The sequence below is a fragment of the Haemaphysalis longicornis genome, unplaced genomic scaffold (genome assembly GCF_048455015.1).
Source record: "Haemaphysalis longicornis isolate Haplotype H1 unplaced genomic scaffold, Haemaphysalis longicornis Haplotype H1 scaffold_199, whole genome shotgun sequence".
NCBI classification, from domain to species: Eukaryota; Metazoa; Arthropoda; class Arachnida; order Ixodida; family Ixodidae; genus Haemaphysalis; species Haemaphysalis longicornis.
The window spans coordinates 264,626-335,100 of record NW_027526294.1 but is presented as its reverse complement, the minus strand read 5'-3'; the positions used below and the strand labels follow the sequence as shown (position 1 = coordinate 335,100).

Here is a 70,475-nt window from a genome sequence, read left to right as displayed (position 1 = left end):
AAGTCGCCATGCAACGCAGAAGACACAAATCGGCTGCAATCATGGACACAAACCGTGGTGATGGTAGGGAATGTTGCGTACAGCTTCGCTACCTTCAAGTATTACACGTTAGTGTGAGCTTCCTTAATTTTTTAAATGCGTGCCGCTGGGCCCATCCTGCCGCTTTCAAATGCCAAGAAGCTGACCCGCATCGGATCAGGCTCAATGTGCTCTACACTGAGAATTTTAAATGCGGAGCATTTCTTAGGTTCGCCTGGTCCTGCGTCGTTGATGGCGGCGCCGTCCACACGCTCACTGAGCATGCGCAACTCTCCTCCTTACACTTACAGCTCCGCGATACTACACTATAATAAAAGAAATAGTTAGCGGCGCCCAGTCTCGATCCCATGACTCTCTGGCCGCAACGGGAGGTACGCGGTGCTCTTCCCACTACGCTACAAATCCGGGACAGGAGCAAGTGCTACGAACGCGCCTTATGTCCTTGACTCATTCAAACTACGTCAAGAAGCTACTGATACAACGAAGGCACGCGAAGCTGAACGTCAACGGAAACGACGAACTGAAAACTTTAGAGGGGGATGCTGAATTTCCCGTGGGAAAGCTGTGGCGGGAAGCGCCACGCGCCTTGCAGCTCAACCAGCCCCGTCCGCAGCGCCTCTGATGCTGATTGTGGAAGGATGCCCCTAGGGATTGGCCAACCAAAGAATCCATCACGAGATAGGTTCGCGTTCAACCACCGTCGTCATCTTCCCGTAGGGGAACTGCCGAAGAAGAAGAAGAACGAGAAGACAAAGCTCTAACCAGTTTTCGGCCCTAGTAACCCTAGATGTAGCAAAAGCTTTTCATAGCGTCGAATACCCTGTGTTGTTGTCCCGGTTGCAAGTCTTAAACTTCCCAAGGTATATCATAGCTTGGATTTGTGAATTTCTGAGAGACAGGCAGTTCAGTTGTGTAAAATTTAATGTTACCTCCTCACAGCGGCCACAGTCTAGGGGCGTACCGCAAGGGGCGGTCCTTTCCCCTGTTCTTTTTAACATCCTTGTAAGCGCTATTCCGGTGGTTTCTGGTGTTTCTACATATGTATATGCCGACGATATTGCGTTTTTTGCATCAGCACCTGACATTCAATCTCTTTACAAATTATTGCAGTCTTATCTGAACATTATTGCCTCCTGGTTGGACGGTATTTGTCTCTCTATGAATGTGAACAAATGTTCCTTATTAGTTTTTCCACTCTCAGGTCCTGTTAACATTACTCTCAGTTACCGACAGTGCATAATTCCTCAGGTTCCTTCTTTGAAGTACCTCGGGATTATTTACACCAGTGAACTTGACTGGACCCCACATATAGCCCTCATTGAGGCCAAAGGTGCACGTGCTGTTGGGATGTTGAGAAGTCTCAGTCATAGAAAGAAGGGCATGCGCAGAGAGACCCTTCTTATGATATATAGAATGTACGTTCGCCCAATTTTAGAGTTTGGGTGCGTGTTATTCTCTGGGTGCGCCGCGTATAAGCTTCATCGTCTGGTTATTCTGGAGCGCCAGGCTCTTCGCTGCTGTTTAGGGTTGCCTAAGAATGCAGCAAATGCAGTAGTTTACTTGGAAGCGCGCGTTCCTCCTCTGCTTAATAGGTTCCGGATTCTGACTGTTGAAACTTTTCTGAGAGCTTATAGCTCTGAGGTGAACAGGGAGCAGTTTATCTTTATTGCAGAACCAAGTGCGTTTACGGTGCACCAATGGCCCAGGTCCTTATGTCCACAAAGCACTTTGATACAGAGCTTCCTTTCTCCATTGGGTGTAGCAATAAATCAGATTATTCCATATACTGACAGGAGTTCACCTCTTTCTATCAATTTCCGGAACATTTTCCCCAAAAATGCTAAACTTTTACCAGCCCGGCTACTCAATCGTCTTCTCGAAGATTATTTGGCCTCTATGCAGCCAGGTGCTATAATTTATACAGATGCCTCTCAACGAGAAGAAAAATCCGGTATCTGAATATTTTCCCTTTCCCTTAACTGGACCTTTTCGGTTTGTCTGCGTGATTTTATCCCCATATTCTTTGCGGAATTCCTGGCAATTGTCCTGGCGCTACGAAAGCTGGATGTGTCAATTACATCTACAACGATAATTTCCGATTATTTTTCTGTATGCCTAGCCCTTTCTTCCCCTAAAGACACTCCCCTTCTGCGGACGTTTCGGTCACTCCTGCCACCTCACTTCACTGAAATTCACCTTCTTTGGGTTCCTGGTTATGCAGGGATCACATTCAACGAGACTGCCGACTCTCTAGCAAGGGTAGCACTTTCTGGGCCTGTAGGAGACGTCGTAGAGCCGACACCTTTAATAACAGCAGCTAGGTACCGTAGGATGCTGAAACTCCAAGTACAGCAAGAATCGGTTTTATTATCATTAAGGGGTTTTAATCATCTTAAATTCTCATGGAAACCTGAATGGTGCCCTTCACGCAACTTAGAGGTGATTATTACAGCCTTACTTTGTCGAGTACCCAAGTTAAATAGGTATTTGCACTGGTCTCGTCTGGCGCCAACAGCTCTGTACAGCTATTGCAACGAAGACGAGTCTGTCGATCACTACCTTTTGACATGCCGACGTTTTTCCCGACTCAGACGTCAGTCCCTGGAGGTGCCGCTTTACAGTTTGGGGATATCTCTAACAGTGCCGGCTATTCTATCGTTCGGGGCATCCGAAACGGGGTTCTGCCGCCGGGATGTATGCTCTGCCCTCCTGCGCTACATTGAAAATTCAAAACGATTCTCTTTATGATTGCGATTGGTCACCCTCGCTTTGATTTTTCAGGATTTTTTTTTTCTTTTTCCTTTTTCCCAAACATTTTTCAAACCGGTCTAAATTATCTTTCCTAAACGTCTCGTGATTACATAAGAATTCCATTCATTTTAACCATCCTCTGTTGATTGGCCGATCCCCTGATTGGGTATGTGCCATACCAAAAGGCGCAACAACAACAAAGCTGCGAAGAGGAGGGCGTGTACATTGCTCTCAGCCGGTGCACCAATGTCAACAACCTTTACCTCACCAAAGCTGACGGAGACTACCGATTCTACCACAGAGACAACATCGACAAGAACATGATGGACGAGTTTCGGCGCCTCGAGAACCACCGCCTACTCACCGTAACACAACAGCACTTGCGTGCCTTAGCCACCGGTGTGGACCCGGACGCGGAATTCCCTCTGGCGCTAGTAAAAACCAGATCACTCAACATAACGGCAACACAATGGAACCACACGGAACCGCCACGATGCTTCGCATCCTCATCAGGGTTCCCCACGGGAAGATGGTGTAATTTTTTTCTTTCTCGACGAGGGTGCATTAGATACCTCTGCATGGAGCTTGACCTGCCTCAACAACTGCTCTCCGGCATCTGAGGCCGGTCTCGTTTGGAGGCTTAGATCCCCCACTAACTTCCCCGTCCCTCCAGGCGGCGTCAGAGGGGGATCTAAGCCTCATTATAAAAAGCCTCTAAAATAATTCCTGGAACTTTTGGGGCAGACCTTGTATTTCTCCCCTTGCCACCTTTCGATCATATTTCGATCTCACTTTGGCCCCCTTTCGATCGGCCACAGAGCGTCTTTGTGTACGATTTTTGTCATCTGCCGCGGTTTTCCAATTGAGATTACGGGCTTTGCGCGCGGCAGGCGTTGGGGCTGGCGCCAGTTTTTATGGACGAGTTTGCACGCTTTTTGACGCGGAATTTGTAGACGCCTTTTGTGGACGCCACATGGGTGAGCGTTTTTGCCAATCTGACCATGTAACGCTTTCGCTTCAAACTTTAGCTGTGACGTAACCAACCATATTCGCCGCGAGATCGACATGTAGGTGGCGACAGCGTCACTCCGCTAGCGTGGATGCTCCGCTGAGCGGCCCGGGAGAACGCACACTGTGGGCGCGCTTCGGGCTTTTTTGGAGCCGTATGTAAGCATGAAAGGTAGTTTGGTTCCTCAGCGTTCAATGTATTGCATGGAAGCGGCAATAATTTTGCATTACTACGCCCAAAAAGCGGCGACCCTTCGGGAATCTCAGAATGGCCGAAGTAATGATAATGAACTTGTATGCCGTGGCTCGTAGTAAGCTCGATATTTCCCGAGTATGGCGTTGAGACTTCAAAAAAAAAATATATAAATAGAAGCAAATCAAGCAGCCTCGATCTCTGGAATTCAGTTTACAACAGCAGTTTAAATCGCTTTCACTGGTAGCATGACGCATTCTTGCATTTGTGGGGTTCCCTAAAATGGTAACACCACCTAACTGTCCTGAGCTTTTTTCTAAGAGCTTACAATATTTTTTGTGGGTTAGAAAGCCAACATAAAATTACTGAATTTTAACCTGCGCAGAGATATCAATGCAACCATTCAAACAAGTTGTTTGCAAGCAGATTTAGTTAAACGAAATTTTAGCCACTTTGAAGGCAGGTTTGATAAATAACGGTGTCGGATCTCTTATTTAACGCTTTCATCGTAAGATAACTTGCGAATTAAATTGCTAACGCGCGTAGTACAATCAAAATATAATGTTTAGTTAGGTTTTTGCAAAGTGACAAGCATGTTTACAGTGTGTAAACCAAGCTTATGGGACCTCACAGTGAGCCCAGATTTTCTGTTACGTCTGCACTGTTGATCATTTTCCTTCGTTTTAAAATCTAACAGAGGCCTATAACAGCGAGATGTGTTAACATTATTGCGCAATGTCGCTTACGAGCCATAAAGATGACATATAAAGTTGCCCTGTAGCAGATGTAGTAAAACGTTCCTCTTTATTTCTCGTTACAAAATAGCGTGACGGGTTCCCGGTAACTGCTTTGCGTTGTAAACTGAACCTCGCTTTTGCCATGGGCCTTTAATTCTTGAGGATTGTTTAAAAAGGCATGGATAAAAGTTTTGTGTGCTTTTTTTCTTTCGGGAGAAAGGGGGGTCTGCGGGGGGTTCTGCCAACCTTACAAACGCAGCGAGAAGAGAAACCATGTAACGGGAAAAACCAAACGTTGGCGATCAGTATAACTTGCAACTGGAAGTGCGCAAGGCGTCGTGTTCCGTAGCGGTGAAAAAGCAATACTTTAACCATCATAGACACCAGTATTTTGGAAACTTATTAACACCCCTTTTGGCCCGAGATTGTCCAGAAATTGCGGCTCGCCTTTTTCAAAATGGGGTTGAAAGCCAGCATTGTGGGGAAAACGAAAACGATCCAGCGAGTCGTGCAATAAATTGCGCGGTATTTACTTCTTCGTCAAACTTAGGTCCATATTAGTCATTTGGTTATGCTGAGTGAAACACATCTTCGGACAAGGTGATTCATGTCGTGATTTGAAAATGGGATATATAAAATTAAATGGCACACGAAATGCCACAGTATCCAGACGCAAACTCAAAACTGCTTAATTTTACCGAGAAATCCTCCTGAAATACTCTTGCGCATCCACAGAAAAGTACTTTTAATAGTACATAAAATTAGCAAAAGAGTACAAGCAACGACTGTCCAAAAATGGTATTTATGAAGGTACGGGAAGAGTTCGATCACACAGGCGCTTGCGAGTGTAAAATACGTCCCCGTTAATGTATGGGCGATAGCGCACGGGTCGTGTGCAGTGTAATTGTTTTTGTTTGTTTCTTCTTTCTAAAAGGACACAGCGCAATTTACAAGAGTGGGGCAAATGTACGGGTACACGCACGGGTCTTTGGCTTCTTACCCAAGACCCGTAAACTTGTATCCTTTATATAACCACCACACCACATTTTAAAAGCACCCTTTGACGTTCCCGGAACGGCAGCCAACTGCACTCACCAATAAGAAAAGTGCAATGTGTTAAGCGGTGACCACGGTGACGATGTTTCGTGGACCTAAACTCGCGCATTATTCCGCAACGGCCGCTGATTATTGAGTTCCTAGATAAAATCCGCAAGCAGAGGTAACTATGCCACTGCTTAGTGCTAAACAAGTGCACATAGTTTTTTTTTATACTGTGCGGCACGCGTCTTGCGCCGCACCCAACGTGAACTAGCAGACGACGCGAGAGCGCCATCCACACTAGTCCTGCCGTCGCCAGGGGCCGATGGTGTTCGATCTCGTGGCGAATAGTAGCATAAAAACGCTGATGTTTTTTATTTTTTCGGAGGGCGGGGGGGGGGGGGGGGGAGGGTACGATATCTAGCGCATAAGCCACTGAACCCCCCCCCCCCAAAAAAAAAAAAAACCTGCCGTGTCAACAATAATCGGCATCAGGCAAGATACTGAGTAACGAAACATTTTGCCGCAGATGCTGCTTCTATTGCGATGCTTGTTTTGGTTCTCCAGGTTATAGACCCACCCCCATATTCAGGGACTAGGTCGTTGTGCTGCTAAGCCCGTGTACCATGTACGAGGGTTCTATTACAGCCTCTGCGGCTGTTGTTCAATGGCGGCGAAAAGCGCAAAATGCCCTGTTTCAAGATTTCGGCGCGCCATAAAGATTCCCAGATGGTCGAAAATAATCCGTAGCCCTCCACTACGGCGTGCATCATAGACCAGGTGTAGCTTCGGGCTTACAACCCTCAACATTTCTCTCTTTTTTAACACGAAAGTGTTTTATTCCTGGATTCACGAAGATTTCACTTACGTCATATCCGTCACGGGAGGGACGCCAGTACAACGGAGCAAGCGGTCTGTAAAGGATGTACCCCTGCACACATGGTGTTCTTGCGGGGAAGCAACCTTTAGTACTAAAGAGTGCGTTATATTTAGGGTTGTTTGTTTCCGGGTTTTATGTTTTAACACGACACTGTATTATGCCGGGATACACCAACATTTCCGTCATATCCGTCACGGAAATCACGCCAGCGCACCTTTGCCCAAGTGACCCGCCAGCAGGACGTCGCTCGCCAAGCACACCCACAGGACAGCCGCCGACCCACAAATCATGCTCAGCTACAGGTTTCGCTGCAAATTTCACTTTCGTATTTTACCGATTCCTATGATAGAGGAATCAACAAGTTTTATTTGTTCATAAGGTTTAGAACTCCGCTTTGTTTCTCAGCAGCGTGCCGACACAGCTTTACTGTGAAAAGACTTGTATGATCCCAATGACGTGGCGTCCGCTTGCCCTATGACCGCCCCAAAGATTTTGTCATACGGCGTCAGCTGTTACTACAGGAAGCGTTGATCCTTCGAGTTGCCTGCAGTCAAAATACCCATTTCCATAGGCGAATCCGGAGAGGGGTGAGATTAGGAAGCTTCAGACCCCCCCCCCTTCCCCTCCCCATTCCGAACGGTGGGCTCAGAAGGTCCAGGCCGCAAAGTTTATAGAAGATCAAACGTAGATGCACAAACCCACTTTGGTATGTTCATTTCGATTTCAGGGCCGGCTGGAGGGCAGTGTACCGCACAAGTAACCAAAGGTCAGTTTCCTCCTCACAAACGAAATCCCTGGCTACACCACTACGCGGCATCTTCAGTCATGTTCAGCTACGTCAACGTGGCACTGGCCAAGAAGCTAAATGATCATTGTCGTATCAAGGATAGAGGCGAGAGAAGAGCACTTTAGCGGTTAGTATTAGGGCTTCGTGTCGCCTGCAATGAGATAACCCCCGTCATTATCGTTGTCATTGTTTTTTGTCGACAAGGCACTGGTCACAAAATTTTGGGCCTTCATCAGTGCCGTCGCCGTATTTGTCAAAGCTGGGCTTGGCTCAGTAGATAAACAACCACCGACATGTGACCACAGGGAAGGTAAACACCAAGTTGAAGGGGAGGGAGGTAGTGGAGGAGGTTAAGAGCACACGCCTGCTGTGACTGTCTAGCCGGTCGTAATTCACCAGCTGCGTCCTGCCTCGACGCTGCCTCTACGCCTTGCTTGTTGAGATCGTCCACAATGCGGAAGAACAAGCAGTGGTGCTCGATTGGTGGCGTGCCAGTGTGCAAAAGGATGTTATAGTAGACCATAAGGATGTGCTGTGGTGTAGAGATGTTGCCAGTCCCAGAGATGCAGCTCGAGCATCACTACTTCGCCGGATACCGACGCCGCTGACGTTGGAAATCGGTGCACTTAACTGAACACCCTAAAGTTATGATTCTTCAAACTAAATTAATTTATTTAGTTAGTTATTCTTATTTTTATTTATTTATTTGCTTATTTTGTGCAATTGAAACTTTAAATGATTTGGAGTTACTCCCCGCCGAGGCCGGTTTGCAATAGCCTACTGCAAAGAGAACTTCAAGGCAAAGCGTGCTTAGCGTGTATACCTTCACCAAAACCGTTTTATGAAGCCAGGTGTGAAAGCTCAATAACGGTCGTCGTTTAATTATTAGAGTGATTGGCATACCTCTGAGATCTCATTGCGCTGCACTCGCACCGTTGGTAACGTAATACGCAGAACGAGAACTTAATATACCAAATGAAATTTTAATGTTTCTTGATATTGGCGACTGACATTGTGACAGCTGAAACACCACAAATTTACCCAAAGTGCCTTCATTGGCACAAAGAAATGCGAAAGAAAAAACGGTTGAAGTTGAAACTCGCGGAATACTTGGGATACCGGGGCCTGTTCACACGCAGTGGCTTCTTATGGTTCATCAAGATCTCGCGTCTTTCGCTTTATTCCTTTGTACTGTCTGTTTTGTGTGTTCCTTCGTCGGATTAAGGTTCTTTGTTTCTGACAACTGGAAATAAAGAAGAGAGAACGATTCAGGGGCAAGCCTTAAGGAAAACAAAGGACGTAAAACTGAGGTACCTGGTAGCCCTTATCCGTTCCGCGGGCCTCCTTCAGCCGGAAGGGAAAATTCCCTTATGCAATTGCTGGTGCCAGATTGTTCTCGCGCATACACTCTGGCCTGGTGGTATTGATGGAATGCTGGAATTCAATCATTGTGTCGCCAGCCCAGCTTGCGCTTCTTTCTGCGTACTGGGCTGCTTCTTCTTCAAGAAACGAAATGTCTGGCATACCTATCGCTCCCCAACATCTTGGCACGCCAATTCCTCTGGTGCTGAGAATTTCACGATTGCCCAACTCTTGGTATACGCCGCATAGTCCAGTTGCACCGGCCATTTTTTTATCTGATAGAATGGGGGTGCTTGCAATGTTCACTTTTCGCTCGCGAGTCCCCTGAATGCCTGTCTGTGAAGCCCGTGGTCCGTGAGTCGAAGTTGACAAGGGGCGCACACTTATGCTACAGAAAAAAAAAACTAACAAGAAAATAACTAAGAGTGAGTGAGTGAGTGAGTGAGTGAGTGAGTGAGTGAGTGAGTGAGTGAGTGAGTGAGTGAGTGAGTGAGTGAGTGAGTGAGTGAGTGAGTGAGTGAGTGAGTGAGTGAGTGAGTGAGTGAGTGAGTGAGTGAGTGAGTGAGTGGGTGATAGGCATGTGTGATGTCCGCCACGGAGAGCACTGGGCACACACCTCTGATGACTTATCCTAAAAACACCAGAGACCCCATAAGCACAACGTAGTAAAAGCGTTAAGTTGTTGGTTAGTGTTCCTCGTCGCATTTTGACACCCATCTTCAGGCCGCCAGTAAAACGCGGGAGTTTTAAACTGGATATTGCCGACGCGAACGGTATACCTGACTTTAAAAGCTTTTGCGAAAGCATACGCGGCTCAGTGATTGGTTTGAAGTGCTTTTCCACTCTATTCTCATGCTAGTCTTTGTACCAAAATTGTTTTACTGTCCTGTTTGTTTTCCCTTCTTTCCCTGACTTTTTTTTATTACGCCTTACAACTCTTAGCCACGGACACCTGCGCAGTCCTTCTTTTCCGATCTCCGCATTTCGAGCCGATATCAAGAAGGATGATGTGTACATGGTTACGAACCCGCTGTTGTAATGTGGCGCTTTTGACGCTTATTTTCTTTTTCTCCAACATGCGTCCCGCCAATACGCTGCAAGAGTATCACGGGCAGGCAGGGTGAAAAAAAGAAAAAAAAAACGGTGGCTGCAGCCCTTAGCGTGAGTGTGCTGACATTCAAGCGCGCATATGCGGTTCGAGCGGGTCAGGTACTCCCCTATACTGCGACACTTTCGGTCTGCGCAGAACGAAGAAAACGAGCGCCCGCGGCGTAGGACGGTTGAAAAGCGAGAAGCCTCGCTGGAGATGAGCCCATCTATCTCGTGGCACCTCTCATAAATCCAGGTTTCGACGTCAACTCCGCAAACTTTTGACAGGTGCCTTTCGCCAGACTTTGCCATCGAGTGAATCCTCGGCAGCCCTTGTGCGGCCTTCTCCCGGAGCCCCCCGCCGCATGACACGGCTGCCTTCTGGCACGCGTTGGCACCCACGCGAGCACGCGGCTTGGAAGCCTCGGAAAGAGCCCTGCGAGCGTGATCTATCTTTCTTCGGAGCTTCTCTTTTGTGGCTGGTATGCGGACGGGGATTGGTTGCCGCCAGGTGCAAGTAACTGCAAAGGTGCGCAAGACAAATAGAACAGGCGACGAGAACGAAACTTGAGAGAGTGAAGCTGAACTCTTGCGTTAAATATTTTTGAACGCGTAGTTAAGTTTTTCTCCATAGAGTGCCGAAGCGAGGAAAAAGTCTTTGCCCTCGATAGGTGCCGGCATCGCTTCAGGGCGCATATATTGGGCCTGAAGCTTTTTTTATTATTATTATTATTACTCTTCAGTTGCTGCGTCCCCATATCACGTAGACATTGCCTTGTGCCATAAATTTTATGTGGTTGATGGCGGCAATACATTTCTGGATTCCACTGTTGTTCCCTATTTACCCTGTCGTTTGAATTCTAGCATAGGTCTCCGCCGAAAGAAGCAACAAAGCAGTATATGCGAGTTGAGGCAAAGCTCGTATGAGGCGAGAACCGCAAGTATATAACGGACCACTTGTCCCGAAGCGAGACATTCTTCTTGTCATGCTCGGGCAAGCACGAAGTGCTCGAATATGAGGATTTTTAGGTACCCGAGTCGTGCTGCTTAAAATTTGACAGGCATATCCCGATCTGCTTTCATTCAGCAATGCAAATGGTAGCCGACAAGTGAAATCTGAAATTCACAGTGCAATCGAACGACTGCCACTGAAGTTTGAGCCGCACGACTTGTACTGAATACTTAGTGAAGCGAAGCGGCGTGTTACTTGGTGCAGTCATAAGGAAATTCAGAAGCAAAAAATGAATTCGGTGGCGATGAGTAGAGAGTGCCATGACTCTCCATTCTCCCTCCCCCCCCCCCCTCCACTTAGAGATGCCAAAAGTGGCGAGAAAACTGACGGAACCACAAACTGTGCCTATAATGAAATATTCACTATTCCGATAATTATTTTTGTGTCATAACCTACGCACCAACCATATGCAGCTTACATGTGTGATCTTACCATGATGATCAGCCATTTTGAAACAATGCACATCCGATTATAAGGTAAAAAAATTAGGCGCCCCTCCGTCTAACGACGATAATGGTTGAACGCGAAGCTTTCTCGTGATGGATTCTTTGGTTGGCCAATCCCACACTGCGAGCATGTGCTACTCTGGAGGTACCCACCACTTTTCTATAATACCCACAACAATTCTCGGGTGTGCACTCCGTAGGCCTAACGTTTAGGCTTGGGGTGTACGGCGCGAATCCCGTACCTACTGCTTGGCGTTCGCTTCGACCATGTCGAAATGGAGCAGTCGGATAGACGCCGGCTTCATAACAAGAGACCCCCCGACTCGATTCCGGCCACGGGTAGCGTTTTTCTCTTTCACTTCCCCCACGATCATTCATCATCATCGTCAGATAAAGTTGGCTTTCCTGCAGGGCGTATTGGCGTACAACGGCATCAGCAAGAACACTAATGCTTCGCTTTAAACAATGAAAATACCATCGGGAACTTAACTACAGTACGGGTGTTGTTGTTGATGACGATAATAAAGGTTATTTTATGATCTCCCTTTTTTAACACGAAAGTGTTTTATTCCGGGATGCACAAACATTTGAGTGACGTCATATCCGTCACGGAAGTGACGCCAGTACAACGAATCAAGCGGCCTGTAAAGGGTGCACCCCTGCAAACACGGTCTTCTTGTGGGGAAGCAACCTTTAGAACCAAAGAGTACGTTATACTTAGGATTGTTCGTTTTCGGGTTGTATATTTCAACGCGAAAGTGTTTTAAGCCAGGACACACCAAGATTTCACTGACGTCATATCCGCCCCGAAAATGACGCCAGTACACCTTTGCTGAAGCGACCCGCCAGCAGGACGTCGCTCGCCAAGCACACCAACAAGACAGCCGCCGACCCGCAAATCATGATCACTGCACATTCCTGCACATTTCACTTTCGTGTTTTACCGATTCCTATGACAGAGGAATCAACCCCAGTTTTTTTGAAGCCTTCCCCCCTCCCCACTACAAGTGTAATCGTGTGTATACACCACTACCGGCGACCGATTCCTTTGATGCTGTAAAGCGGTTCACTTTAAGAAAACTTGTTCTTTCTGTCTTAAGCCGTAGGTTGGACGGCGTACCAGGTGGCATAATACGAAATATGAAGTACAGGTCACTGACCAAGCCAAAAAATAAAAATGACGTTTCGGGAGCCAGCGCTACAGTTCCCGAAGGCAGCCGTAGTGCCCCAGAAACGTCATTTTTATTTTTTGACTTGGTCAGTGACCTGTGCTTCATATTTTGTATTACTGTGTGCAAACAAATATTTAAAGCTTGTGGCATAGCTGCATTAAATGTTTGCATTCCATTAGGGAACAAACAACGCGTGTGCCATATTGAGAGTCCAAAAAAAACCTCGTGTTACGCTAAAAAACGCCACATTTGCCAAAAAACAAGCGACAAAAACGCTTACTCACGAAAACAAAAGCTAATGCCGTTATATTATTCCCATACTGTCATCAGCCAAAAATCAATACAACGTACTATATCAGCTTCAACGTATCAGGAAAGCATAATTATTCTAATCATTATATATAATAATGAGTTCTTTAAAAAACGCAGTTTTAAGTCAGTCTAGTCAATTAGTTCAATTTCCTTTTACAGGTGACGAATTTGACGATAATTAGGAACAACAGGATTTCCGAATGAAAACTATTGATAAATGGCTGTTTCATTCGACTATCATCCAACCGGCATTCCGACTTCACCAGAACGTGAGCAGCATGGCGCAAAAAAAGAAAAAAAGAAAATCAAGTACTAAACTTTTACGGAGTCACCAGCTTTAGTGATGATTGGTTGCATGCTTTCGACAAGAGATGAATTCATCAAATCCAGGGCACTTCGACAAATTCGACAAATTCAGGGCACCTTTTTTTTTTTTTTTTTGTCGGGAGGCGGGCTCGGGCTGATCGGTTCGATAACACACTTTCGGTTTCGGGTGCCAGATAGCTGTAGTACAGAGGGGACGCCCGAATCGCAAGGTCTCCGTCAGTCAGCAAGGGGTGAACTCATTGTCAACGGTACGGGCCACCTTTCAAATGAGGAAACTGGACCGGACTGCATGGATCGATCGCATTGATTGTTTTGTGTTCCAGGACATCGCAGTACAGGTGGCCACGCCCGCCACATAGGTCACCAACGATTAAACTACAGTCCGGCGTGCTGGTCACCTTGAGCTGGTCAGGCGTGAACTCGTTACAGTTCGAGAGCGTCCTTTTTTTCGAGGGCGAACGGGATCCACAGACCCGCTTCTGGTCTTGAGTGTCGGGTCACTGCAGTACACGTGGCCACCATCACTACTCGGGTCACTTTCGATGTTACCGCACTCCCGTGTGCACGACGCCGTCAACTGAACAGGGCTGAACCTGTTGTCTAAGCCATCAAAGCCAGCACACGGCACTGGGAAGGCGGGCATCTGCAAGAAAAAGCAAAAAAATGAGGTACGGCATGAGAAAGTATACCAACTATAAAATTAAAGCTGATGAATAAGGAAATGATATAAAGAAGGAAAGGCGTGAAAGGTACGTAAAGAAATAAAGCAAGAAGATACGGCGGTGAAGAAGAGTCAGTGAGCGGGAAGGCAGTGAGCACAGGCGCTGACATGTTTCATAGAGGAGCCCGCCACGTAGTTCTAACGGCTAGCACGGTAGACGGCGAGATGCAGAAATGAATGAGTGTACAGAGCAGCAAAGATCTCCAGGACAAAAACCCAGTACTTTCGCCCCGAGTGATAATAGTAAAGGAGTCGCGGAGAGAAAACAAGCACGTTCACGAGCGCGTGCTTTTTTGTCATCACGTCCACGAGGCGTGGGACAACCCATTTCGGTGGCGTTAAAATAACACGGCTCATGCCCATTGAGGGAGATTGGCAAAAAAATATTCGTGCATCCCACTAATAGGTGGTAATCGACTAAACGCGAAGATTTCATCGTGTTATACCTTGGTGGAAATGAAACTGTGTGTTGTGCTTGGCGCAGTATCTGATTTTTCAGAACGGTGAGCGGTGGCGATTGCGTCGAGAAATACGAGACGTAACGAAAAACGTCCACCGTCCAAGTCTCCCTGGCCAACACAACACCAGCTTCAAGCGCAGAGAACGTGATACACGGGAACTGGGGCTTTGCGCCTCTGTGCGGCCAGCTCGCTTTCCCATCTGGCTGCGCGTTTGCGGCGAGGGTACTTCCCCGCCCGCGAGTCGCTTTCCTGGCCCTTCGAGTGCGATGTGCGGAGACCAGCGTTATCTGGTGTGAGATAAAATCCAGCGGCGCACCTGACAAGAACGCCAGCAGCAGCAGCAGCAGCAGTACCGCGTTGGAAAGCCGGAAGAAGGGTCAAAGAAAGCTTAGCTTTACAAGCGGACCGACCAGCTAAGGACAGCCACAGATAATACAAGGATCAAATGTTAGAAATAAATTACCCCGCTTCTCATGAGTATACAATGAGAACCATAGAACATACCACTCCCATTTCGTCTAGAACTTGCGGTTCATCAAGTTGAGCGCCAATAGCGTGAACGCGTGAATTACAGGCGGAGCAAACACATTGGTACATGTTTACAAGAGGCCTGCCAACCTGCTCCTCAGAAGCAGAACGACGATACCGCGCTCCTCCGTGAGAGTTGCTTCATCAAGCTTCTCGCTTGCGTGTCGGAGTTCCATAAGCGGGATCCGTTTCTCCTCCCTTACCGACTGCGGCTTCATCTCATATTTGCCCTGAAGAGCGAATGGCGATCCGTGCAGTCCCGCTTATAATAAGGAGTACTCCGGCTACTCACACCATGCGAAGACGCGCATGAAGACATCAGAGTAAATGCCTCTGTAAAGCAGTGCCCTTAGTGCACGGCGACAGGTCTACGGCTACACTGATGGAGCTGCGCTCACGTGCTGCTATAAAGCACTCAAATATCAACCGAATCACAGCAGTGCAGTTGGATGCTCACGATGTCCTCGTAGTTCAACCAGCTTTCGCGCAATTGACAGTGAGAGCGCCCACTGGTGGCGCTGCATGTGGCGTCAACTTAGGAACGTGCATTGGTTGCCTACTTTTCTCCGGCTCGGCCGTGGTGCTTGCTCTTGGCGTCAGTAGATGCTTGGTTATATCTAAGTAGCGTTTATCTTAAATAACTTCTATCTTATTTGGGTAGCTCTAATCCTAATATAACGCTACAACTGAAATACAGAGTTGGGCGGAGGCCCGTTTGCTCGGAAAAACGCATGGCCACAACTAGAAACGGGCTCCTACCAGGAAATTTTATAAAACCAACAAAAATGTTTTGACTCCCATACGGGAACTTTGCTCACTGTGAAGGTGAGGGCTCCATCTTCATTGTAAACGAGGCTTCCGTATGGGATCCGAAACGTCTTTATTGTTTTAATGAACTTTCATGGTAGGAGTCCCTTTTTAGTTGTTTCTAGCGCTCCAACTCGTGCTACTGTCCCTCCATAGCTGTGCTGCATGACTGGATGGTCGATTTGTTATAACTGCTGATGGAAGCACCACCGGCTACACAACCACCACTACGACGCTCCAAATTTAGTGAGCGCTGCTCAACGTTGTGAGTTCGTATTGCATCCCATCAGGTGTCCTAGCAAGCTTTTAAGCAAAGTCAACGAGCATGAAGACAATGCCCGTCAACTGCGAAAAGTAAACAGCCCACATCAACAAAAAAAAGAGAAAAAGATCAGGCTTTCAACAGCGAGTCGCAGGCCCAATAACAAGTCATTCCAGATTTCAGCCTCGGACACCATTCGCACTCAAAGTGCAAGCTGGTGATATGCAGTGTTGCGGTGTTCTGGAAAATACGTTATCGCCACTGTATGTGGGGAAACGGCTTCTACGTCGCGGAACGGCGGTACGCACCATATGCATGGTCGACACAAACAGTTACCTTTGGATTTTGAGGCGCTTACACGTCTTGTCCCAGGCGTCAAAGCGGTACGGTGGTTTTGTATTAAATAAATGTTAAAGTGTAAAAGCAAAGTAACCTATATCGGTAGATTAGAGTGTCGTGAATACAAATATAACCCGCGCAGAAGCATCGGCTGAGTATTAATATAGATAATGCTTAAAGCGAGAAAAGAGGTAATACAGGTATACGCGCGAAAATGGGTGTCACTGCAATTACTTTTTTGAGAAGTATTAAAAATGTTCCTCTTAAATCTTTTCGTTTTAGATGTCTTTAATATGAACACATCAGACAACAACTCTATTAGTTAAAGGTTGGAGACAGAATTAGCCATTTACTTGGTCTAAGTTCAGTTTTTGCATGTGCGTATACGCACGGGGCAGGCCCTATAGTATTGCCTGCTCGGGTCGCGCGGGGATATAAGGTGGCCGGCATCGACGCCACGGGACCCTCGGGGTGTGCACGCGTCGGCCACGCGTTCGCACGCAGCAGCATTCCTGCGCGGCGCGTGGCCCTGCGGCGTTGGTGCGGCTGATCCACGGGCGATTAGGCAGCCAGAGTTAGCCCTAATCCGGGATTAAGCACCGGCCGCGATCGACGAGCTCCGTTCCCGCCGCCCATCCATCAGGGAACACAGGCTCTGCGAGATCGACCCGCCACGGGGAGTGGGGGAGGGCGGTGTTGGGGGTCACGAATGTTCTGCGCAAGCCTGTGTATGGCTACCGACCTCGCGCCAGTGTCCAACGGCGGGATTTATTACGATCCGACACCTTGCCGAATCACGTGTCGCCTGCTCGCGGTGTTGAAAATGCGACAGAGATGAAAAAGGCACCCGAGGAACAAAATGAGGGGGGCGCGAGCGAAGCGTAACAAATGACGATTTACTAACATAGCAGCGCTGTTCATGCAACGCGTAATAGGCAATCGAATATTCGTGGCAGGACTGGTCGCTAGAATTTCTGTTTGGCGACGAAATTAAGTTTAAATCACCACGCAACACGCAGTTATTCGAACATGTTGTGGAGTAAAAGTTAGGTATCGCTCTTTTTGGCTTCCTTCAATGCGGCGCAAACTTCGTAGACATGAACTCGGCAGCGCCCGGTTGATTTTTAACGCGTCGGTTTATCCGCCCAGCCCACCCATGTACACGCGCATGTATTGATTCGCAACGCAGTCAGGGCTAGCCTGTCCACTCTGAGGCAGGGTGCAGGCCGACCCGCTCGCTAGAGAGAATCTATCAACTGTCGGACCGAGTAGGAAAGTCGTGAGAAGTCGGGGAAAGGAAACGGTCTGTTTGCGGGATTCCTTCCATGGCCCTACCCACCTGCCGACTAGCACTTGCCCGCGTGATTGAGCCGACACTCATATTCATTAAGACTAGTGCTAGACTCGTGGATGAGCAGTGGATCGCCTTTCACGGGGGATGACATGGACGCGTGGCGTCTGTGTCATCCCCGTCTCCCGTTCTCGTCATGCTCCTAGGTATCCCCACACTAATCCTACGTCCCCCCAACTGTAAGTCACTCTGGATCTTGATTTGCCTTGTTGGGTCTATACGCATACGGTGCTGTTGTCAACACAACACGACGCAAGGTTGCATCACGTCCACTGTTTCGGCAGACATAAGCCACACCTGTACTCGTTCCTACTGTAAATTACCTAATGTGGTGCTGAAACTGTTTTAGCGATGCGGCTCCACCGCGAGCAGGGCTTGACCTGAAAAAACTGTGGCCCTAGTGACCGAACGAGCCTGTCATGACTGCCATGTGGAAGTGGCGCAATGAGCAGTAAAGTTATCTGCGGCTACCATAAAAGCTCAGCTATTACTTCGGGCAGTAAAAAGTATGTAGTATAAATCGTGACCTCGATTCAGCGAGGCTTCCTAAGGGGGAGCGAACGTTGAGAGGGGCTAGTAGTGGCACGTAGCCAATGAAAGGAGGACAGTGCTTCATACTTGTCTTCGCCGTCTCCCGTCGATGAGTTCACGTTCGGGTTAGGTTACAGCTATACTTCGTACGCCAACTCCGCGGCCGTCATTTAGCAACTCAAGGTAATCATTTTGAGCACATCGCAGCGTATCACACGTCACGCCCATTCCTTTACATATGCACTGACGCAAACCTTGCTTCGATAATCAAAATCCCAGTAAATTATTTAACGTGTGATAGCTTCTATTTTTATATTTTGCGGTCTTTAGGATCATCGTTATCATCATCATCATCATCATCAACCACAGCCCATTCATGTCCACTGCAGATAACTGCAGGACGAACCTCTCCACAAGGTTTCCAACCATTCCTGTCGCGTACCTTTCGAGCCCACTTCATGTTTTTAAATTTCCATACTTGGTGCTTTTGGCCTTCCCTAAATTCGTTGGTCATACCTTGACAGTCCCCACAGCGAAATGCTAGTTCAAGGTAAAACGGTAAGGGTGGGTGATATTGCGCGTGCCCCTAGATAACAGGTAGAAATACCCTAACTGTCACTTCTCCCTGATTGTTCGTTGCCAGTTTCTCCGCGGCCGCTGAACGGAGACGTCAAGCACCACGTGACCAGCCAAATATCCCCGGATGGCCTCAAGCACGTATAATGGAAACTGAAAGCGCAAAATAGACACGGACAAAGAAAGGGGACAACAGGACGAGCGCTCGTCCTGTCGATAGCGCTCGTCCTGTTGTCCCCTTTCTTTGTCCGTGTCTATTTTGCGCTTTCAGTTTCCATTATGCATCACCAACAGGCCCAAACCATGACCCTTTTGGACCTCAAGCACGTGACAGCCCACCTCTTTCGGCGCTTTGAACGGCGCCCATTGCAAAATGTCTAGTCAATCCCTCTCGCTAAAAGCGACGCGCTCTAACGGTGGGAAGCACCAGTCTGCAAGCCTACAGAGCTGCTGAAAAAGCCTAGGGTACGACGGGGAGTAGCGCAAAAATGTAATATTCTGGTGGTAGTCCTCGTCAAGCTAAAGTAGTTTCGCAACGCGGAGCCAGTTTTAAACTTCCTCTGTAAACTACAATTCCCCATTAGTAAGATGATAGCGCCGTGATTTTTGTTATTTTGTGGTGCGTGTGTGAGTTATGTCCTACCACGTAGAGACTTCCACACGTGCAATGCACTTTTTTTTTGTCCTGAGGGCGGCAACGCTGTGTATCATTTGCTGCTACTATAACCCTTTGTTGGTGGGGAGTAGAATAAGCCCTGATCTACCCTCGTGGTGCATTTATGGTACGCGCATGCGCAGAATCCCTCTACTTGAGCAAAACGATTCGCATCGTACACGGGGGCGACCCCCGATGAATTACCAATAAACTTCACGTGCATGGACACCCCTTCTTAGTTTTTTCCTTCATTTCTTTTGTTACTACGTACAGCTGTAATCACGCAAGCTATACTAAAATTGTCGCTGTTGTTCCCATGCCTTCTATATAACTTGACAACCTCCACACCACGTTTTTAATTCACAGAATAATAAAGGGGCTTTCGGGTTTTTCCGTGGCTCAGCATTAAAATATTCGCTACAGACAGGTGAAATCTACCACTCGTATTGCGAGAAAACTGGGAGCAGTATACTGGGGCAGAGGATTCCTGGGTGCCGTGTGGAAGGCCCCGTTTTATCCGGCGCGGCGAAAGGAAAAGGTCTGTGCAATGCGACTCTCACTGGGTGCCGTTCGAGCGACACGGGCCGATGGCGAAGCAGCGCGGGTGCGCCGGAACGGGAGCTCGGGATCGTGTGGCGCGGGGAGCTGCAGCCCTCGGTGGAACCGCAGCGGGGAGCGCGCATCACCGGGCGATCGCGGATCGAGAAGCGCCTCGCCGGTCGCCAACGACAGCCTTTGTCTCGTCAGGGAGCGACACGCGGGCCTGCACTGTACGTACACGCTGGCGCGGGTGGCTATTGTTCCGCGCCGTGGGGGGTAGTTAATAAAACTCCCGCTAGGGGGGCTTCGTGAATGGTTCCTCTCCAACTCCCTTCGCGTGCGTGCAGCGGAGGGAGTGAGGCTCCGTCGGCGTTCGCTAACGCTTTCGCCGGAACAACAGCCCTCTTCCGCCGTGTCTTGTTCCATGCTGCGCGGCTTTATGGTCGCCGCCCGCTCAGACCGGGGAAAGTGTCACGCAGGTCACGTGAACGAGGTTAACGATACTGATTTAACGGAAGATTTTCTTCCAGAAGTTCAGAGAGCTTGTAGTTTTAGAAGGTGTTTGAGTCTCGTTAAACCAATAGTATGGTCGTAGATTTTGATGGAGCAAGCGATTGACGGCTGTCGCCGTCTTTGTTAGATGATGATGGGTCACTGAAGTGGTCCTAACAATACAGGTGAAGCAGCTGTCACTAGGGTGCAATATTAGATTCACTAACCTGGTGGTGACCGCTGTACACTGTAACTTCGTGTAAGTTGTCATCTGGTAAACGTCACTTTACACGTGAGAAGTTTTTAAAAAAATAGGGGGAGATGGGGTCTATGCGGCTTCAAAGAACTTCCCCAACCACACCCTAGAACTAAACTATGGTCTACGCCACAAATTAGCTTCCGCTCCGTGTCGTGTTCCCCTTGTTCTGGAATGAAAAAGCCCAGAAAATATTAGGTTCAGCAAGTGCGCCTTACCTTGTCTGTTTTTGTGTTATTCACCCTGTTCTACGTTTTCGTGTCAGGCAGCGCACCTCTGCACTACAAGATGTTCAGCAAGAAAATATTAGTGCGTCAAACCTGCCATTTTGAGTCCTTGAAAGCGTGCTTCACTGCAGCTACACTCTTCATGAGGAGAAGCCCTCCCAGTCAGATTCGAGGGCACAAAAATATCATTGCCTGCGTTCATACATAAAACAGGGAAAGGGCTGCTGGCCGCAGTTTAAAGAGGAGGACTAGCCCTCCTAAAAAAAACGGACAAAACAATAAAGCTCTCTCTCTCTCTCTCTCTCTCTCTCTCTCTCTCTCTCTCTCTCTCTCTCTCTCTCTCTCTCTCTCTCTCTCTCTCTCTCTCTCTCTCTCTCTCTCTCTCTCTCTCTCTCTCTCTCGCTTGTGCAGAACTAGGTAAAACTTCAGACTATCTGATCACAGCAATTTATTATTTCAAGTTCTACAAATTTGTGGCAAATTGACGTAGTCTCGACAAGACTTCCGCTTACTACGTTGCCAAGATACCAAGTTCACAACAGAAGGAGGTATTTATAATTTCGAGGAGGGTTCAACTACCCCGTGTTGCGTGTATTTAGACGGATAAAAAAGGCTGGCTTTTCTTCAGAATGTCTTTGGCGCTCACGGACGAATCCCTGAGACATAGGAACCTTCGCTTTAGAAAGGAAACAGCGCCAGATTAAGTTGTCGAGGGCGGCGAATACGGTCATCCGTCAGTTGCAGTGAGCAGGTGGAGATCCCGTTGTGGGAATCCCTTTTCGAGTGACGTGTGGTGTGACAGCTGCGTTGGCCCTAGCTTTGTTGACGAATCTTTCCGTAGAGCGAGGCATCGATGGATCCGGAGCCAGGTAGCCAGGAATTCGGGGGTAACCAAATGAGGTGTAACCAAACAAAAGACAGGACTTCCGTGCCTGGTGTTCGCGGTAAAGTTCAAGGCGAGGGTAGGGGGTGGCGGCAGCGGCGCAGCAGCAGCAGCGAATTTGAAAACAAGCTCAAGAGCCATTGCGAAGAGCTTAATACATAGGTGTTGCCTTGAACGCTGCCCAGTGCATTGTTCCGTGCTGAGAAGTGTGCTGTTCAGCAGCTGTCACAAGACACTTTCATGCCTTCGTGACCAACCCGATCAGCCTGCATGTATCACCTGTGTCCACATCGGTGACTAAAGTTCTGACACCAAATAAAGCTTCCGCCGAGCTTCTGAGTCCCACCGGTGAAGACCCACATGCATAAAATTCATGTCCCCGCCTGTCTCAAACCCTGCCTAGCTAGCTGTTTATTATGGGCTGCTCAGCCGTTGCTGAGCGACATATGATACTGCCCGAGTGAACTCAATCACCAGGTTATGAAATACTGATGCACATAGGGCAAGATATGGTGAAGTAATGCATGTTTGAAGACAGTACCAAGTGTGCGTGCGTGCGTGCGTGTGTGTGTGCGCGCGCGTGTGCGTGTGTGCGAGCGCGTGTGTGTGTTATGGCGGAAACATGCATATGGCGGCGCACCTGCAGAAATTATGGAAACCGATCGACTAGCACTAGCTCTTCTCCGTACTCACTTTTTACACTCCGTACTGACTTGTTATAAGGACAGGAAAGCAGTAATGAAAAATGGGTGTGTCATTCCTAAGTCTATGATTTGGTTTACACATTCGAATATCAGATGAGGTTGAAACGACGATTGCTTCGTGGATGAAGCGGTTATGACACCGTGCCCTGTATACGAACACAGCCTCCGAGCTTGAAACGACCATGTTATTGGTATTGTGCTCAATTTCTAACATTTTTCTCAACAAACCTTCATACTGATTAGAATCCTGGTATAAAACGAGCAGGCGCATATACACAAACTCAAACTACATTTTTGCGTCCCGTGGTGCATGTAGGCATACTCGCCATGACAGCGTAAAATGATGTGATACTTTCGAGCGTTCGGCAAGGTTACAAAAACTATTTTACCATCTCCTTACATACGATTAACGAGAATCGTAATGCCTGCTGCCAAAGCCGACAACCCCGAAAGCAGGAAATTTGTTTTCGTCTTGCATTTTCGCTGTTCTCTATTATTAGAAGCTGGCTGTTTTCTTTGTTCGAAATATTGCTCGATGTAGAAGCTGACGCCTAGATTCGACTCTTCGCGATCCGCACAGGACCGGCTTCGCAAGGAATTGGGCGACGCGCATGTTTCTTCGGAAGCGGTATGAAAAACTATAATTCACGCCTTGAGCTGAGCTAGTGTATGCGATTTAAGTCGTTTACTATGATAAAAAGTTACGAAGATGCAAAATCTGGTGCGGACAAGCATCAAAGGTCATCCGAACGCAAAGAAACAATAGAGAGAGCGAGCCCGAATGAAGCAGGTGACAAATGCGAGAATACCTAAACCCACGTCACGGCGACGTAAGGCCCCGGAGTCGCGCTTCACAGCCGCGCCCATGAACGCGCTCACCGGCAGTAAATGTACACTTTGTGATCAGTGGCATTTTTGTTGCGCTGATCACAATATAACCTTATCGCTTTTTTCACCACAACTGTACATTTCGACGTATTTTTTGAGTGACTCATTTTGGTGCAATTATCCGCAGTACGCAGCGGTTGACAAGCTGCTCGGTATTTTGACATAAAAGAAAAATGTTAAGATTTGTCCCTAACCGTCCAACGTGTGGAAGAACAAAAAAAAAATTATTTAATGAAACGTCCGCCCCCACTATAAGAGTTAGCTATAAGACGTCTATTTTTTATGTCTCAAAGATGTCTTAAGAGAGATATCTACAGGACACCTGTGCAAGATATCCGACGTCTTGAGCTCCGTGAGATGTTGATAAGTCATCTTTGCTAAGATGACTAGAAGACCTACGAACCTCAACGTGTACAAGACGTTCCCAAGCAGCAGAAATCGCCATGCCCAAGTACGGCAAATCATCAGTGGCCAATGTGTCCGAGCTTGGCAATACCTCGGCCGCCATTATTGGCTGGCGCTTGGGAAAAGTGACAAGCCAACAATTGTCCAAGCCCTGGAAGCCAATATTGGACAACGCTTGGCAAAGTATGTTGCCATGATAATGCCTATGGGTGGACCCCGTGAATTCTCATGCACAATTTTGGCTTTGTGGCCAGTCTTTATGACCAATGCCTATTTTATGAGATGCCTCACGCCCCGATTTCTGCTTTATACATGCCATTATACAGGAAATTATTTAACGTTACTTATTTATTTAATGCGCACTCGTTAAATAATTTCCTGTACAATGGCATCTATAAAACAGAAATCGGACCGCGAGGCACAATAAACAAACTGCATCAACTTTGCGAAGCAATTATGGGACTTGCAAAACAATTGAGAAACAACTCAATTACAACGGGAAACCTGGCTTAACAGCGGCAATAATACGAACACAAACACGAAAGCAAACAGAAACACAATAGTCGAGAAAAAAATAAAAAAAAGGGCAGCTCATGCAGCTCGAACCGATTATGCTTCGTTTAAGTGCTTCAGATGCCTACAAAACAGAAGCATTCAGGTAAATGAAAACAAGACCCTCCTCCCCGGTAATTCTCCGACCTGCCAATATCACAATATGTTGTTGAACAGCACTATATAGCCCAGCTTGGAAGGCTTGTCTCTGCTGCATCCGCCACTTGTCCACGGGAAACACCTTTACGTCGTAGCGCCTGTACTAAGTAAACAAAATAGTTCACTATAATGCTAAATGCACGCTGCTTACTAAATACAGCACCTAGTACCAGCCTTAACACATGTACGTGTGAAAGTATTCAGCCTAAACTTCTAGCTTGTTAACACTCGCTATGAAACATGAAACGTACTGCACTATTCATTTTTCAATACTGCGTTTTACGGTAGCAGTTACTTGGCTCGTTCAAACAGTCCGTAATTTCACCGAAAATGAGCTTCCCTCTTATTGCAGTCGCGCAAGGTAATATGAAAAAAGTCCAATAGACAAAGCAACCAAAGCAACACACCAGCGGTTCCGTGAAATTTTGTTGTGCATACTGCAGCCACATAAACAATTAATCGCGACTGAAATGTCGTGCCGTCAACGTTTTATTAGCCTAAGTTTTGTTTGCTACCAACGCCGGATCAGAGACTACAAGGCAACGCGTGCACTACACAACGGGTTCGGAACGCACGAACGTTTACGTTTTTTTTTTTTTGCAAGACATCTATGCCAACTTGGAGGTAGAAAAGATTAACCTTGTGGCCTTTGAATGCGTTATAATTTAAGGGGTAACCAAATAAAGCGCCAATTGAAGCGACGCTACAAACCTAACTGATTGGGTATTAATTAAACTGGTTACGGTGTTGCTGTCGCCGTCGCTCACTTCTGCCTCGTCAGACGCGCCAGATGTGAACGGAACCGACGGAGAAGCCCAGCGGCAGTGTAATTACTTTGTCGCTCGACAATATCTTGACATTGCTCAAGAAAATAATGAAACGAAAGCTTCACTTATAGCTAGAGTTTAATGAAGCCAGCTTAACACATCCGGAATGCGTATACTGCAGACGGGTCTTGCTACAAGCATGCAGAACGTCGTGAACCTGCAGGGGGAGCACGGCCGCTTGTTCGGAAAACACAAAGCCGGAAAAAGGATAGCTAGAACTGGCGTCACACAAATAGAGGCAGTTTGCAATATACACCAAGCGCCACGTTGGTAAATTACTCACACGGTTACGTGCGATACTCCCCATCGGTTGTACACATCATAGAGTTTCATACAAATATTGTATGAAACTCCATGGTACACATGCCTTGTCGTCCGCTGTCGGCATCATGCGAATGGTGGCTGGCTCCCTCTGGGGAGGGAGTGATGCTCACGCAGTTGGCAAGGTCGGTTTCTGGCGGGCCTCCCCCTAGGACAGCAGCTGTGACTAAAGCTTCTGCATGAATTAAGTTAGAAGTCTGAACTGAACAAAATGCAAGCAGTTCTAAGACTTCCATCTTCCAGGAAGTACGCGAACGTAACGATGAGGGCGAATGAGAGCCGCTTTATGCAAAACTAGGTAGCCGTGCGTACAGGAAGCAGAAATATTCTGTTCACTGTAGCTGTACGCATGTTAACGGATTCATCCGCACTACACATACGTGTTTGATGCCCGCTAACTGCACTGACATCACCGTGCACGCACGGGACACAGCTACAATACGCAGGCGCTGGGTCCCTACAATTGCGGACGCACAATGCACTGATTGATTGATTATGAGGTTTAACGCGCCGACGCTCTACAGGCGATGAGGTGCACCGTAGTGGAGGGCTCCGGATTCATTTTGACCACCTGCGGATCTTTATCGTGCGCCGAAGTCTCGAACACACGGGCGTTTTCGCTTTTCGCAGCCATAAGAAAAGCGCCGCTGCGGCCGGGAATCGAACCCGCATCCCTGGGCTCAGAAGCAAAACGCATAAGCCACGACAGTGCACTTCTAAAGACGTTTCACTTTAAAGACGCTTCACTTTAATGCACCATGAGTTGCACTTGTAAGAAGCCGCGTGCTAAATGTAATGGGGAAACGTATTGTGCCGCGGAAACTCTTAACGCCGCGCCGTTACTAAGGACGCATGCACCTATTGCTTCTGTAAGTCAGGTATGAATGAGCACAGCAAGAGTTACATAAACTACGCAGCGATTCGTGCTGGCACGCATACGAACAAATCAGGAGCAAGGATAATCAAACGGCCCATATTCAAAGCTTTCATAGCTTGAGACTTGTCATATGGAACTACTCTTTTCAGAAGTTGCTTGTAATCGCTCGGCCAGAATTCATAGTTAGGATTACACACTCTGCACGCGAAATAATACTAATATAGTTACTAATAAGATTAATATAGTTACAAAAACAACACTGTAGAAAGGACCAATTAATAAGTGTAGGTACCACCTCCAGGGAGGCCAGGAGCCGTTGCGCATTACTGTCTCTATGGAGTGGAATCATAGGCATATATACAACACATACTGCGGGCATTTTTTTTACAACAAAGCTGTATACCTCCCCCCCCCCCCCCCCAACGGTTTCATCGACGTGAGCAAAAACGATCCCTGTGGGCAAAAAATGCCCGCCAATCCACCCTATGAAGGTGGTTTGAAAACGAAGTTGTAAACGACACCCACAACGATTACCCATGCAACGTCACTTGAATTCCCAAACGTGGCTCTACAAAGAGTGAAACCAGAGACAAGTGAAATGCACTTAACCAAACCCTTTCTTGGATGTTCTTTGTTAGGGTTAAATGAACGCAGGATTTATGAACGGTGGTTGGTTGAGTTGTATCGGTGTAGCACATGAGTGGACACTTTTTTTTTGCAAAATGATAGAAACTCAAACCCGGTGTTAGACGATCTCACTTCTCTGTTTCTGTCACTTCTGACAGAGGCGACGGGATCGGCGGCAGAGACAAAAGAGAAGTGCGATGCCATGCGTTGTTGTGAGCTTCCTTTATATTTATATAACCGCATGCATCCTACCGCATGCACAAGGCGCGCACACGGCCGCCACACGTGCCGTGAGCGGAGCTCACAGCGGCGCGAAAGGTAGCGTGATGCTATCACATGGCATTCAGCGAGAACGCAGGGGGTAAACCCGCAGATGTGCTCGGTGAGTGCACAGTCTGTCTCCCGCGTCTCCACGTGGGCTCTCTCCGCGTGATACCTAGCCCTTCGGTGAGCAACATTAGGTTGGGTTTTGTTACCGACGTCTGCATCATGACTGCAGATAACAAAAGCTCCGCTCTTAGATGTGCTACTTATATCTAGCAAAGTCAGAAATCCTCGATTACCAAGCAAATTGCGTTAGTGCTCACATGAAGTAAAACAAGCCGTGCTCTCACCAAATCCGACGCCAAGACAACGCCGACGTATACTCTCCATTCCGTCGCCACCGCTGCCACCAGCTGCCTGGACGACCACCGGCTTGCCCAGGAAGGGAGACGACGCACGTAGCCCCAGCAACACAATGCCGTTCATTCCTTCAGCGACGCGTATTTTGTGCGCTACCTAGCCAATCAGAGGGTGGCAAAAAAAAAAAAAAAAACGAACGAAGCGATTAAAACAGCCCGAAGACGGGACACGAGAAAGGATGAGACAAACATTTGCGCTGACTAGCAACCACATCTTTTTTATTGCATTAGGGCGCAACCTTTGTTCGAAAGAGTCAAATCTACGCAACAATAAATAAAAAATAGAAGAAGGCGACGGTGCTGTAGCAACGAATTCCTAACGCACACACGGATGGTAGGAAACCCGTATCAATTCGAAAGATATGTGATCCCTTTTCCGTTCACGCGAGACACTGGGCATACGAATACACTCGTCGCAGCATTGTGCGATACAGAAAGCAGCTGATAGCTGCCCTGCGTTTGTTATTGGTCGGCGTCAAAACACCAGTTGCGCAGCCAGCTGTACAAATCCTGGATGCTGTGGAGCCCTTTTTGGCGTCGTTCAACCAACAACGAGCACAATGGCCCTGATGTCGCAACGACCAACCTTGCAGGAAAGAATTCCTCAGTCCTTCATTCTCCAATGGAATGCTCGAGGTCTGAAAGGTCGCCTGGAAGATTTCAAGCAACCCAGGTGAAAAAAACAATTGGAGGCCCAATTGGACCTGTCGAAAACACGATTGGGCCAAATGGAACCATTTGAAAACACAAATGGTTCCATTTGGCCCAATCGTGTTTTCGGCAAGTCCAAATGGTCCTCCAATTGTTTTTTTCGCCTGGGAAAGGGTGTTGAAATACCACTTTTCTATTATGGTGATCTGTGAGCCAAATATCACGTCATTTCGTCTATCTGGATATGAACAATTTTCGTCGGATGCGAGTGGAAGTTCCAGCAAAGTGTTAGTCTGCATTCGCCGTGACTTAACCTATAATAGGCACCAAGTTCCGGCCCACAGCAGCAATGAATATGTTGCTGTCACGGTTCAGTGTAAGACCAACACATTTTCAGTGATAGCTGGATATGTGTCATCCCGTGCACGATTCGATAACCACTTGGACGCGATTATTGACGGCTGCCCTGGACCTCACATCATTGTAGGTGACTTCAATGCGCACCATGAGATCTGGGGAAGCATTGTGAACACCACAAGAGGGCGACGTCTCGCGAACTTTATCCAGACTCATCGTTTGGACATTCTGGATGATGGTTCGCCGACATTTTTCCAGGGCGCAACTTACAGCAGCTGCCTAGACCTCGCACTTATATCTAGACGTCTTGTGTCCGAAGCCGCGTGGTGCGCTGATGTTGACTCCTACGGAAGTGACCACGTGCCCACATATGTTCAGTTTACTTGGTACCAAGGTTCACAACGAACACGGGTACAACGTTATACTGACTGGCGGGCCTTTCGGTATTCTGTTGAATTGTCGTGTAATAGCTTGGATTCAGTGACTGAGTTTGAACTGAGCATTGTCCAGGCAACCAGGGATGCATCACGCAGTGCCACATGCTCCTCTCAAGGGAATACAGGGGACGCTTTGTATCAAATGCTTCGCGCTGTTAGACGTCGCGCTGAAAGGAGGTACAGACGGACAAAAGCTGTCTCTGACCTCAGAGCGTCTCGCAGAGCTCAGAAGCTTGTGCAGCGTTATTTAAAGAAGCTTGGCCGACAGCGCTGGAGATCGTTCTGCTCCAGATTAGACCCACGGAAGCCACTTTCTAGGATATGGCAGATCGTTCGTGTGCATTGCCGTCTACACCCACTCAGCAGCATCCATTTCGAGCTCTGGCCGTATACCAGAACCGCATGGACACAGATGTTGCCGAAGACTTCTGCATTCAAGTGGCAAGGAACAATGCTGCAGGCATGGCTCCATTACATCGCTGTGCTCCTCCAACTGCGGATAGCCCCCTAGACGTGCCTTTTACGCTCCACGAGCTCATTGTAGCGCTCTCTGCTTCGGCTCGTTCTACAGCTCCTGGGCCTGATGGAATAACGTACCGTGCACTTTGTCACCTCGGCACACAAGGAAACAAAGCTCTGTTTGACCTCTACAACTTCTATTGGTGTTCTGGGTCTGTCCCAAGCAACTGGAAGAGAAGTCGTTTTGTGGTTGTGCTGAAGCCCGGCAAGTCTCCACGAGACATTTCGTTCTACAGGCCAGTGACATTGGCTAGCTGTGTAAGCAAAGTGACAGCTACACAAGATAAGTTTGAGACTACTACAAGACGTGCTTGCGTTCACTGGGACCCATAACTTGTCTTTTTCGCACTTTTCACGTTTGTAATGTCCGCCCCGTGCTTTGTTAGTTTTAGTTGAATTAGTTCTTTACTTCCATGTTTTGCTTTCATATTTATTTATATGCTAATTCTTCTTATGTAGACGAACCAGAAAATTGCAAGCAGTGATAGCAATTCTGCCACAATTCTTAAAACATGCGAATAAATTTTCTTTTATGAAATATTTTATTTTCCTTATTCTTGACAGTTAATAGTTATGTATTTTCAGTTAATAGTTATGTATTTAATATACATATTTTTAATCCCTTGAAAAATCATACGGAAGATGTTGAGGTGCAACTCCCCCCAACAAAATTTCTGAATGTGTGTGCGCGTGCATGCGTTCGTTCGTGCACGCCTTCGTTTTCAAAAGAATGCCGCTGGTCAAAAGCGCTCCAGGAAACGAAACAGAAAATGAAACTCGTACGTGTGGTACAACTTTTTTATTTATTGTGACTTTTACCCGTAGGGCCTTCTTAAATACTTTTAAACGCTATATAACACAATTATCAGCCTGTGTGTGATCGTATTATTGTTTTTATTTTCTTGTTTATTGCATATATTCAATCTAAGCCAAGTACTCCTGCGCAGCCATAATATAGCCAGGTGCCGGTAAATTTCGTGCGTTTGTCGTTCGTTTCGGACACGACCGGCGTGGTTTTGGACGTGACGGTACATTACTTGCGCTGTGTAAGTATGCCAGTATGCGACACGTATTCTTTTACGTTTTTGGGTTTCCGCCTGCATAAGGGATAGTCGCAGCACTTTTCTTATGCATGACGCTCTTCTCCAGGTTACAGCAGATCTGAACCATGAGTCGACGCCAAACACCCAGCGAGTTTTTGAAGCAAATCATAGGACGTCCCGTTGTAGTGAAGTTGAACTCGGGTCTGGATTACCGAGGTAAGAGCGCTCCCCATTGAGTGGCGGTTCGCGGCCGCGGTGAGTCGACTATCGCTGCTTTCCTCTCCATCCAGGTGTACTGGCATGCCTTGACGGCTACATGAACATTGCTCTCGAGCAGACTGAGGAGTACGTCAACGGGCAGCTCAAAAACAAGTACGGCGACGCCTTCATTCGAGGAAACAACGGTGAGCCTCGCTGATGGCGCAGCGCTAATGATTCCCCTGCGGCTTAAATCTTCCGTGCGTTGTCAATTAGCCCGATCCTCGCACGTGCCGCTAAAGTTGCCTTAACAGACTCTTAGGTAAACCGATATTACGGGTAATTCATACAATGATTTCTGGTTCAGTTTTATGGTATAAAAGACGAACTGTGCGGTCGTTGTGTAAAAAAGAAAAAGAAAACAAAGATGTCATTGTGAAGGCTATTTAGGCAAGGCCGCCATCGGTCTCCCTCAAGATGAATTCTCGTCAGGTCAGCTCATCGCGATACGGGTTGTGATTTGTTGTGACGAAGTTATTCAGCAATTGCAGCTTAAGGGGCCCTGAAAAGCATTTTGGGCACACTAAATTAGGTTGGGTGACCATGCCATCTGTGCCAAGTGTAACTTATCTTCTAAGTGCAGCGGAGAGCTCACACTTTTGTTGCAAAGTTTATCGCCCCTTTCCCACCCTTTCCTGCGTGTTTTTAGACACCGCCGTTCTAATGCATGTACGTCGTCGATTCTCCCATGTGTGTCATGAAGCAGAGATCCTGCTATTGGACTGCTTTTTTTCTCGCACTCTCAGCCAGCAAAAAGGAGCTTTGTCTGCTCAACGTCGGTGGGTTGCGGCGGCACGTTTGGTTAATTAGCACTTCCTGCAACACACTTACACACTGTCGTGTTCGTCTACATTTACTATTACCATGCTTCTCATTACAAGATATGGGTGCAGCTTGTCAAAGCACGCGTACACCCTGCTTGAGTGTGCCACTGGTTCGCTCTGTGCACAGGAAGTGCTGTTAATCTCGACTGATAAAGCAGTCCAAACCAAGGCGTTTCATGGATGGGTTCTCTGCTGCTTTAAAATGTATTTTTGACATGCGGCCGTCAGGAATTACTGCAACACCGCGAAACAAGGCCCTGCACTGGTGGGGCGGTATGTGAGACGACTGTTCAGATAAACAGTGCACGTCAAAAATTATGTCAACAATGACATGCTGCCGAGAGCAGCCACCACAAGGTGCAGTCAGTGGAGCAAGAAACTGGAAATGGTTGGAGGTGTCACCACTGAGGAGCGAAGCGTTATGTGAGGGAACGCTCGTGGGACATAAAGAATAAGGATAACAGTGAAAAGAGGAGGAAACACACTGCAGTGACAATGCGCTGTTATTGGTTTACAGTTTTTCGGCTAATACTCATAGCTTTAACAAATTCTTGAGGGACGTGATTAATAATACATTATTTATTTCGTTATATGTACATTCATGTATCAGGAGATGGTGTTTTAGGGCCCCTTTAAAGAAGCCATGCAGACAAAATACAAATTTGTTTTATTTGAATGATTTGGTGTTTCATAGTGCTCTCAGCGCTTGTACAGGAGCAAACGATGCTTTATTCACTGAGAAATTAAACATTTCAAGCTGAAATTTCAAGTCTCCTGCTAAATCGTGTTTTCGTGACCCCAACAATAGGCCTCCTGCGCTGCCCAGGGGGCGCTGTGGAAGGGGCTTCCGGGTAGTACAAAGCTGCGCGGGTCCCATAGGATCCCGTGCTGACAGAAGCAGAATGAGCTCGATGCTCCCGATTGTTTTGCGACATGGTCACCAGCCCATCCCCGACGAGTCCGGTCTCTTCTGGCGATCAACTTGGGATAGGAGGAAAAGCTTTGCAGCACTAAATAAGTTTACAGCGCCGATGAAAGTGCCGGGACGGTGACGGCGCTCTGCAACTCGCTGGTTCACCGATCGATGGTTGTATGAGGGGAAATTTGAAGGAAACTTATAGTTTAAACTACGTACTACTCTAGGTGACAAGGACTTTTCAACAGCAGCCGATCAAAAAAGAAGAGTGACGCAATCGGCGATGATGGCGCTTTAAAAGCCAGCGATTCCGGCGGACCGCTGGCTCGCCTGCTGCGATTCGCCGCTCTTTTGCGTACCTGCGCACTATGCGTGCGCTTTCATTAAATAGTGCTCATTTGCGTCGCCGTTACGAATACATGGTGCAGCATTAGCTTGCCGTTTTGTTGCGTGTCGCAGTGACAAAATTCAGTGAGCGTAAGAAGGGTGAAATCTGTTTTGCGATTCCGAAATTAGTGGCCGTAAAACAATGTGGTCGGGCGAACCGAGAGGCCGCTCGCTTTCCTTGTTTGCGCTCACTTTACTTAATTAGCTCTTGCATCATATATTCCCAGTTGGCACTTCATAGGCTAGAATGAGGGTCAGCAACAATTTGAAGTGTATGGCCGAGTTGCACGCAGCCAACACGGCGGAGGGCTGGACGGCAAATCGGGTGGGAAGGGTAGGGGGGCTTTCAATGAAAAGCGAAAAAATTCAGCTAATCGCCAACAATATTTACATTAATCTGGTGAAGTGTAAAGATGGGGGACAATTCATCTGGAAGCGACCAATTTTCTGTTCTTGTCTCGCTTTCTAACTCCATTTGAGGGCAGAACTGGCGTGTCGGCGTTCAGATTGTTAGCGACGAAGATAACCAACAGAGTCAGTTATGATCGCATGTAAATATTCGGGGCCGCGCGCCGTGTATGCGGCTGTGTTATGTTCTGTTATGCAAATATAGAAGTACACATTTCTGCAGGCAGCGGGCGTGCAATTTGGGGATTGTTTTGCGTCCTTTAAAGGAGCCATGAAGAGAAAATGCAAGTTGGTTTTATTCGAAAGATTTCGTGTTTTATAGTGCCCCCAGCGCTTGTCCGGATACAAACGGTGCTTTATTCACTGAGAAATTAAACAATTTAGGTTAAAATTTTGATTTTCCCGCTCAATCGTGCGTTTTCGTGGTCCCAAGTGACATCACTGGAACCGACCGCTCTGCAGCCTAGAGTACCTTCATTCGCGCATCCGCCGTACAGGGTAGAGACACGTATACGCTGGCGCCGCCATTTTCGGTTGCTCGCTCGCCGCCGAAGCAAGTCATTGTGTCAAAACCGCGCTAAAATTATCGCCGCAACGCGGTTTACTGAAGAAGTTTGAATCATATTGTCTGTTTCGCGTTGCTAGGTCTCGTGGGAAACGAAAAGAATAACGCGTTGAGCCCGTTGGCCCAATTGCGGCGGCACGGAACCGTTCAAAGGTTGTCTCCACCCTGTACAGCGGTGTTGGTTTGTTCCCGCGTTTCTTTACGTTCCGTAACCTAGATGGCGCCACCATACCGTGGCAAGCGTTTGGTTTGTTTTTGCCCGCATTTAAACCTGGCTTGTTTTTGTTCTGGGAGAAAATATTCGTTCCTGAAACAGTGCTCGCTCGACAAATGAGGTCACGTAAGACACCGTTGCTTGCGTCAATCGTCCAGTGTCGTCTGAGACAACCCCAAGCCCCGTAGTGCTGTGCAGCAAAACACCAAGCATGCTGTGCGCAGTACGAACAGCAGAACGCATCAGTACTTCTATGTTTACATGTGCTTTCGTAACTTCTACTGTTTGTCCCATCATTCTTATTGCATTGTAAAGAATGTGCCCTAAATTTAAGCGCAAATCGCTCGTTCGTCTCGTTTGTAAGTTCTACCTAATTTGCGTCTGCTTCTGCCAGCCTCCGCCAATCGCAGAGCTTAGCTCATGTGACGACATAGGTTCTGTTGCGGGAAATGAGCTGGTGGGTCGCATGACCATTCCCGTTTTTCCTAATTATGTAGCTTATTTGAGCGAAGTTTACGTTAAAAGTGGTGTGAGTATGATTTTAACGAGGCAATCTTTTGAATGAACCAAACTTGTGTTTTCTCTTCATGGCTCCTTTAATAGCGCTTAATTTGTGTGACGCAATGCCTCACCCACTCGCTAGTATACATGTATCCTGCCGTTCGTAAATCGTGCGGCGTAAAACGTTACGCAAGAATCATATGGTTTGCGAAAATACAAAACAAAATTTCCACTCGTTTTCAAAACGGTGCCAGGCTAGCAGTGTTAGCTGAGTCGGCTGCGCAATTCTTGCGTTCGCTTGCATGCTCCCGCTGAAGCAGCCATTTGCAGTTACCAGCAGTGTTCCGTGTTTATACTACTCGTGAACTTTCCTTTGTTGACCGCACGCAAGAAGAAAGAACGGTAATGGTCGTCAGGAAGTTAGACCACGGGACCTGGCGACACTGCCCCACGCCACGACGACCGCGACAGCTTGCTAAAAAAAAGCCGCTAAATCGGCTTGTTTTAGCGGATATTATTTTGTTTAGCCTCTGCAACTACTTCAAGGGCTATTTCATACATTATGCAGTCATTTAAACGTGCCACAAAAAAATTAAACTAAGTACAACCAAGTTTCACTCTGCCTAGTAATTGAGAACGCGTGGAGGGCGGCGAGGGCCGTCTGCTTTTGTACTACCCAGAGGCATCAGCCACTCGGGGCGCTGCATGTCGCCAAAATTCCAGCGCAGGAGGCCTATGACATATCCAGAGCAGCGCTGCTACCATCTCACAGGCAAGCGCTTGATTACTTTGTTTATTGCCCACTTTCATAGATTTCATTTCACCTGCCGTGGTGGCTCAGTGGCTTGCGCTGCTGAGCACGAGGTCACAGGTTCGATTCCCGGCTGCGGCGGCCACTTTCTGATGGAGGCGAAAAGCAAAAACGATGTGTGTAGGAGATTTCGGCGCACGTTAAAGATCCCCAGGTGGTCAAAATTAATCCGGAGCCCTCCACTACGGCGCGCCTCATCGCCTGCGTTGCGTCGGCGCGTTAAACCCTACAATCAATCATAGATTTCATTTCATTTTATTTCCTGAAAGACCCCTCGCGGGGTATTAGATAAGGGGTGGGTACATAAAAAACTGAGCAGGAAACAATCGCGTGTCCTACGGTGAAAGGTGATTAGTGATACTGCTAGTAAAGGTGGAAGTACAAGTAATGGCAGGAGTGTTGCCCAAAAGGCCATTCCAGGCAGCTGCTGTGCGAGGTACAAATGATGTAGAAAAAGCAACGGTGCATGCACGTGGGCGTGTGACTTGAAGGGGATGACCAGTGCGTTGAGAGATGTGCGCTGGGGGAACAAAATAAGGTGGCATGCGCATCGAGCTGTGAAAACACTTCTGCGCTGCAGCGCTGCAATACCGCTGAAGTGCCAGTGTTCGCCCTTTGCTTCTGGCCGGACCTCTATGCCTGCTGTATTTTTATTGCAGTTCACACTAATCATTTCCTAAAACGTAGGCAGAGCCCTTCAGGGACTCTGGCGTAAGCTATGCCTTGACAAACAAGGTCATGTAAGTGACCGTGCCGCTTCTGCAAGTTGGTCAGTGTTGCATCTGACAAGTCCAACGCATCCGACGGCTGTGTTAGGCAGTGTCAGCCGGCAAAGTGCCGCACCAACTGCTTCGGTGTTTACGTGTTTGTTCGCAACTTTAATTGTTCGCCCCACAATTCTTACTGCTATAAAAATAATGTCCTAAATTTAAGCGCAAATAGCTCATTTGGCAAGCTTATAATCCCTGCGTAATTTTCGTTTGCTTTTGCCGGCCTTAGCCAATCGCACAGCTAAGCATAATGACATCATAGGTTCTGTTGCAGGAAATGAGCTGGTGGGTTGCATGGCCATTCCCTTTTTTCCTAATTATGTAGCTTGCTTGAGCGAAGTTTACATTAAAAGTGGTGTCAGTATGGTTCTAACGAGACAATCTTTCAAATGAACCAAACTTATGTTTTCTCTGCGTGGCCATTTTAATAAGGGAATGCTGGGGTGTAAGGCCAAACAGGGCGAGACATGCCTGCACTTACTTGGTGTAGAACTCCGTGACGCACTGTTGTGTTTCCAATCAATGGGGAGTCGACTCTGGTTGCACATCTGGAGATTTTACTAAAACAGGAGAACACGGCCGGCTTCTCTAGCAAGGCCTGCTGGCAGGCTGCACATTGTGGTGACTGGAACGAGTGCTCAAGCTAGCTTTCTGTAGTTAAGGCATGGCAGTTCTTCGCTAATGTCAGTTTTGCTGCCACATAACAAGCGTAGCTTTTATATCCGCGGTTCTCAGGCAACCTCGCACCACAGCAGTTGTGAGTAAACATTTCGGAATTGGGATGAGTGCCTCAAATCGATTAAAAGCGTGTGGCTCAGTGAACTTTAGCAGAGACCCACAAAAAGTAGCTTTGCAACCAGTTTTTGAGTCACCTTGCTTTGAGCATGTTGTGGCAATGTCATAATCCAGAACAGTAGTTTTATTGCTGGGAAGTTTGCTGTCCACGATATTAATTTCCTTGAAGCATAAAGGTGGAAGTGCGTGGAATTAATACATACTACCCGAGCAGTGTAGCAACCAGGATAAACTAGCACCTGCAAAATCTGCACAAAACCAGAATGTTGTTTATAGGCATTGGGAAATAATTAGGGATGGGTGAAGAGCTAATATAAGGTTCAAAGCGAATAGTGATTTGGTCAAATAATTTTGAATTGAATAGTTCAAATTGTACACATCCCAAATTACAACGAAAAATTAGCAAATTGTGACCCCACTAAGAATTAAAACTCGTGTAGGTACAGCATTTTGTGGAACTATTACCAGTTGAGCATTTATTCAGAAATTACATGCACAGCTTTCCTTTACTGTATTCACAAGTTTTCGTGAAGAAATACCAGTTGCTGCACATGCTGTGGAAGAAGCAGCTCCCCGCCGGCTGCCAACATTTCCTGCTATCGAGAACAGCCTCTCACCCCTCGCTTGTGTGGCAGGAATTGAAAGTTATAGTTCTACGCCACCTTTGGAATGGTGAAAATACCAATACGAAAATAGGTAGTCGCCAAAAAAAAAATGGCATGCAGTTGGCTCTAGAGCTTTTACCACTGACTATAGATGCTTCGCTAAAAAAAGAGAATTGTAGCCATTAGTATCTGTGGCTGGCAATCAACCAAATCGCAAGGTGCAGGCCACCATTTTAAACAGTTCCTCTAATACTCTATCGAATCTGCAGCAAGAGTACAGTGCCGATGTGTCGGCAGCGGTGTTGTTTCAATGCCGCCTTTGAACGGAAAGTGTGGTGGCGGCCAAGAGGTTGTCGAACCTCCAGGCAAGGCAATAATTTGGCACTGATGATAGAAATGTCCGCGTTGGCGGGGTCTTGTGGCAAGCCTGGGGAGGTTTGAGCAAAAAGCTTGGCTTTTGGCTGCCCATTCTGGAGCCCCGAATAATTAGAAAATATCGAATACCTGCATTCAGACCGAAGCTAATAACGAATAAAAAGCAATTCGATCAAATATTCGACAACACCGAATATTCACCCATCCCTAGAAATAATCTCTGCATTTGCACTGGGCTCACACAGAGCTGCTACAAGACATCCAGCACACTATTTCACGCACTCATGTTGCAAACTGAGCAAGGGCATTCGCTGGTGTGTTATTTACATTGAGCTGACTGCATTCTATGGAACACTCACGTGAGAAATAAATCATTGTCATTATTGTGAGCATTCCAGAGTTGATGTGGTGGTCGTGGAATTTGATACGCTTTGGTTCAGGGCTAAATTTTTATGCACTGCTTTTCGTAATCTGCATTTCCCGACATTTGTCTCTTCCAGTTTTGTACATCAGCACTCAGAAGAGGAGGATATGAAAGGAAAACGCACGACCCGGGCCATCTGGAGTGATTGCAGCACAGTTCTCAAGGACGATGCGAAGGGCTGTACTCTCAAAACACAGTGGCACTGTATTTGAAGTGTACGTTTTGTGTGCGTGTGAATTTTCACATCATTGTCATTAACAAGATTCGCTGAGTTATAATTCAATGGTAGTAGTTTCTTAGTCACTGCAATGGCAGTTTCATTTTCACTGGTTCAGCAATGTGTTGTCGCACAGCTGGTGCTAGATGTGAGTGACGTGTACTAAAGCAAGTAAAACAACGTTTCTTGGTATTTGCACTTTTATTCTCGTGCAAATACCAAATATTTATTTGAATATGCCAGTCCTAATGTCATAGAACACTTCTGTGGCTGCACAAAATGTATGCAGACACGAGCAGTCTTAAATAGTGTTACTCATATGGCAGTTTACATCGTATGTCTTGCCCAATACATTCTGAAGGGTCCACAAAGACTACGTTGACTGACTGCCTTTGTCCAAACACAGTTGTGCTGGTGTAAAAATTGCTATGGTAAAATTAAAAACAAGTACGTGCCACACACTCTTCTTCGAGACAGTTTCAGTGCTGTCATGTGAAAAAATCTAACACATTCTTGATGTATTGGTCACATTTAAAATCTTCTGACTTGCGATCTGTTGTTGCAAAACAATGAGTACAGCATAGACTGGGCATGGTATTCACTTGGAATAAAAACTGAAAGTGTGATCAGCCTTCACCATTCATCGCACATTATGTTACATACATTTGGCAGATAAGGCGTCCGAAGAAGTCCTGCACTCAAACCACATGAGCTGTGCTGCGAGGGCTACAATTGTACAACTTTAAAAACTGCAGGTATAGCAAGAACGTCGTGCCCACAGGTTGCTGTCGGGCTGCAGTGACCTGTTCAATCTTTATGCCTACTGCCTCCAGGCTTTCCTGGTAAGTGCACAGCAAACGGAACTTGCAGCATCCCTGCGGCGGTAGAAAGCTTGAAGTCTTCATTGAAGCAGCTTGAGAACGTAGTTGTCCAGCACTTGTTGCACTAAAAATAAAGTAGTAAAAACAAATTAATCTCGTGTATGTCACATTTGCAAGGTACTATAACAATGACAGTATTGTGTAATAAAAGAATGCAGCTACATATTCAGGCAAGGTATGACAAACTGTTTATTCGACTGCTGGTCTTCAATCAACAAATGCTGCCCATATGCTTAATCCAAGCTTTATAAGTGGGACAATTGGCTTATGACATTTAAGATGTTATTGCTGAAAACATTCACTGTTTTTAGGAATTCTTTTGAAGACTTCAGCAAATTACACTTCTAAAGCATGGGCGGCCAGAGGCAACACTGTACATGACCTGCAGCATGGAGGAAGAAAAAATTAAGGGACGGCGCAACCGGAGAAACGTGAAGCCTATACATAAAAAGTAAAATCGAAGTCGGCCCAGGCGTCACTGCACCACGTGACCCCACCGCGCCGCCGCCGTGTGGGCGACCGCGCACTCCTCAATTTCGTCTGCTCGAAACTGCTCTGCGGCCCGTTGTCGCGAAGCCTGCTATATGTTGGCTTTTTTCCCACGGCTTTTGTCTTTCACACGTACGCGGCACTCCTGCCCGCACGGGGGCATGAGATCGCCGAGCAGACAAATGCAGAAAGGTCGGGGAAAAGCCACCGCCAACCAAACACGAGAGATGCGCTGGAGTCGGAGACCGCCGCCTCCGCCGGCCCACCCAACCATGGAGGTCACGTGCTGGGCCGACTGCGCCGGCTTGAGAAAGGGAAACGGCGGAGGGAGCGGCGTCAACGGAGCTGGGCTTGCAAAGGCTAGCTGCGTGACGTCATGCCGCCACCTAACTTTTTCTTCCTCCATGACCTGCAGAAACTGCCCAAAGTCGCTGAATTGTACCAGCGTTTGGGCCCCCTTTCCCTGTGTAAAACCCATTTCACAAGCTGTTCATTAGCTCTGCCAGCACCAGAGTAACGAGGGATACGGCCAACACAACAGCAATGCGGTTCGCAGCAGCAAGAAATGCTCCTTTTGCCGCATGGTGGGTAACGTATTGTAAGTCGAGTGCAGCTCACAATGCTTGCACCACCTTTGGCAAAACAGGGCTACTAATATTTGAGCCAAAAAACACCTGGGGCAGATATCTGAGTTGTGCATGTTCCAAGCCACGATGCATTTCCAGTTGCCATGCCAGGAATGAACGCCTAGCATTGCTTGTTTTGCATCACATCCGTATTGTCTGCCTTCAGCCAGTCAAGGCTTGCTCAAAGTGGACATTTTGAAATAGACTACTGAACTCGGAATCCCACCTCTGCAAGAACTGAAGGTTGTTAGAAAGACTCGCTGCAGTAGTACACGTAAGATTGCCAGGATTGCCAGGTGTAGCAAGGACCTCACCTTGCCGCGAGCTTGTGGTGACCGAAAGGTCGTATGCAGTGTCGAACACATTGTTTTGAGCGCACATATCGGCACCACTCGAAAGCAGTTCCTGGGCTGTGGCAGCATGGTTTCCAAGGGCAGCGTACATCAGGGCAGTGTTTCCGTCCTGGGCCAAGCGTGTATTAAAAAAAAAAAAAAAAAAAGGCATTTTGAGGATTTGAGTGCCACGACGCATTTTCACGTATCAAAAATGCACTCTTAAAATCAGTCTGCTAGCATGACTAAGTATCTGCACGTGGTATATTAAGTTTTTCTTCAAGTGAAGAAAGGACTCTTCCATCCTCAGTGTGAAGAGTAGGTCCCTTCCATTCCAAATCAGTAGTATGACAAAGGCTGGTCTGATTGGAATGCATTTTTCAGCATAAAAGGCCACGGCACTGACCATAAAGTCAGTAGCCAAGAAGCAATGTTTCAACTCGCAATGAAAGAAAAAAAAAAGAGAAATGCTCACTTTATATACCCTATTTCCACGTGTATAACCCACCCCTGCATATAATTTGCACCCCCACTTTCAGCCCGCCGGAAAAGAAAAAAAAAATCCTCGTGTACTGCCCGCACATTTGATACAGCTAGTAAAGGCTGCACCACAGGCACTGCTCAAGCAACACATCACATACTATGTAGACAGAAAAAGCATACATTTAGCAAATAGAATACACTGACTGCAAGGTGAAAGTCACAATTCACTAACAAAATTCAGTTAGAGTGCGTTCATCCTTGTTTTTCCTTCCTTGGCCTTGTATGCTTTGCACAATCGCTGCCATGGAAGGCTTTAGTCAGTGTTACTGCACAGGAGCTTCACGGCACAATGCGCATTGCCATGAAGCTGCACTAAAGGGAAAACCCTGCGTACAATCTGCACCCCTACTCTGCCACTGAAATTTTCGCATTTTTGGTGCAGGTTATACACATGAAATTATGGTATATCCTCGTGACACTACCTAGGCATCTAGCGGAGATTGGTGGCAGATTTCCAGTGTTCCGATGAAGTGTGTGCTTCATCATCTGTACGTTGGGACTACCCGTGGCTGTTCCAGTATCAGTCCCGGGCTCACTGCAGGCTCCCTGAGAAGCAATCCAACTACCACTTCTCGCATATATACTTCTATGCTGAAGAAAATCCTTGGATTACCTGCTACAAGTCTGATACTAAGTTAAGGAGCCTAAGTATGACTTCCCCTTGCAAGCTGTTTCTGTGCATGAATGGGTGAGGAGGATCTGACCAGAAGATTCTGATATGCTTATAGTAGGGACAGGGCAGGAAGGAGTTGGAAGGGCATGTCGTCGCCTTGACATCCTTGGCGCCGAGCAACCTTTACCAACTTGCCTTCACGATATATCTTACTTAGTGGTTGCATTTTCGGAAGGGAGGGGATGGCAACTGATTTTGGTGCCTTCCCTTGGCCACTCTGTGAAGTGAATGGTGGCACTCGGTGGGGTGAGATTTTGGAGTGGGTGGAGGGTGTCTACCAACCGGAAATTCCCAGGCGGTTTGAAGAATGCAAAACGTGGCAAAATACGTGCCTCTATCTGGAAAAAATTAGCTATAATTTTATTCAGAGAACAGAAGTCATGATAATGCTGGCTCCACTAGCAGTGAACTCCACCAATGAAACTACGCAAGGCACAAAGAGAGTGCGCTTCATACGGATCGTAGACTAGGTACCTTGGCAAACCACTGTCCATTTCTTGTTTGAGTGTGGTGTCCAGTGGACACTTGCTGTGCTGCTGTCGATATGACCATGCAATGCGGAGAACACGCTTTTGTGCAGCCCACACGTAAGCTCCTCAATGACTGCAAGCCCCCACTAGTTTTCTCGTGTTTCACCGAAGACAGCTTCCAACTTCCAGACAGCTTCCAGGCAGCCCAACAAAAAGTTGTCGTCACTCTAATCATTGGCACGACCAGCTGAGGCTGCTGGGTTTCCTCCCGAGAACGGCAGTTGTTGTCGTTGCCACCGTTGGCGACGACGTCCCTGCGGGTTTTGAGTGCAGAGCACCGTTCTGTCTGTTGTAGGATGCACGTTAGCGGCACGTGCTTAAAGGTTTTGTCGACCTGCCCGACACCCAGGCTTAAATCTTGCACGAATCAAATATGCTTTTTAAGAACTCTTTACAGTGGTGGAAATTTTCTTCGGCAAAACTTTCGCCTTAAAACTTTTACTCCACTTGCCTTCAGTGGCTCTTTAGAGGCACACACAGTTTCGTTCGCACTGCTAAGTGGGGGAGGGATGGAGGCCAGAGGTTCGAGCGCTCCTCCCACCTGGTCGGCCTGGTTGGGGCTGGCGCCGTGCTGCAGCAGGAGGCGCACCACGTGCGAGTGGCCCTTGGCAGCGGCCAGCAGCAGGGCCGTCTCCCCCCGGTGGCCCCTGGCCCCCACCTGGGCACCCTTGCCCAGCAGCTGCCGCACGGTCGTCAGCTGCCCATGCGCACTCGCCCACAGCAGCGGCGTCAGGCCGGCCTCGTCGCTCAGCTCCAGCCGCTCGGGCGCTGCCCAGTGGGGAAGGCACAGCTCGCACTTTTTGGGGCACAAACTGTCGCGTTTATTCATAATGTAGGAACAAAACACAGCAGAACCACATTGATGTGTTCCAAGCTGTGTTTTCTCACCATTTGCAGTGTGGAAGCGCCGTCCCAGTGTAACCTCTTAAAAGTTTCATACATGTTTGGAAAATCTGTCTTCCCGGGCTACACGTTCTCAATTTGCAGCCCCCTGAAAATAGTCTACTGCAACCATTCATTGCTTGCAAGTTATTGTTGCATAAGAAATTTATTGCAAACCATCCCATATTTATTGGTGTAATGAGAAATAAAGAGATGAGGCAACTAGCGACATTTGTAAGAAAACAAAATATGGTAATAGACACAACTTTAGAGAGAGAGCTTGATGACATGATTTCAGCCCTAAAAAAAGGGAAACACATGGAAAGGGACAGGCAGTATTTGTCCTGTCCTCCTCTAGGTTTTTTTTTTAGTGTTAAAATCATGTCAAGCATTCACCAACTCTTTGAGCAACAAGTTACCCCAAGAACTGCTTGTTGCTTAATACTTGAGTCAGGTGCAGGTGACAAGACAAAGCCACTTTTTTTTTTTATCAAACTCACCTTGTATATACCTAGAGAAAAGCAGGCAAAAAAATGCAACCACAATTACAGTGAGTTATTATTACATGTAATGTGTTGTTACGCTTAGGAATACTCAATGGGCAATTAAAGAAGTATAATTCTATTTTTTAATGCTAGGCCAAATTCTTGCTGTAACATGACAGAGCACTGAGAAAGCCTTCACCGATATTACTAACAATTCACGCTGGTAATGAGTTCCATTCCTCGGTAGCCTTGGGAAACAATTACTAAAAAAAAAATGTTAGTTCTGGCAAAACAAGTGGTTCACCAGGATGCAAAGCTTCAAAAGTAGTGTTTTGTGCAGTTCTTCCTTCAATCCATGTGTGACCAGTTCCAGGAACACAGAACCCAGATCACAAATCTCTAAGTGAGCAATTACTCAAAGTCGCAGCATAGCAGTCATCATGATTACACAAAAGTTGAGGCACATGTCCTCAATGCACAAGGCAGTTCATTTACACATAGGCCTATCTACAAGTTACATATTATGCTAAGGCAAAGTCTCATGTCTAGAGGAAAAAAAGTAAAGGTTACAGGGCCTAGGGAAAAAAAAAAACAGAAGTTAAAAGTCATGAAAAAACAATCTGTGCATGCAAGTATTTTGTGTGCATCCAATAAAAAATTGAAAGTGTTTCACTAAGGTAAACGCAAGCTCTAGCGCTCGATTGAGAGGACCACCGCTTCATGGTTACCATGTTTTTTTGGCTAGTTTCGCAGCTCAATGGCCACATGTTGCGCTTGGCGGTGTTAATGCTGCTGTTCAGTTCAACAAGTGCAACAGTAGGCATTAATTTCGATCCAAGTGCTTGGCCCAGCCACTCTCTTAAACTGTAGTGAGATGATAAAGGCGATAGGGGCATACACTACACAAATAAGGACATTGGGCCACATAAGCTGAAACCTGGTCATATATAGGCTAACCTCTTCTCTATACCGTTGTGCTCTGTGCATCCTGAGCAGCTACCGTGCCTAGCATGGTCACTAGTCAACTCCCTTATTTCGAAACAGTCACAATGCCGAGTAAAATGGCAATGACCATGTAAAGAACGGCAGTAGGCAACAAACTTGAAACACGTTTGAAGCATTGCCTAGCAATACTTATTCTTTTTGCTTGCATGGCATTTTTTTCCCTCTGTGACCTTGACTGACTGGCTTTGCACCAACAGATGCAATATTATGAGGGGAGGCACCTAGCGCTATCTCGCTAAAAGGCCCCAACGAAGTACGAAAATTAAAGAAACTGGTTGAGTCTCAATGTTTCGGTGTGAAACTACGCCTACAAACTACGCCTCCTGGTGGTCTTTCCTTTTTTGCCTTTTTTTCTCAATGCGGTTTTGTTCAGCAGTGAGCAGATGCCATTCATGGCTTGAATTCTGTGGGCCTCGATGTAGGCAAATTAGTCTGGCTATGCGTGCTGACAAGGCAACTACTTCAATCCGCGTCGCAGCAACTCTATTCCACCATGTTGAAATGCAAAAGCATTTATCCCCACAGGATATTAGTGCACCTCTCCTCTTCCCTTACCGCGCCTACCCAAATCAATAACTGGTGACATGATTTCAATCCCCAAATTTAATGCATTCACGGCACATCCAACATCTTCCAAGCCAATTTGTGCGTTGCATATAGATACCTGCCAGGCCATAGTGCACGCAAGCAAAATTAATAAATACATGGGTTCCGAAACAAGAATTTGTTGTGATTAGGTGTTTTTAGCAAAGCAGGGGAGAATCAAATAACGAACATAATTTCAAAAAGATTGGCATTCTTAAATTCGTAGTATTGAAATATTTTTTCTTGCATCGAAACTAAAGGTTGTCAGCATGAGATCTAAACAAAGTTTGCAAATCTGAAAAGTTTCCATAAAACTTTACGTGTCCATAAAAATGAGGTTTAACTGTAATCAAATCAGCTAACTATATTTTTAAAATATGAACTGAGCTATTACTTACTTATCTGATCCGGTGAAATTTCTCCCTGGGCGGATAGTTGATGAATACAACGCCCTGCAAAAAAGAAAACATTTTCCACTCTGAGAAATCGCCATGCATCAATGTCACTCACTAGCCGCGGTGGTGCCCTGACTGGCTTTCCTCCTGAAGTGTAGCACTTCTTTTTAATGGCTTGTGAACAATTTAAAACGAGTACAAAGTTTAAGACTGGCACTGCAGTGTGCATGTCACTAAAAAACCACATGCTCAACAGTTGTTTGATTCATCTATTGCTATCATAGCTAACTTTTCCCGTATTCTGCAATGCGAAAGTCACGTTTTTCTTCGGGTTCGTGACAACCCGTGAGGGAGGACTCGTTGCAGGATGGAAGGCTGTATCGCTGTTTATTCTCCAACCACACACTCGCTTTCTCTACCACACACAGCAAAAGTTGCACACCTCACTTGCAACGCTTTCGGCCACATGCCGGTTTCCCGTCCCAAACGCCGGACCACCTCACTCGTCGACGTCCGGCTCTCAACCCCGGCGCCATAGCGTCCTGGCAGGTGAAACTTTGACAGCGAACATGTTGTGAATTTACTAATTTTGCACCACCCTGACCACAGTTCCAACAATGTGCATGAGTCACTGTGCTGTCTAAAAGGCATGCCCCAAATACTCACAGGTACGGGTATTTATCAACAGACACTCACGGAGAGGGATGGCCTGGGTCTGAGTGGGCACATTCCCACGCTGAAGGTTCGTCAGGACTGTTGACGACTGTAAGGCAGAACTGACCGTCAGGCACGTTCGAGACTTAAATAAGGGCAGCGTTGTACAGCACCATGAACATCACAAAACAACGCCTGTAATGTTCTACTGTGGCATCATTATATCAGCAATAAAAGAACGCTTTGGGGAACTTAAGCCTGATTTAAAAGAGAAAACCTGGCAATACGTTTGCATCTCTTTCTTCGCTTTTGCTTATTTGTCTTTCAGTGTGGCTACTTCAACCGCGTTCCTTTCTGCTACATCGTATTTGTGTCTCTTCTTTGCTTTCGTTGCAAGCAGACAGGCCCCCACCACAGGTTCCCTAGAATCAGGGTTGTGTGTGGCTGGTGTGCTCCTGTTATGCTCATGGGCCTTCATGTTTAGGTGTCACTCGGCCTACACGACCCCACAACTTTTGTTTCCAATTCATTGTTTTGTGAACTTTGTGAAGCGGTCGCATCGCCCCTCAGAGCTCCCCATTCCTAGCCAATCCCACAAGAATGTATGCGCCACGAAGAAAGGAACAACGGCGACAGTTTTTGTTCTACATAACAATGTGAAAAAAAAAAAAAAAAAAAGGAGATAGTGCAGGGGTAGAGCACTGGGCTGCTCCTGTGGAGACGCGACATCAAATCCCACCGGGTCGCACGTTTTTTTACTCTTTACAGAAGTGGCCATTTACTTGACTGTACAACAATGATAATGCTTTTACTGCGAAGCAGTGTACCTATAAGAGCCGCCAAGAAAATTTTCATGTCCACGTCAGCAGAAAACACCAGGTTAGATGAAAGAAATTACTGACACAGCCAGAAACCGAACCTGGGCCCGAATAGAGAAACGGAGCGACAGCCCGTTGTCTCACCGACTAAGCTACCCCCGCATGAGGAGACAGACGGTGTACTCAACGAGCACAGCAGCGCACCACCTGCGCTCATTCAGAGCCCTTGTGTAACCATATAATGTATGATAATGGCGTTCACGTGGTTCGGATTAGTGGCGAACGAACAGCGTCTGAGGAGGGGGACAGTGGGGAGGGCACTCCTTGGCGGCAACGCATGAAGCTAGAGTGCGGAGGAGGCAGTAAGAGAGATTATGCCGTAGCCGCACATGCCGTCCTCCTCGTCACCCTTCGCCAGACGCCCCTCTCCGTTTTCTTCCTTACGCCGCTGCTGCGTTCACTCACTCGGTTACGCCGACACCGCCCCCGTGAAACCCAGGTAACGGCTGCCAGAGTTTCTGGTTTCACTCTTTGTAGAGCCACGTGTGTGAATTCAAGTGACATTGCATGGGTAATCGTTGTGGGTGTCGTTTACAGCTTTGCAGCCGAACCACTTTCACAGCGTAGATTGGAGCCAAATTTTTTGTTGTGTGGGGCACTTAAAATTTTTTTTGGAAAGGGCAGGGGGGGGTCTTGCATGTTTGTTTTTAAACACAACTTAAAACAACTGAATTGCACATGCGATATGTGTATGCTAACAGTAAAGCCCACCTTAAAGAGCATAGATGATAATGGTGATGATGATGATAACGACAATGACCAGAATTCCCGTCCGCAGGTCTATCGGCAGGCCACGGTTGATTCGTTTGGCTGAAGAGCAGGCAGTTATGCAGGCACACGCTCGTAAGCATAGTTGTGAGCGCGCTCATGAGCAGTGTGCTGACCCTGAAAGTTCGTCACGCGGAAGTGGAGGCCAACAAGCGACGAAGGCCTCAGTTGTAGTCGTGCATTGCATGTCTACCATCAAGATTCGCGCGTTTAACTTTTTCCTTTAGGAAAGGGACGAATAGTTTTTCTATGCAGCTATGAAGTTCAGTCGAGCACAATTTGAAGGTTATCGTGCAAGCATCGTCCGGCCAAAAGTGCCAGTGGCCTGCGGTTCGTTTCGGAACCATGAAAATGAATTCTGCACTCTCCTCTTCCTTGTCGGCTGCCCCATGCTACAACAATGGCCCCCTCAACCAACTTGCCACCCTGTCTGTTACAAGCTTTGCATTCGTTGTGATAAACGCAGATAGCTGTTGTTTCGGCTGCTTCATTTGATCGAGTTCACAGACAGACACAGCACCGGCACTTGGTTGAGGAGGCAATCGTGCCTCAGATCCTCCGAATGCAGGCCCAGTGGTCTGACATTGAGAGCGGCAAGTGCAATGGAATGCGGTTCCAGAAGCAATTCCCTGCACGTTTTCATGACAGTCTGGAGATGGTGATTTTCGAGTCGCCTAAACTCGTCTTGCAGTGATCGGTAGATGATTTTGTGGCTGAGGTAGAATGCAAAGTCGCCGCCGGCATTTGTCAGGTAGAGGTGGTTGATGTCTGTGCTGCGACTTAGAGCGACATACACCAACTTTTGCAGATGCTTCTTGTCGTACTCGTACACGACGTCCGCGTAGGTTGCTCCCTGCGACTTGTGAACTGTCAGTGCACACGCTTGCATAAGCGAGAACTGGGTTCGTAGCTAAATCGGTAAGACAACGGGCTCTGGCTCCATTTCTCTATTTGTTTCAAGTTCGATTCCTGGCGGTGCCAGTAACTTTTATTTGTTTGCTGGAGTTTTCTGTTGACACCAGCGGTCACGGCAGAACCCGTGGGAGGTAGAGGTAAAAAGCTTTCGCTTTAAAAAGCTTCGTAATAAAGAGAATTGTGCAGTTTTGTTGATGTGGAGGCAATACAAGATGGGCAGAAAACAATGCTTTTCATACAGCAGATTTTATTGAACTGCAGTAGTCAATGAAAGGCGATGTTGGTAGGCAAATACACATATCAAGGATTGTTAGTTGAGCCAACAAAATACACCGACATGCTCTGTCATGTTACTACACTTTGTACCATAGTATAAAGAGAATAAATGACAAAATGTAACGCTTCAATCCAGACCACACGTATGTGCATATGAGGCTTTTCCTCCTGTTTAGCCATTTCGCAGCCGTGCTGTTCTGCCAGCAAAACAGCACCACCGCCTCGATCAGCTCGCAGCGGCTTCTCGGCGCATTCGGTGTGAAATGCAGCAGGAGCTATTCGGAGCCAGGTAACATCCGCGGGTCGGCCAGCTGTATATGTTTATGTGTACAGCATATGCAGCGGCCACAGGGGTCAAACGTTGGCTTAGCCTTTGTTTGCAGTTTGGCATGAACCACCATTTCCTTAAAACTGCAGGTTCTGCACCTGCAGGTGACTTCAGGCGGTTCTTCAGGCGACTTGAACAGCACACACACCTGGCATGAAATAATTCAAGTGTGCCCCCCTTGGCTACACCCGTGGCACTTAAGGCTTCCACCTAAAAAATAAAATGCTTCCTCTACATATCAAGGCAATCTGTGCATCTTTCACAAGAGTTTTCTAGGGCGAATGTTTACACTCGTGAACTCACAGCAACTCGAGCTGGAGTCTGCACAGGCGTCCAAAAATTTTTCACCAAAGGCACTAGATATGAAGAATCTTATTCTAGGTGAGCCGGTGCAAAAGAGAGTGATATATAGGTACAGCCTGAATCAAAGAGTTAGTGTGCGGTATAGTGTTGCATGTACAGTACTGTTCTTGCTGCATCAGCATCATGACGTACTATCGACTGGAAATGTCGGTCGCTCAATGGCTTCGTGTAACATTGCATAAATGTATGGTGAGTGCAGTCAACAAATGTATTGGTTGTCTCATGGTCAGAGTTGTAGCCATTATGAACACCTCTGAACTGATCTTTTCTGTTCTCACTGAAAGTACCATGACCTCTTTGCCTCTGTATGGGCCTTGCTTCTACACCTCAGCCCATAAAATAACAATTCAATCCGCTTATGAGCGTCTGTATAAGCTCACCTTGTATGGCGTGAAAGCACTTCTGTTAGTATCTCCTTGGAGAGCAGAGCTACCTTCAGGCCTTGACTGCTCAACACCGGACTCTGCACACACATGTGGCATGTCTTCCTGCCAACAAGCGATTGCTCCGACTGAAAAACAAACAAAACGGAAGCAATGGGATTGCAGTTTAGGTACTTCCTGATAGGAAAATATGAACCGACGGCACTTGGCCCGGCAGGATCCGACATTTATGCTCACTTATCTTTTACTCTCCACCAAAGTTCACATCACTGCTAAAGATTTTTACATTTTGCGCAGTAGTGGAATATGGTTCGCTTCACCGCATTACTGGCATTACACCATTGACGTCCGCGTTCACGGTTTTCCGAGCTTCTGCATCAAAGCTGGCCGTAATTCGCGCGCAGACAGTCCCATCAGCTGATTTGCATTCGGGAGCTATCTGAAATGGCAGTTTTCTCTAAATACGGGGCTGCAGCTAAGCACTTTATTAGGCTTTCACAATGAATGGTTCATTCGGCTGGCGTCTCGTAGGTGTTGTGAAATCTCTTCCCCCCCCACGAATTCCGTGCAGTGCGCTTCGCAGGTATTGCGCTCGCGAGACCGGCGACCGTACGCCTCGCGGTTTTCGGGCCGCGATATGTGTGCTGTTCTCGTGAAGCTCGACAACAGCGAAATTGCCGTACTCGCTCGCCAACGCGCCCCGACAGCGTACGCGTCGACCGGGTGCTGACGGAGTTGTGCTGGAAGAAAAGCAGGCAAGAGATGAGGGCGCACGAGGTGTAGTTAAACATGAGAATTTACAAAGTGCAAGGTGGAGAAAATAGTATGCAAGGGCCGGAAACGGTGAGAGAGTTCGGGCCGCGCGCCAGCGAGCGAGTGCGGTAATTTACGTTGCCGAGCTTCACGAGTCCGGCACGAATATGACGACGCCCGTCTGAGAGTTCATAGAGGTATAGAATTCACATACGTGCAGATTGAAGGTGAAATGCGCGCATGTGGCCTCGCAGGGAGTTAGCATAGTCTCGGGGTAGTGGGGGAGATTTCACAACGCCTACGAGGCGCCTGCCGTTCATTCATTCACTCGGTGATCAGATGAAATGGGTCGTCTTACTGGGTGTGAAGCTCCGTTTTTCATTTGTGCTCCCGAGGGGCTGGAGCCTTGCCGCACGGCGACGGTGCCGACGGCGTCAGCTGCGTGCCGTTAGTGACCGTCTTGTTATCGATCAAAATCATCGTAATGTCGCGTTGCTTTTGCCCATGCTTTTGCCCTTCTTCCTTTTGCTTACGCTTACAATGGTTGTGAGAGAAGTGCGGAAAGTCTCTCCGGTAGAGGGAGAACGCATGGAAGGCCACGGAAAAGTCATTTCCGGTTCCGGTAGTTCTGTTTTCCGCGCGTAACTTGCCGCGTGCGTTTGGTTTCGGTAGTTAGGCGCCTTTCTGTGCGAGGCCCTGCTGTGCCTTGATCAGTTGCAGGCATGAAAATGTCCATATGAAGTGAACAAACAAATTCGTTTAGGATTCTTGCATGGAATGTCTAGAGCACACCCGTAGTGCCCGCTTTTTCAGCAGCAGCATGACGCTATTTGTTGTCGAAGTTTGACAATCGCACCCCTGCACGAAGGAATATGGCAGCGTCTGGTGAGTGTGCTAACAATGCAACTCTGTGGCTACGGTATACTGACTTGTGTTCCACAATCGATCGCTGTCAGGGAGTATACCGTGTGTCAAATTTACGTTGCAGATGTGAAAATACTGGAGCTGAATGCGAGCAAAGCAGGTCTTCAAGGAATCGACAAAGATCGTGTGAACAAGATAATTCAAGACGCGTCTAAGGGGACACCGTTTTATGAACACCAGCAGAAGCGCCAGCAGCGAATAAACCTACGGATCAAGTCCATGTTTGATGAACTAAATAGTTTAACCCCGGCGCAGCTGCAAGCGTCTCAGCAACAGGTTTGTATCGTGGTGCGAAGAACCATTGCAAGCTGCACGAGCACTGCTTTTTGGCGCGGTGGAACACTAAAACCTCTGTCATGCAGGTGGCTCATTGTCATTTAAGCCAGTGTGCTGTTACCATCACCCCGTCAATATATATAGTCGTAAACTGCAGGCGTGATAAGAATATTCGAAGACCTTGTTGCGAGGAGAAGCAATTTTCTTTCTTTTTTCTACGTTTCAGGCAGTTCATGCACTCTTCCAACCCAAGCACCCGTCAGCTTGAAGTGCCGTGACGCATTAAGCTTTTTAGACACTCCTCGTACTAGTTTATAACTTTATAGAAGTTTGATTTGGAAATCGCAGGAGGAGATGAGTTATCGTAGGTTGGAACATTTGAAAAACAACCCCTCCTGTTCATGCCTCATGGCACACTTTTGTATTGACGCAGTAAGAAGTAATGCAGTGTTGCATTCATTGGCTGCTCACCACTGAACTTGTCACCACTCTCCGGTATACATATATGCTCCTCATAGGGCTCTTTTTCAGCACTCTCGAATATTGCACTTCAAACCACCTTAATTGTCGAAGCATATGAGTGTGAATTTTAGAACGACTTCAGTACTTCCATGGAGTTGGGGGACTAAATTTTCCCCAGCTTGGCCAGGAGAGTCTGCAAATCTAGAACACAACACTAACATTTTTTTCTTTAACTAAAATCAAGTGAGCCCTTTAATATAAATGCCTAAAAGGTGCATTGTGGAAAACCAAATTTTGCTTCAAATTTTTATTCTGGGGAAACTGAGCCAGATTAAATTTGTCTTCTCGCCCTTAGCACAGCACGACACGTGATGCAAATTTGTGTGTGCATATGTGCTCCCATAAAATTGCATTGCCTTTAGCCCACTCCTGGTGAGTGCTAGTTAGACTAGTTTTGTAAGCTGCTTATGCAAACCTGCCTGCCAAGTGTGGCATGAGTAACACTTGGATGACATTCTTCTGTCAGGGCATTTGACACTGGCTGCAGTTGTGGTATGTTGGCAGGTATGTTTCCATTATTATTTTTTTCTTTTCATATTCTGCAAGTTTTCTGTTCTAGAGACACTAACGGAGCATACATTGATTATTTTAGTAAAAACACTGTAGCTAGTGGTTTCTTAACACAGCCAAACGTCAAAAACTTTGTAGTGGTAGTTTCCCCAAACACAAAGAATAATTAAATGTATGGCTATGTAGTCTCAATTGTTTATGTGCAATACAAATATATTAATAATTTTCTAACAAGGCTCCTAACAACATACATTTGGTTATCATTCAAATAAAGCATTCAGTCTGTCACGGATGAATTTCTCTCTCTTTCTCTCCTCCTTTGCAGATGGACATGCTTGTCGAAAGGATGGAGCAGTCCCGTGACTTGAGCAGAGTAATTGTTCATGTTGACATGGATGCTTTCTTCGCAGCTGTTGAAATGCTTGACGACCCTTCTTTGAAAGACGTACCGATGGCTGTCGGATCTATGGGAATGCTGGTAAGGGTTGATGTTTGCCTCTTGCTTTTTATTTTGTTGGCATTGGAGAGCTCAGTGTACTGTGATCAAAGGTGTCCTGAAACGCACTTTGAACGTGCTTACTGAACTTGTGCAATCATGAAGTGACAGGCCAGCTGAGCCCAGTATTGCTTTTTTCACAAACATCATCAATCTCACAATTATGTCGCCAAGTGTGTCACCCCTTCCCAGCACTCATTTTATATCCCCAATGCCCTTTTTTATGGTTTATTCACAGTTTCTGTGTTTACGTGTCACTGAGGAGAGATCCCTGTTATGGTTAGCCTTTTAGAACGCAGCACTTTGGTGCCCGCTACTGTAGTTTGACTGCGGTATTATCCTCATTACCAAACGAATGAAGGGAGAACTGAGGGCAGAAAGAAAACGGAGGAGGAATGTGGCAAAAGTGTGAGGGGGAGGGCGGTATGCCAAAGCTGTGCCAGATGCTCCCTAGCGGCGGCGCACGACAAAAGTGTGAGGGGGAGGCAGTGAAACATGCTGCGAGATTCGCGCATAGCAGCACATGCCACTCGATGATGACACACTCGAGGACGCGTTCATTTTCTGAGACACGGTTCACGCCGCTGGTGCAGAGGCTTACCATCGCTGTCATTTGCGTGGGAGTTGTTTAAACACGATTTGCAACGTGCTTGGCGGCGGTGACGCGGTGTGAGATAACGGCAGAGTAGCACGCACCGCCGTGCGTTTTCTCATTACGCGATCACTTCGTGAGACGGAGCAGCTATGCGCCGTCACCAATAAGACTGCAGTTCGCGCTGCACACAAATTTCGCATTAGGGAGTGTCGTAATCATCAGCCTTTTTTTTTTTTTTTTTTTTCGGCACTCTGCTGGCATCGAGTCTTTCTTGCATTACCTTCTGGCCGTCAACGCTGGCACATTTCATTTATTAGTGTTGCCTGCAGCAGGCTTGCACTCTATGGTGTTTGTCTATACTTTTACTCTTTTTCAGGGGTATCTTATCATAACACACTTTTGCAATGCACCTTGTAGACAGGAAGGGCTTAGGCTGCTGGGACCCGCTATTCCTCTATGGGGCATAGCTGCGCACGTCCAAGCATCTTTCCACCACTTTCAAATTGTGCTTCCTCACGAAAGCAGAAGGACTGCATTCATTACACAAAACAAATTTACAAAAGTGCCAACTGATTCTGGCAGCCGCCTTTGTTTTCGGTCTGCCTGTTTACAACATATTTAAGACATGCTCTTTCCATGGGTGCATCAATTTTGTACGCTCTTTGCCAAGGAGATACAGCCTGTAACACAGCCCATGCTTTCCCCATTGCAGTCGACATCCAACTACGAGGCAAGGAAGTTTGGTGTCCGAGCTGCCATGCCTGGCTTCATTGGCAAAAAGCTCTGTCCATCGTTAAAAATTGTCCGCCCAAACTTTGACAAGTACAAATCAGTGAGCAAAAAGGTACGTGCCCAATCCATGTGTCATTCCTGTCAAAATCTAACCAAGTCTCGTAGCTGAATCACATACAGTAAAACCTCATTACAAGAGACACTCAAGGGAGCCAAAATACGTGTCTCTTGTAACCAAGGCCTTTTGTATGCAATGTTGCTAACATGTCGAACAGAGGAAAACCAACCAAACCACTTTCATTCAAATGTCTCGTATAACCCAGTGCCTCTTGTAACAGTGTCTCTTGTAATGAGGTTTTACTGTAACTCAAACATGCGAAAAATCTGCAGCTGATAAAATGTTTCAGGTGCTAAATCCATAATCAAAAACCGCTTGCAGCTCTTTTTAAAACTGACACTGTCCTGTCACCACGTAGCTAGTACGCAACCTTTCAAAGTGAACATCCAATCCTTTTGGATGGGCCAACCCAACTTTCCTTGCCACTCCTTCTCTGACATATAAAAAAACAGCATACTGGCTTTCTTTTTATTATGTGGCCGATGCTGTCTCTCTCTCTCTCTTTTTTTTTATGGTGAAAGATGATTTCTTTTTGTGTATTTCCCTGTACTAAAGGTTCGACAAGTGCTAGAGCAGTATGATGAAGACTTTGCCCCAGTTGGACTCGATGAAGCATACTTAGACATCACTGAGTACATGGCCATGCACGATGCCGAGGCTGAAGATGTTGTTCAACAAATGAGGCAAAAAATTTTTGAAGCAACTCAACTGACTGCAAGTGCTGGTAAGCACAAAGGCTTGTAAGGCAGCCTTAGCTAAGCTGCTCCGTGTTTTACCTCGTTTAAATGGGCTTTCCCCATTTCAGGGATAGCCGCGAACACGTTCCTTGCAAAAATCTGCTCGGACATCCGCAAGCCAAACAACCAGTTCAGGCTTGCTAATGACGTTGACGCCATCCAAGCGTTTGTGTCTTCTCTCCCGATTCGTAAGGTAAGCAAGTCATTTTGAATTCCTTAATTTCAACTTGGCTTGTTGGTCTTTAGCCGTAGATGGGCCAGAGACCCCAACAGAGAATGAGGGGAGGATTTGAATGTAGGTGCTGATACGTGACATACTCAGATCCTCCTGCTCCTCAGCGCTCATTTTATTCACCTCTTTACACAACTGTTTTACGCAGCTTTGGTGTTGGGAAGAGAAGCCAGCCTAATAATGTGGGTTGTGTGAAGAGGCCCAAAGACTGCGTACTTTGCGGCAAGGACAAATGTCAGTGTTGCTGTGAAGGTTGGATGGAGGTAAAAAACTAAAACATAAAAGTGCAGGACCTAGCCTACTTCAGGGTTCGCACAGGTCCTTGAAAACCTTGAAAACCCTTGAATTTAGAAGCGTCAATTTCAAGGCCTGGAAAGTCCTGGAATTTTTAAATGGTCCTTGAAAACCCTTGATTTTTCTGGAGAGAACCAATGGCCCTGTCTTTTCACAAAAACACTCCTCAATAAAATCCATGTCACATACATTCCAATGAAAGCCGGCTTCTGTTCTCTATCTTGCATGTTCCATCTAGTCTGTGGACGGCCACTCATTGCATGTTTGCTGTGCCTTATACGCTCCATCTGCGTTTGCTTTTACGTGCAAATGGTGGACGTGTACATAGTTCATCCTGCCTTGCAGCAACACTTGCTCATTTAATTTCAGCTGATAATCTTGCTGAAAAACCTGGAGATGCAGGCAACATTAACTAAGTTTTGAAACCAAACAGCCTCAGCAAAACACTAAGAAAAAAGATAAACCTGTAAATACCGACTATGAAATAAAAAATAAAGCTGGGGGAGCATTCACGAACCAGTTAGCACCTATCTAAATGTGCACTAATATGCTTAGGCATTTGGCAATAAAATTTTGCATTGTGTTGAAAAAGTTATAAATAATCCCCGATAAAACGTTAGATGGGGACCTTGAAAATGTGCTTTCTGGTCCTTGAAAGTCCTTGAAAACGCTTGAAATTCTGCTTTTAAAGTCCATACTAACCCTGTACTTGTGAAACAACCTATTTACGAAACTGGCACCTGCCACGGTGGCTCGGTGGATGAGGTGTGGTGCTACAGGTGTGATCTCGGCCATGGTGGCCGTTTGTGTGATGTAAGCAAAAAGTGTTGATATTCAGGCCTATATTAAGAACTCCAGGTGGTCTAAATTAAGCCATAACTCTCCACTATGACATGTCTAATTGCCCTGTGGCAACTTCAGTTTGTAATACGTACTCCCCCATTTTGTTGTGAATTGTCATTTTCTTTTATTTTTAAATTTACTCCTTGTGGTGTTCCTATAGAATTGGGTTCTTTTCTGTTTGGAACCTAGGTACCGGGCATAGGGGCCGTACAGGAACAGCTGCTGGTGGCGCTTGGCGCGCAGACTTGCCATGACCTGTGGGTGAAGCGTGCTGAGATTGGTCATCTCTTTGGGGAAGCCAGTGCACATTTCTACCTGCGAGCTGCACTTGGCCTTGGCTGCACTGAGGTCAAAAGGTGTGTCCTCTCATGCATGGTGTTACTCTTTTGACAATGTGCACAGATGGGGTGCAGCCTCGTACAGAGCTGTAAGAATTCGACGCTCATTGGAAGGTTGCTCCTGTAGCAGGATGGCACCAAGACCGAAAGAGCTGGCATCCGCTGATACTGTCATCTTGTATGCTGTGTTGTACCGAGCCATGCATATGTCAGAGCAGAGCATTTCCTTGAGCGTGGCAAAGGCTGACTGTTGAGCGTGACCCCAAGTCCACTCAGACTCCTTCCTCAGCAATGCTCGTATCAATGCCGTGGTTTCTATGCTAGGCTGTACAGCGCAGGCTAGAAGGCAGTTTTAGCATTTTTGTCGCATAGAGGCCTCATTGAAAGTACCGAAGGACAGTGGTCACACCTTTCCCACTTGCCAGAAATTTGTATTGACTGAGAGCTCTTTTCGTTGACAGCCTGTACTTTGTTCACTATGGCTGCACGCAAATAACCAAAATTTTGCAATCAAAAGTCTAACTAGGCATACCCAATGCGCTGCCACCTGTTGAGACTGTAGAAGACTAGTTTTCTAAACTCAACCTCTAGCTGTGTTTGTTAGGACAGCTTTCACTTTTTTGTTCTTATGCGGAATGTGTTTTCCGCATGAATGCACGTTGCATGTGCCACATTCCTTGAGTTAATACTTCTCTGCCTCGTCTTTTGTTTGAGTTAAATGTAGGCAAGTTTTGAATAGACCACCAGTTGCAAAACCTAAAATCTGCAAGAATAGACAATTAGTTGCAAGCTTTCTAGCTTCCAGTGAAAGGTGCACTTTTCTTGGAAGGTTCTCTTAACTTAGCCTGATGCGAACTGTGTTTGTGCATGTTGATCTGCAGTGACTCAAGTCGGAAGTCGAAAAGCGTTGAAGAAACATTTCCTGAAATCAGTGCGCCAGAGGAGCTCTCCTCCAAGTGTGAAGAGCTGTGCGAAGAACTCTGGCTGCAGGTGGAAGCGAAAGGCATATCAGTAGGTGCCATTCACAGGAGCACTCATTTTGTCGTTGTGACTGTTCGCATTCTACTGTACCTGCGGCAGCGCACGAGCACATTGATCGAAGCACTCTTCCTCTCGTGGCTCTCACCATCCAGGGCAGGGTGGTGACAGTGAAGATGAAGACGGTGATGTTTGACGTGATGACCCGTAGCGTCACCTTGGAGAGCGCCACCTGCAAGCTGGAGACCATCAAGCAGGCAGCCTTGCGACTTCTGCACCAGGAGATAGCCGCAGCCAAGCCGGGCCAGCCCCTCCGGCTGCGACTCATGGGTGGGCTGTGCTTTAGTTCTCTAAGGGAAAGGAATGCCAGTGGCAGGTTTGACGCTACTACTATTAAGTGCTCATGTATAAACTTTTTCAAGCATATTATAAATTTGGTAAAATTGATGTTACATACATATGGCATTTGTATGTCGTGTGGTAGTTTGTGTTTGGGGCCTCACTCAACCTCACGCCTCAAGTTTCACTCAGAATTCAGTGGTGGATTCTCTGTAAAACTAGGTGATACTGGCATCCTTGAAGGTGTAACCTTTCTTGCATCTTCTTCTGGCTGCCCGTTTGACTTGATCTGTGTTTCTGTATAAATTTCTTTGCATGTGCGGCATGTAGCATGTAGAGCTAGCACATGTAGAGCTAGCACATGTAGAGCTAGCACATGTAGAGCTATTACATGTAGAGGAAGCAATGCAGCATGCAGAGTTGGCATACGCATTTAAGACTTACATGCATGCTTCTAGGAGTGCGGCTGTCAGGCTTGGACGACGGTGCCCCTCTCTCATCATCCCAGCCGACGTTGTCGGAGTTCTTGTCCGGCAAGAAGACGGCCGAGTGCCCCATTTGCCAGAAGGCACTGGGCACCATGTCCTCCAGTGCAGTGAACGCGCACATCGACAGCTGCCTGGGCGAACAGGCAGTGTGCGCGGACTCTCCGGACAAGGCCCAAGTGTAAGGCACCCTGCTGTCATTGACACTAGTGCTGTGATTATCAGCAAAAGCAAAATTGACCAGGCCAGCACTCAACTTATGTTCTAGTCTATTCTTGGACATACAAGGGATGACGCCGCAGTCAGTTTTTTAGAGGCGAAGCCCCTTAAGGGCTCGGGCTGTCGGCGTCTCGTGTCATCATCGTCTCATGTCGTTGTAGTGTCATGTAGTCATGGTACTAAAACACTGGGACACTCGTTTTGTAAAGCCTCGCGCTAGAACATAATGCATACTAAAAGAACCCACCTGGACACTCATTTTCCGCCGTCTCACGCTAGAACGTTTCACCCCCGTGGGCAAAAACTCATACTAAAAGAACACACCAGGACACTCATTTTCTAACACCTCGTTTTGGAGCGCTTGGTGCTTCAGACACGAGTCTTACAGCAAAGCTCTATACCTCTATCCCCCAGTGGTTTCATCTCCATGGGCAAAAATGCCAAAGCGCCAAGTATACACTTGTTCACTGCATGCTTTACCCCTCCCCAGGTTTCACGTTAGTGGAGATGGCCCGGGATTTTTTTTCATAAAGGGGAAAGGTTCAGCAAAGAAGCGAGCATTCTTATGGGCAAATTATTCATAGCAGGCTAGAACAAAGCAAGCTTGTTAAGTTTTACACTGTTTAACCCTATTCATTTCTGTCATGTTCCTCACGTTTTTTGTACCTAGCTAGTAAACTATCAAGAAAGTGACAACCATATTGGTCTGTCTTGTGCACTTTTTTGCTTCTTTGGGAAGTCAACTCCAAAATGGAGCAGAGGTGCCGAGCCCTTATGCCTGAACTGAAGATTTTGAGACTTCCCCTTGTTTAGTTATTGCGTTTGGGGCCTCGGTGGCTATGCATGCAAATCTAACGTTAAAAAAAGGGGCAAAGTTGTGCTGTTAACTACAAAAAATCAAAATTAAGCATCAAGAAACAGGACATCTGTATGGTAATTATGCTAGCACTTTATCCGTAACATTGCGAGCAAGAAATCAATATACTGAAGTTAGCAACAGTAATCTCAGTCGAAGCAGCAAGTGGCAGAAATTTTGTATGTACACGAAATACGATGCATTTTTTCTGCGCAGTTTTGGGATTGCTTGCAGCCATCTATGCTTCTTGCAGTCAGTGCTTCTCAAATTCTAATGCCCTGCAATGCATCAATAACGTGAAATGTCTTGTGAAAATTGTAAACCCTAGGCCCAGCTGTGTGAAATGAACGTAAAGCTGTTCCCAGCTCCCCTCGTTTTTGTAATTGGCTGTTGCTAGGAAGCACCGCCATAGGTCTTCTCTGGATCTTTCCCTTGCTATCACAATGGTAGTAGCTACGTCCAGTCAGCAAGTACAGTGAAGTGCATAGACTGGATTTTGAGGTTACCACAGTGTGTCCTTACAGTGCCTTTCTTTTTTCAGCAGCCACAGAGCAGATTCTGCGGGCCCTTCAAGAGCGCCTGATGAGTCGTCGGTGCCCCAGCCACCCACTTGTGTTCCCAGGGAGGAAGGCAGCTCAGTAGCGGCCGGCAGCAGCAGCATCCCTTCTAAGGATGAGCGATCTGGAATTCAAAAGGATGAGGAGGAGGAGGAGGAGGAAGAGGAGGAGGAGGAGGGGCCGACGTTTGCCGAGTGCCCTGTGTGTGGCCGTGTGATCAGGGAGACGGATTGGTCCAAAGTGAACGAGCACATTGACACGTGCCTCAACAAGCCCGTGATCCGGGAGATGCTCTCATCCCAGGAGTTTCTCTGCAGCCCCACACCGGAAAAGAGGTGCGCATGTCTCACTGCCAACATAAGTGATTTGCATTTGCAGCAGTAGTTAGTGAAAGATGGTTGGATGTCCATTCATCGAAAGGGGGGGAGGGGGGCCTTGAACGGCATTGGGACCAAAATGTAGATGCTTCTTTTTCTTCCTTTTGCTTTAATTTATTTGTTTACTTAGCTCTTTTTTTTTTTTTTTTTTCCGAAGTTGTAATGCTTTGCATTATGGAAATGCGTGCTAAGCAAAGAGTGTGGTGCTCCTCATTCTCTGTTTAAATTGCAGAACTCCATTTGGTGGCTCACAAAATGCTGCAGTGCTAGAAGCAGCATGGAGAGACTGTGGGGCTACAAATAGAGGAATGGATTGACATTTTGAAAGCACAAATGCTGGCTTTGTAGGCGCTGTTGCATTGATTAATCTTAAAAAACCGTCACATTGTGGCTAATTACTGATTCATTGGATTTTCATGACAAGCATAGTGAGGGATGAGGGTGCACCAGAAAATGGTTCCCAGTTTTTGGTGCACTTATCACGAAGTCCTAATTAGTAATGTTAAAGGGACACTGAAGTGATTTGTAAACATTGCCGGATTACTAGCGCAAATTGTAGTCTGGAGTCTGTAGGCCATGTTTCGACCACTCTTGCTGCGTTTATGTGACTTTGTTCAGTAGAAAAATCAATTCAAAATTGCTGTCCGCCTCTCTGCATCCTCCTTGCAGATTTTCTATGACATTTCGTATGATGTCAAAATGAGATGGCTTGGCTTGACTGCAGTACTGCACGGCTCGCCGACCCTCCAACAGAATCAGTCGGCCCAGTATTTAGTCGGCCGGCTGCCGGTGGGTCGTCGCAGTTCGTTCGCTTAATTGAAACTAAGCCGCAAATTGTTTGTGCCTGGAAAAATATGCCTTTAGTTTGGTAGTTTGTAGACTGTATCAAGTTCTAAGTCCAAGTAGCTCCACACAGACACACATGCGACGCTTCGCTGACTGGTGCACTAGCAGAAAGATCTAAGGCCAATTAAAGGCGAGAGAAGGGTCAGCGAAGTTAATATACATACTAAGAAGTCATCCGGAACCTTTATCGCACAGCGTAAAACAAAGGTGCGGGAAGCACTTTTTGCACTGGGTGAAATAGCACAGTGGTCAGCAGCTTGACTACACATCTTTTACACTTAAGGAATGCAGTCGCTAGGCATTAGATATTGTGGGAATTTGGGGGACGCTTACTGCACGAGCGCCATTCAAAAAAGCGTCATCTAAACCGCTTGAAATGCTAAAACTAAATAAAAATGTAAACAGACTGTACATTATATACTTTATGTTTCCGCCCCTGGCAACACTGGCTTATGGTCGATTGGTCTGGAGCACTAGGTATATCACATGTTTGAATCCCTGATAGTGCTTTTTTTTTTTTTTTGTGAAGTTCATTTATTTGTTTTTGAGCAGTGTTTTCTATACTGAATTCACTATTTTTGTGCTGTAACGTTTATTGCTCCATGAGTGACACGCTGGCAAGTTCTTGTTGGCATGGTGTTTTCATAAGCACCGACTGCTTGGGGGCACAGTCCCAAACCAGCCGACCCTTGGCCTGGTGTGAACACGCTTTTTACGGTACAGGCGTGAGCCAGGCAAGCTCCAACAGCGCATCTCATTTGACCTTCTGCGGTGACGCAGGGGGCGTTCATCCATGCGTACACCTCGGCTAGTGATTGTTATGATTCCAAGCCGTGCTGGTAGGTTTAGAGCTAACACGGCAGAAGTGCGGTAAGCCGATTACTGAGATATCGAGGAGAATGCCCCGCCAGGGATAACGTCGGATGCCAAGCATGTTATTTCACAGAACCAAAACCGAAACTGGTTTGAATTCCAATCTTGTGCATTGTCCAATCACGTCGCACCTTCTATGGATGTCACTGCTTTAGTTGGTACGGCCACCACAAACCGCACATGGTAGTTTTTCTTCTTTCAGGCTTTATAAAATAAATACCGCCTTATCGACGGGATAAACGATGAAAAGTGTGTTTATTTGAGCCAGTGTACGCAGTGCAAGCAAAAACAGGAGCTTGACTAATTCACTTCAGTGTTCCTTTAACTGCATGAAAAGAGAAGTAGCATGATAAGCAAGGCCACAAGTGCAACACAGCGTATGAATGAACATTGCTAAGCTTGAAAAGGGGCTAACTTTTTATTGGAAGCATTGCTGGCACTAAGGTAACCACAGACGAAGCTATACACGAGATATGGATCAAACGGCTTGTACATGGTTTATAAGGCAAGATGAAATTTGAACCTAACAGTTCTTCAAAAAGTAAGGTGTCAAAGACTCTGGGCAAGTTTGGCTTTAGGTACAGTCGCCAGCAAAAGTCTGTGGGATGTGCAGCGCGTGGCCGAGCGGCGCAAAACTGCATTGCTGCGCCATCTGCAGCCAGCGGGCGCCGGGTCGAGGTTCAGTAACTGGCGTGCTAGGCGTGCTTTGCGCATGCCTGTCCTTTATTTGTTACCAGGCATCTCTGATCATTCGCTTGCCCATGACACGCTTTTGATATTCGTGGCAGCCGCGGTGGCGGCGGGTGACCATCGCCGTCGTTCTGCTATCACTGGGGCTACAATATACGCAGCCCGCGGCCGCCGTTTGCGCGGCGCGCAACGTTGAATAAATCTTAGGCTATGTTCAGACTACCGACGCAAAAGCCATATCGTGATCTATGGGCGTAAAAAAACGACGTGTCACGCAATTCGGTGGGCTGAGACGTGAAATGTTGTCTTTCTTTATAATTATTGCGACAGTTGGGGCAACAGTTTGAACACGGCCTCATCTTCCAAGAGGGCCTACTGATTGAGCAAAAAATATTTTGTATTTTATTTTTAACCTAAGAACCGATAAACTGTTAGCTGACCCACAATTGCCATTGTAGTCGTCTCAGCGGCTAATTATCACAAAATTCATTATGGGATAGTTCCCACAAAACAAGAGTAGTAGCCTTATTCTGTAACCGTACCTCCTCCTTAGACTGTCATGTACGCACAGCACACGGGAATTCTGTATCGTTTACAGCTTCCCTGAAAACGAACTATGTCAAGTAAATGTGATTCGGTGTAATGCTAACGTCGTCCTTGCGGCCAATTTCACTATGATGTTTTACATGATACCTACATTAGACTCAGCGCTAGATCATTCACCAGAGAGTTTGCTTTGCTGCAAGAATAAATTTGACGTCGCGACATTTTTCTATGCACCCCGTCGACGGCCGCAGCTTCCGACAAGTTGCCTAAATAGCTTCTGTAAAATAAATTTAGTCGTGGGCCATTACAAAACTTGGAAGATAAGATTTATTCAATGTTGCGCGCCGCGCAAACAGCCGCCGCGGGCTCCGTATTTTTTAGTACCAGTGATAGCAGAACGACGGCGATGGTCACGCGGCGCCACCGCTGCTGCCGCGAATATCGTAAGCACATCACGGGCAAGTGAGTGATCAGAGATGCCCGGTAACACATAACGGACAGGCATGCGCAAAGCACGCCTAGCATGCCAGTTCCTTGAGCCTCGACTCGGCGCTCGCTTACTGCAGATGGCGCAACAATGCAGTTTTGCGCCGCTCGGCCACGCGCTGCACATCCCGCAAACTTTTGCTGGCGACTGTACATGGGGAAATTATGCCACAAATAATCAAACCTGGTTATATTGAACTCGCAAAAAAATACCTATCACTTCGATATGGGGGATCATCCGATATAAGAAAGCCAAGGAATTGGACGTCCTAAAAGCACATAGCTTTATAAAAACATTTTATTGGTGAAATTGCCTCACTTTCTTGCGCAGTAGTCCTGTATCTTGTGCTTGAACAACATCGCTGCCCGAGACAGTACCCACTTCACATTGTCTAAAGGGTCGGAGCAGCTGAGGCTGCAGTCTTTCACATTTACAAAGAAGCGCCGGACTAGTGCGAGTGCACCAATTACTTCGGAGGTTGTTGGCGAAGGATTGTTGTTGCTTTCCTCGCTGTGCCCGCTTTCACGCACTCGGTATGGTGTCGACAACGCAGTCATCCAAACTCTCCCATGGTTGTGACACCATCATTCACACACATACTTGCCGAACGTTCCAGCAACGGCGTCCAGAAATTCCAACAGCTCGCTCCACACTTCAGAAACACCGGCAGTGACTTTGTTGCACCCCTTATGATGTTCATCACTGGCAGGCACAAGCCAGTAGACTTGAAGCGTGTGGTTTCTTTAATAACGTCTGCCCAGAACCTACATTGACAAGGTGTGCTCGAAAATCTCGTGCCTGAGGAGACGTCGACTTCTCACCAAGTTCAACTCGATTTACGATTGCCCGCTTCACGGTGAATGGCAAATTTGGCCACTTCACTCTAGCTAGAGTCACTAAATACGCCTTTCTTTAGCGACACAAGGGCTAGCCACCACAGCTACACTTTTGAAATAGCCCACAAAGCAGGAACTATGCAAGCGCAGCGAATGGTAAAAAAAGCATGGTGGGCGGGCTGGGATCATTTTTTGCAAAATGGGGGGTGTCGACGGCTCGCCCTACACGACGCGATGGCACAGTTGCGATAGGGAGAGTGAGGTGAGGGAGGGAAAAGAACCACCTGCTGCCCATGAGCGGCCGGGCTAGACCACTTTGAGGGGTGTGCCAGTGGAATTTCTCCTCCACCCCAAGGGAAAGCCAACCTGGGGGGGTACTTCTGCGGCATTTGGCATTCGATACATCGGTTGTCGCTGGTACTTTTGTTCGATATAAGCGTAGTTTTTGCTATATATTCTCATTGTAAATGTCCTGTGTCCAGAAATAGTTCGATGTAAAGGATAATTCGATGTAAACGGGTTTGATATAGCCGTGTTCGAGTGGGTAGGACTCTTTCCTCTCTGGGACAAGTGGCTTAGTGCCTTAGTAATGACAGAAGCCACAATATTTATGAAAACAGGCTGGGTTCCTACTTTTACTTTAAGAAGCTCAGTAGAAATAAGGAACTTAAAAAATTACTACACGTCCAGTGTACCCTCTTTTTGCCCTTATTTCTAGGTCGGTAGTAATCATGTCTTAATATTGTTACCACCTAGCCCAACTTTCTGCCTTTACTACTCATTATATTTCACTAGTTTGAAACAAATGCTTTTTGTATTAACTGCATATTTTCATATATGCCATTAGCGCATTGAAAATGGCATTGGTTCAGTTATCTTGAAACGTTGCTGAACTTGCATTTTTCTTCACAAGTTTCTAGGCTCTCAGGTAACAAAGTTTTTTTTTTTTTTTTGCTAGAGAATGGATAAGTGTGGCCATTGTGACTTCTACATTGATAACTAATGCATGGTGCATTCGCCCTCATTTTAAAGGTCATCTGAAAGGCCTTACAAACATATAACTGTACACTAACCTCATCTCTGAGTCTTTGTATTCTATAGGGGAACTGTCAATTCTACATTTGCAGATACTGTTGCTACAAAAATTGTTGTTGGTTTACTGTCGAGGAGTGTCAGATTCACATGTCCAGTTGTGTGTGTGTGTATGAGCTCGCAACTGTACACTAGAGCAATTACAGTGATCGCGCCATGTTTCTTCTTTTCCTTTTCCAGAAAATTTGAAACACCCAAGAGCCAGCGATCACAAAAGCGTTTGAAGTGCAGTCAACCACGTCAGCAAAAGAACTCCATTACAAACTACCTTTCTCCTTCTTGCTCAAAAACCTGAGACCAGCATCAGTACGTCATCATATGAAACACATGATATACGTGTACATAATTTGTAAATCATATGTCAGAGTAATCGTGTTACAATTTCAAAAAGTGGTGGTCGGCTTTGCATCATCCTGACTGTCCTGACTTGCTTGTAGGCCCTTGCAGTCACTTCTATCACCTGGAACCATAATCCTGAGCCACGTGAACTGCACGGCTAGCATGTTTATTTTTTCTTTTATCAAGAAATTATACTGGTAAGTTAACTTTGCAAAGGTATGGAAGGTTTTTCCGAGGGGAAATTTAGAATGAATTGACTTTATTTTCAAAAGCACCAAATGGTACTGTAGCATTTCTTTACAAGTAGAACATTGCGGTGCAGACGCAGTGTAAAATGTATAAAGCTTTTGTAACAAGTGAATGGTAGTTTATTTTGCCCATTGATGTGTATCAACCTAAAGGGATTAAAAAAACTGTGTGCTTTCTGGCTTCCTCAATGAATGGTGTTGTGAACATTTTGGGGTGATTGGCCTGCAGTCGTGGAAAAGAACGTTGAGAGTTGTGCAGTATTATGATTCTTTCAACAAGGGATAAGACTGAAAGCCAAGGGTGGAACTCCTCACCTCGCCTTTGAACGTATCTACGCCTCCATTTTTATTTTTTATTTTTTCTATTCATGTTCGTAGAGTTTACAAACCTTATCACGCTCTAAAATTTAATAAACAATGTCCCTTTTGCCTGCCGTTGTACAGGCAATAAAGAAAAAAAAGACCTTGTGCTTGTTTTCACGTCACTTCTATTTCGCGATGCATCACAATTACGTTGTTTACAAAATGTAAACCTGAGCTTTCTTCACTGTTAAATGGTAGTGACATGTAATTTTGATTTCCTTTTTCTTTTTCCTTATTTTTTTATGTTAGAGTGTTACTTTACAGAGGTACTAACCACAAAGCTGGTGAACATACTAACTGAAGAAAAAAAAGCAGTGTTGGCTTTTTTGGTGTCACTTACACCGCCAGCGTCCAAAAAAAAAGACAGCGCAACTGGGACATAGACTAAACAAAGACTTGACACATACGATCACTTGACCAGTGGTTTATTGGAAAGAAGTACCTGAACACATGTATAAATGAGCAGCAGCCACAACACAGCCTACCAGTTGTGAATCAGCGGCACATGCAAAAAAGTTCAATTCGTTCTTTGCTTGTGCAATGAATGGATAGCTTACGCGTGTGTGGGGCAGCCTGTTTATCAGCTCAGCTTCAGTTATTTTTGCGTGATACGGTCAGCACACCTTCCGACAGCAGCTGTCTTTTCAAAAAGAGGCATGCTTCTGAATGCGGAAGCTCTTCTAGTAATGCTCTTATGGGGAGCACCAATGTAGGGCAAGAAATCCGCCGCGCACATTTCTTTCAAAAGCGCTTTCTGTGCTTGTTACCACAGTTTTTGTTCCCCCAATGGTTTCTGGATTGCTTATTCGGTGCAGAAAAGACTACTTTCACTTCGGAGCAGTGGGCCACTTCTTTTAGCTTGTGGTACAATGTGTACATGTATGGGATAACCGCAACGTTCTGCCTGCTCTGCATAGCTTCTGCACATGGCTGAGCCTTCACGCACAATCTTCTAAGTAATTCCTCTGCCACAGTGACAAGCACAGATGTGAAGTAGCCAGCGCTCTGCAGTTGCTGTACCTAGCTGTACACGCCAGCGGCAGCTAGTAAGGCGTGGACAGGATTCTTCCAGGGCATTCTTAAAGCACAGAGTGACAAGCCTCCTCTCACAAGTGTCACCTTGTGGAATGCTCTTATATATTTATTTATTTATTTAAAATATTTTACAGACACCTTTGCAGGGCATTAAGTAAGGGGGGGGTTACAAAAGTGAAGTGCCACAGAACATGCAGCACAAAGAAATTAAAACAAGCAAGCACAAGAAATTGAAGAATTTACACCTCAAAGAAATGAAAAAAAAAAATATGAGAGAGAGAGAAATTCCAGCTTTAATTATTTATTCCTAGACAAACAAGGCATCATTTGTTGTCAAGCAAAAGACGAAAGAGCTACGGAAGTTGTAATTTTTGAGTTAAAGCATTGTTAACCATTTAGTGTCCCTTTGGTGTCCTCTGGAGTGTCTCTGCCAATCCCTAATTGTGCATTATGTAGTTTGTTGTGCCTCTGTTATTGTGCTGTCAATTTCGTAAAAATATGAAGAAAGATGACCACAACCTTTGACAACACCATGTGCTGCAAACATTTGTTCAAAGCGTTTACGCACTTCGGTAGACATTTGTCCAATTTATCAATCCTTGCTAAAACGGTCAGGTGCTACCACAGGCTGAAGATCACTGCAGTTGAAACTGAAGAAACAGCATATTCCCCAAAGCCATCGCAGCTTTGTGAAATTGGTACTACCCACATTTTCCGATTGCCGTAAAAGCTCCGAGAGAACGCCCTCCCCCGAAACATCGCCCACCAATTTTTAGGGTTGAAATGATCAATTTACTACAAGACCTCAAAGATCGCCCACCCTGTGACAACACCTTCGAAAGCCCTGGGAGCTCCCTCCAGGAAAATGTCCAGCGGCCGCGAACACCGCAGATGTCTCGATTTCGTACGAAAGAAACAGAGCCTGTCCAGCTTCTTTATACATGATGTCTCCGCAGCTTTGGTTTGTGGTGAGGCCACTTCTGTGTCGTTTATCGCACCAGACCCGAAAGTTGGCCCATCCCGTATTTTTCACTTGATATGTCTGT

The 70,475-nt window shown here is 46.7% G+C and overlaps 3 protein-coding genes and 1 long non-coding RNA gene across 6 annotated transcripts; 2 read left to right on the top strand and 2 right to left on the bottom strand.

Annotated features, from left to right (window-relative positions):
- Positions 1-12,510: 12,510 nt before the first annotated feature.
- On the bottom strand, positions 12,511-27,904 carry LOC144166914 (uncharacterized). Its single transcript, XR_013321789.1, has 2 exons — positions 27,757-27,904; positions 12,511-13,796 (listed from the first exon to the last, which is right to left on the bottom strand). It is a non-coding gene; the product is annotated as an uncharacterized LOC144166914 (long non-coding RNA).
- Positions 27,905-30,695: 2,791 nt separating this feature from the next.
- On the top strand, positions 30,696-39,094 carry LOC144166923 (U6 snRNA-associated Sm-like protein LSm6). Its single transcript, XM_077696375.1, has 4 exons — positions 30,696-30,835; positions 30,939-31,048; positions 31,123-31,236; positions 38,762-39,094. The coding sequence occupies exons 2-4, from the start codon at positions 30,958-30,960 to the stop codon at positions 38,794-38,796; spliced, it is 240 nt and encodes a 79-aa protein (XP_077552501.1). The 5' UTR covers positions 30,696-30,835; positions 30,939-30,957; the 3' UTR covers positions 38,797-39,094.
- A 555-nt stretch (positions 39,095-39,649) lies between these two features.
- On the bottom strand, positions 39,650-52,198 carry LOC144166922 (ankyrin repeat family A protein 2-like). Of its 2 annotated transcripts, none has more exons than XM_077696374.1 (7): positions 52,005-52,198; positions 50,891-51,021; positions 47,025-47,091; positions 46,332-46,385; positions 43,518-43,744; positions 41,213-41,360; positions 39,650-39,847 (listed from the first exon to the last, which is right to left on the bottom strand). In XM_077696374.1, exons 2-7 carry the CDS (start codon positions 50,990-50,992, stop codon positions 39,804-39,806), a joined length of 642 nt encoding a protein of 213 aa, XP_077552500.1. In that variant the 5' UTR covers positions 50,993-51,021; positions 52,005-52,198; the 3' UTR covers positions 39,650-39,803. The 2 variants fall into 2 exon arrangements, with proteins under 2 accessions (XP_077552500.1, XP_077552499.1); XM_077696373.1 differs by lacking the exon at positions 52,005-52,198 and adding an exon at positions 51,861-51,992.
- A 95-nt stretch (positions 52,199-52,293) lies between these two features.
- Positions 52,294-68,220, top strand: LOC144166921 (DNA polymerase IV-like). 2 transcript variants are annotated; one of them, XM_077696372.1, is made up of 12 exons: positions 52,294-52,531; positions 52,635-52,846; positions 54,204-54,356; positions 55,682-55,813; positions 56,375-56,543; positions 56,625-56,749; positions 58,115-58,281; positions 59,145-59,274; positions 59,397-59,571; positions 60,039-60,246; positions 61,685-62,032; positions 67,625-68,220. In XM_077696372.1, the coding sequence occupies exons 1-12, from the start codon at positions 52,519-52,521 to the stop codon at positions 67,737-67,739; spliced, it is 1,947 nt and encodes a 648-aa protein (XP_077552498.1). In that variant the 5' UTR covers positions 52,294-52,518; the 3' UTR covers positions 67,740-68,220. The 2 variants fall into 2 exon arrangements, with proteins under 2 accessions (XP_077552498.1, XP_077552497.1); XM_077696371.1 differs by having other exon boundaries at positions 52,295-52,531; positions 61,682-62,032.
- The last annotated feature ends 2,255 nt before the right edge of the window (positions 68,221-70,475 follow it).

Excerpts from the sequence above, each read along its gene's own strand:
- LOC144166923 (XM_077696375.1), top strand. The coding sequence starts at position 30,958 with ATGAGTCGACGCCAAACACCCAGCGAGTTTTTGAAGCAAATCATAGGA. Across the intron at positions 31,049-31,122 it reads CTCGGGTCTGGATTACCGAG|GTGTACTGGCATGCCTTGAC; the intron begins GTAAGAGCGCTC and ends CTCTCCATCCAG. Across the intron at positions 31,237-38,761 it reads CTTCATTCGAGGAAACAACG|TTTTGTACATCAGCACTCAG; the intron begins GTGAGCCTCGCT and ends TGTCTCTTCCAG.
- LOC144166922 (XM_077696373.1), bottom strand. The coding sequence starts at position 51,966 with ATGAACGGCAGGCGCCTCGTAGGCGTTGTGAAATCTCCCCCACTACCC. Across the intron at positions 47,092-50,890 it reads GTGCTTTCACGCCATACAAG|TCGTCAACAGTCCTGACGAA; the intron begins GTGAGCTTATAC and ends TCTGCCTTACAG. Across the intron at positions 39,848-41,212 it reads CACCACAAGCTCGCGGCAAG|TGCAACAAGTGCTGGACAAC; the intron begins GTGAGGTCCTTG and ends CTTTATTTTTAG.
- LOC144166921 (XM_077696371.1), top strand. Across the intron at positions 58,282-59,144 it reads GGCTGCACTGAGGTCAAAAG|TGACTCAAGTCGGAAGTCGA; the intron begins GTGTGTCCTCTC and ends GTTGATCTGCAG. Across the intron at positions 60,247-61,681 it reads TCTCCGGACAAGGCCCAAGT|CAGCCACAGAGCAGATTCTG; the intron begins GTAAGGCACCCT and ends TTCTTTTTTCAG.